Genomic DNA, 72089 nt, shown 5'->3' with positions numbered 1-72089 from the left:
TATCATGTTTTACATTTATGTTAAATTTAAATTGTGTTATATTTCAAATAGGAACCATACACCAGCTTTTCTAATATAACACTTTTGCTAATTCAGTGGTGACACAGTAGACAATTTTCAGCATTCATAATCACATCTTTGAATATAATTAGTTAATAAACTTTATATGTTTTATTCTGCAAACAGACATTGAACCTCAGAGAACCATTAGGATGCAAAATGGAGTACTAAGAAGACTCTAAATTGATGCACCCAGATCTTGTGTATGGCTCTTGGAGTCATGACCACTTATTTGTAGCCAACCAAGTGCCAAGTGCTCAACATGATCCACTGACACTGGGAGTTTTGATGGATGGATGTGTACCATAGGACAGCAGTGTGGCACTCACTGCACCAAGCTGTACCTGGAAGGAAGCACAAATATATTGGAATGAACAAAGTATAAAAAAGAAATCCTAAGGTTGAAGTAGGCTACATTTATTGCATTCTGTTGACTGTATGATGAAAAGTTTGTTGTTTTTTTCATTTTAAAAACAAAAACATGAAACTTCCCATATCTACTTCTGCATTTACTGATGTTGCGTTTCAGGTTAAGGTACATAAGAGATCAACAGCTTCTCTCAAAGCCACATGTACCAACATAATATTAACTTGTTCTACATGATACCTAAGAGCACATGTACCTGACAGGGAGCATGAAGCACTGAGCCACTGTTGCACTTGACTACTCTGCTGGTGAAATTGTCTAAATGACAAAACTTTGCCTCAGCAAGTTTCATTGGCAAACTTCAAGGTAGAACATCAGAGAATGAGCTGTTATGGTGGGACTTACTGTTACAGTCTACACAGAATTGCTTGACTTTCTTGTGTACATTACTTTTATGTGTATTTATGTTTTTTAATAACATATTTTATTAGATGTTTTCTTTACTTACATTTCAAATATTAGCCCCTTTCCTGGTTTTCCCTCTGAAAACTCCCATCCTCTCCCCTTCCCCATGCTCATTAACCCACCCACTCCCACTTCCTGGTCCTGCCATTCCCCTACACTATAGCATCAAGCCTTCACAGGACCAAGGACCTCTCCTCCTACTGATGACCAACAAGGCCATCCTCTGCTACATATGCAGCTGGAGCCATGGGATCCAAAGAGCAAAACCGAACACCAACCTGAGCCACCTGTAGTTCTCAGCTGAGGTTTTCTAACAAGGTTCTTTGTTACTCAAGGGCTACTTCCAGTTTTTTCCCCATCTGATCAAATAAATAACAGATCAAAGGAAGCATTTGGGAAGATGGAAGGAGATGATCCTATTTCACCCACGAAAAGCAGACTAGCATTGCAAAGATTGTCATACCTAAAGCAGAAAACAGGCAAAACCAGAAAATGCAGAAATCGCACTTGAAGGTACTTTCCCATACCTTCGCTCCCCACGGTACTTGGCAGTCTGCCCACAACCAAAATACTACAATTCTCATAAATACATAGAAATAAAAGCAAAGTTTTACTTGCCCCTGAAGAAATTATTAGTATTAACACTTTAGGTAGTATAATTGGGACTTATTTAATGAAAACCAAAAAATTTTCCATCTTACATTAGACTCTACTACAAAAGAGAGAGAGAGGGGGGGGGGAAGGGAGAGAGAGAGAGAGAGAGAGAGAGAGAGAGAGAGAGAGAGAGAGAGAGAGAGAGAGAGAGAAAGAAAGAGAGAGAAAGAGAGGGAGAGAGAGAACTTCAGAAGTGACTCCAGTCATTCCAGACAATTTTCACTGATAAATATCAAAAAGTACAACCTCCAAGTTTGTAAAAATTGGCTGCAATGCTGCAACTGGCAATTGCTGGCAGATTTTCATTCTTTCCTCTGTATCTCAGGTCTGGGTTTTGTGTAGTAAAGCCTTTGAAGTCCATGGGAGTTCTCCTGCAGGGAAGGGCTGTCTGGGAACTCAGATCTTTGCTTTCTGCTTTGCCCCCACATTTCATAAGTGGAGGAGTGTTGAACTGATACATACTTGCGCTTTAGATTCTGCTTTTCCTCACTTTATCGCAGAAAGATTGGTTTAATAGAGCTACTCAGACAAAATAATAACCTGTATGCTTTTCCAGATACAACAACTCAATTAAAATTAAAACGTGAAATTTTGCACATTGACTTCAAGTATGCAAGCTAGAAAGTAAAATGTGTGTGTCTGTGTGTGTGTCTCTGTGTGTGGGAGATGATTCCGAAAAATAATTACAAATAGTTTTATCTTTCTGTCCTCTTTTTACCTCTGCTTGCTTCTCTCCCTCTCCTTGCCTTTTCTCCTCTCTCTTTTTCTCCTCCATCTCTCCTTCTCTCCTTCTCTTTCCTCTCTCCTAGATATAAGACTTGAAAAAGTTAAGTCATTTGGCCTCAAGTTTTCCACATTAGTGTCTAGTCTAAAATGGAATTTCTTCTGAAGGCTTAAGCAAAATCTGTCTAGCTATTTGTGAGTTATGTGAAAATGGAATAAATATGTTTCTCCAGTTATAAAAAAATTCTGTTAAGATTTTTCTTTTTGCTCTTATAAATCAAATGGGGCTGAAGCAATAAACTTCAGACCTGGAAAGATTAGAATCCCACTGGGGAAAGAAAATGTAGCCAAACTCAATGAAATTCTCCTAAGTAATTCTTTATTTATTGATCTATAGAATTTTGAAGAAAAGTGGGTTATGAATATCTAGTGATCCATGCTTGTCTACCTTTCCTGAGTTCATTTACCTTTTCTCTCTTCCCCCATATCACTGAAATGTAGAGTTCTTATGAATTTTACACTCAACAATAACTAAATGATTAATAGTAAATAACTAAATAAAATATTTTTATAACCCAAATTTAAATGTTTTAATATTAAATGCAAATCATATTTTACTAGTGTTGTGGGCATTTCATGAAAGGTCATATTTGTCGTCTCCCTGAACTCTTTTCATGTCCACCCTTCCTTACATACCCAGTCAACTTTACGGTTTGTTTGTACGTTTATTGTTTTATCACTTCATGTCTGTTTGCTTCCCAAATATTCTTGTGTTTGAGATTTTCCTCTCATGAACATCACCTTACCACAGTTATGCTCCTCAAGAAAACTCTCTGCTTCTTTCTCAGCAGCTAACAATTGCCAATACCTTACCTGTTACAGGTTGGATTGTATGGCCAAGTCCCTGGGATTTAACTTGAGTTTGCATAGATTTTGGGTATGCTGTTCCAAGTGTTGTAAATTCATATGTGAAGGTGTCCTGCAATGTCCCAGAAGACAATGTAGCTATCCACTTCCTCTCGCTCTACTCCTTCCACTTCATCTTCCCCAATGATCCCTGTATTTTGAGAAGAGGAAGCATAGTGTTTTCATTTAGGGCTGAGCATCCTGCAGACTCTTATTCTCTACACTTTGTCCAGTTATGGGTCTCAGTGTTAATCTAGATGTACTGCAAATAGAACCATCTCTAATGAAGGTTGGGAGATGTATTGATATATAAGTATAAAAAATAAGTCATTTAGAGTCAATGTAATACTATGATCATTTAACAAAATAGTAGAAGGATTCCCCTAGAGCCTAAGACATATAGTTTTTGTTATGAATCTAGTCTTCAATGGCTGAACACTCTCTCCAACCCAGGCTTCTTACCTGTATAGTCATAGGTTCTTGGCCTAATAATGATGCTAGAGTTGGTTTTATTTCATGGACTAGGACTTTAATTCAGTTATAGAATGCCTGGTTATCCACATAATACTAGTGCCAGCATTGCATCAGTTGGCCAACATAGCCAGGTCATCCATTGTTGTATCTCAAGGGTTCATAGCTGCCTATTATTTATCATTTTTTTTGTCACGAGAGCTTACATAGCATGGCAATATCTGGTGCTGTTTAGGAATCCATGGGACTTCCAACATCCAAAAGAAGTGATCTATTTCTAGCATTGGGCTTTTTATTAGTTAGTTTCTAGTGTCGTTTTAAAATGTGATCTACACCAGGAAAAATTTTCAAAGTACTCCATATTCTGTTCTCAGAATACCTGCTCATCTATGCTCACTGCTACACTACTCACACTATATAGAAAGATAAAACAACCTAGATGTCTATCAGCTTATGAATAGGTATTGGAAATGTGTTATGTTTACAAAGTAAAATATTACATAGTTACTAAGAAAACTAAAATTCAAAGATAAATGGATAGAGCTGGGATAATCATTCTGAGTAAAATAATCTGGACTCAGAAGGACAAACATCACATTTTATGTCATCTATAGATATTAGATATGAATCCTGGAGTAGAGATCAGGAAATTGCTAAGAAATCATGGGAATGGGAGTTTAATGAAGAAAATATTGAACATTCTAGGTTATCAATAACATTAATATAACAGCTGGGGACATGGTTCAGCACTTTAGAGTGCTTGATGCTCTTGAGGATGACCTGAGTTTAGTACCAAGTAAGAGCTAATACCATCCTGTAAGTCCATCTCCAGGTTATCCAATGTTCTCTTCTGGTCACCAGGAGAACCTACATGTGTGAGTCTTAGATCACACATAAACATACACACACATACATACATGCATACATAGATATATTCATATATATATAGAGAGAGATAAGTAGCTATTTATATAATAATAACTATGTAATCAGCCTTTTTTATTAAAATATGCTTAAGTAATAATAACTGTGTAATCAGCCTTTTTTATTAAAATATGCTTTCTCTGCAGATAAATTGTATTTTTCCTTAATTTACTGTAGACTCTGCTGCTCCCACTTTCCCCCACCTGCAGTTTGTTCTATAGGCTTTCAGTTAACCACAGTCAACCAGTAATATTGTGTTACCACTAGGATGAATACAACATAATAATGTATTTTGAGATAAAACTCAGAGACAGAATATAAGAGAGAGAGAGAGAGAGAGAGAGAGAGAGAGAGAGAGAAACACAGAAAAAGAGACAAAGAGACATGAAGACAGAGAAAGAGACACAGAAAGGAACCCTAACCTTTCATCACAGCATATAGCTATTGCTTCATTTTTTCCAGACACTTGCCAAATCTCTCACTGAATCTAATGTACAAATTTAACTTTAGTGCAGATGTATGTGGCATAGATGCTACATTCAGAGCCCCAGACTAGGCATAGTTCCAAGACTCCACAGGGAATCTTGAAGTTCAATTTCCTCTCATTGGAGGCCCATTGTTCAGGCTGCTTTTGTCTTGTGTTCCTTTTATAAAGAGTCTGATTTAGCTTTACACCACCATGATGTCTCTAAACACATTTCTAAGCTTTGTCCTAATTACTACTTCTAAACTTGTGTTTGAAGAAACCCAGTTGGCCATAAACATCAACTGTATAACTCTATGTGACCCATGGGAAGTCACTTTGCCATAGCTTTCTAGTGGAAGCTTCATCACCCATGACTGTCTTCCATCAGATTCATGAGAGGACAATCTCTACACTTTCTTTAATACCCAGCTATGACTTAGCGTTATGAAAGCAGCATTGAATTCTCCATCACTCTCCTTCATTACTGTGGAATTCATTGACTATTGATCAACACACACACACACACACACACAAACACACACACCATTCTTTAATGTATTTGGAATGAGTTCAAAGTTTGATTATTTTCTACTCCATATTTTTTGTCTTGGGCTCTATGATCATTTATATTGAGACCCATTACAATCCATTTTAGCTAGTCTTCCAGTTAAAATATCTCAGTAAAATTATATTATCAGGATTTATTCACTAAGTTGTCCACTCTTGAATCAACTCTCCTGTCTAAGGAGACCTTGAAATCTTTGGTCTTATTGGAATTGGACTGAAACTACCTTCCTGTTGCAGGCCTTGTCTCCCTTGTCCCCATGCCTTCTGCATGCTAAACTTCCTTTCAACTATCTGCAAGTACTTTGATTTAGCAGTTTTCAATGTTGACAACCATGTAGGCATGTCAGTAGGTTTCACCTCTATGTCTTAGCCTGGACTTTTGTTTTTATCTTCTAACCTATTGCTATGAGCAGCCATAATCAAGACTGTCCTCCCTACAGCCTGCTCCTATTTGCCATATCAGCATGGGTTTCTGACTTTTCTCCTTGCTACTTTTTTTTTTAACCTTTATGCACAAAGCTTCAGTGTCTCTACATAAGCACTTTTAGAGACTATTTTTATAATTTGTTAGATAAAAAGAATATAAAAACCTTACTCCTACAGACTGGAACAGTTTGTGAGGCATTCCCATGCTGGTTTATACCACTTTGTACTGTCTGAGTTCCTTCAACTTAAGAGCATATAAAATAAGCATAATTTAACACAACATTCAAACTTAGTGACTAACTTCCCTTAATTTCTTTAATGTTTAGTTTTAATGCTTCTTGAACAAGCCCTGTTCCTTACACCTACTTTTTACTTCCCAGTATGAAAGCTCACCCCAAGCAAACCTATTAAGAACTGTGCCTTAAAATATATGTGCTGTGTCTTAGTCAGTATTTTATTGCTGTAAAGAGACACCATGACCATGGCAACTGTTATAAAGGAAACTGTAATTGTAACTGGCTTACAGGTTCAGAGGTTTATTTAGTCATTTTTCTTCAATGAGAGAAGAATGGTAGGTCAGGCAGACATAGTCCTGTAGAGGTAGTTTGAACATTCCCAGTGATGTACTTCCTCCAACGAGGCCATACCTACTCCAAAACGATCACCCTTCCTAAGCCTTATCTAGTAGTGCCACGGCCTAATGACTGTGCATCCAAGTATGTGAGCCTATGAGGTATTCCTAGGAGGGATTCCCTATTGAATAGGGGTATTCCTGTTCAAACCACAACAGACAGGCTTTATTTACAAGATTACAAATTTCACAGCTGAAAGCCCTACCTCATGGTGTGCAGATTTCTTACCCAATATGTTCTAAGACTATGTTTGTGTCCAGTCCTTACTCCTTTATCATACTGATCTGTCAGAAAGAAAATAGGGTGCTCCACAGACCAAAGATTAGGCACATGGAACATAAGTTCATTTTCCCCCTCCAGTACCAGATCATGGTTCCCATACCCCAATCTAACCCTCCTGATCTAGTCTTCTCCTAGAACAGCTTCCTTTTGCTAGCAGCAGTTGTACTGAAAAAGTTCCCAGAGAGTGAAGACAAATACACACACACACACACACACACACACACACCACTCTTAACACCAATCTCAGATAGGCTGCAAAATATTCAAGTCAGAGAGAATTTGTAATTTCATGCAGAAATTACTGAAGTGGCAATGATAGAGTCAAGATAGCCATTGCCAACAAGGCTATAAACTTGGCTTCTCTCTGTGCACAGTCTCTTCTAGCAACATATACTGGCTTTATGAGCAAATTTATATATTTATTTTTCTCCTTACTCACCCATTTCAGTTGACTCCTCACTTGTAGGAATATATTCGTGTTATGACTCATTCCCAAAATTATATAAAAGAATGTTTTCTTTCACCATGTGTACTTTTTGAGAGTAAACTTTCCATTTCATATTGAGGTTGACAGTGGATAGCCCATGATTTCCAGGCAGACTTGACATTCTGGTCCCCAAACAGAGGAGATGCTGTCATCACTCACGTGAGAAGCCATTAGCAAAATTGAAATTGCTTGGATTGCTTAATAGAGACAGCCAGGAAAAGAAACTCGCAGCCAGGGACAGAGAATACAATTTTTTAAAGCATCAAAAAAGGGCTTTGCTTACACATTTAATAGAAAATGCAAAGGAAGATCAATTTCTAAAATCGTGTAGAAGGAAAAGAACAGGTACAGTGAGTAAACCTTCTAACATATAGCCATATCCTAGTCATCATGTAACCCTTCCATTTTCCATCACAAGTCTAAAGTATGGTGGGTGAAAATTCTTTTTAATTATCCTGGTAAAACTATATAAAGAAGTTAAAATTATCATTGGCCCCCAGTATTTTCTGCACCCACATAGTCCATCTACCTGCATGCCTTTACGTCTTTCAAATCATGATGTCTCTGCCCACTCAGAATATAGAGGTTGCTGCTTCCATTACCTGAGTACTTCCATCAGCTAGCCTTCCCTTTCACTTGACTAAAGCTTCTCAGATAAAAGTCTATTCCTTAGAAACCACTTAGGAGAAACCTACTAGGTACTCATTCCTACTCAATCCTTCATAGCTGAGGGATTCACATTTCCCAAAGGGTGATTTGCAATAATTAAATATATCAGTTGTGACAGCTATTATGGGCAGCAGTAGTTGAGGGTAAGAAGAAAGCCAGTATTGAAGTAGCTCAGCTGGCTCATTGATAGCGTGATTAAAGTATAAATCTTAAACTTGGCATTTGAGAAACCATCCAAAGTGCATGAGCTGGTGAATCACATTTATCTGAAGGAATCCTACCCAAGTACAGAAAGAGTAACAACCATGAAAAACCCTAGGAAAGGCCATGCCTCCCATGTCTGCATTAGCCAGATATCAGGGAAGCCAGAGCAAAGGAAAAGGAAGAGAGAACCACAGAGATCCTCAGAGAGCAGCTGCTACCCACTGACAACCTTGAAGGACATTGTAGAATATGACTACCTTCTGAGTGAAATGAAGGTAGCAGAGGATGCGAAGCAATTGTCATAAACAGACTCTGGATTTTGCAGGTATGTTAAAGCTGTTACACAATGACTAGATTGTAAGAGTGATCTTAGCATAGGGATACTAGGCAGGATACACCATCGTCAACCCTGTGAAATGAGACAGCTCCTTGAAGCAATGTGGTGGCAGCAGAAGTGATGCATCTGCAGTATTATGGGTACTTTAATGGGACTTAGAGAGTAAGGGCATTGTTGCTGGGCCTGAAGACCTGAGTGCCACCTCCAGAACACACCTAGTCAAAGGGGAGAACTAACTCTACCAGGTTGTCTCCCAGTCTTTGAACATGTGCTATGTCAGGCACACACACACACACACACACACACACACACACACACACACAACACACACACTATAGTACAAGATAAATTAAGATAATATATGTAGCATTGACTGAAGGAATAGATGTGTTAGCTTAAATGTGACACTCTCACACTAGGTTAAAATCTCTTGTAATTTTTACCAAAGAACCTAATACCTGTTTTTGTTTCAGTGTTAATCTTTATGCATTTTATCTTCCCTTATAACCTCAGCTCTCAACACTGTGTTATTCATCTACCAGACTTCTAGTAACTACCCTGTGACATGACTGGGTGAATGAAACTGAAGAACTCATAATGTCCTGTGAAACTTCTAAAGGTCAATAAACCCTATTCATCTAACAAATATCATACAATGGTCCCCTTTCCAAGACTGAATGAATCACCAAAACTCAGAATGTTTGCCTTGTGATATTGCATTCATTAGCATACATAGTTTTCTTCTTCATTCTAATAAAATGATGTTGGTTATCATTGACATGTGAGTGACATGTGAATGACTCTTATTTCACCTTGGCAGATCTCTTGCCCTGTGGGTCATTGTCCTAGTTCATAGGTGATACAGCTGGACTGTGTAGGCTTCTCATGCCTGGTGCTGGTTGTTTTGTTAGTCTGTGGTTGTAGTGGGAAGCATTATCAGCCCAAGTGCCTTACTCAAATTATTATGTATAATTTTCACTTAATATAAAATAATGTAATTCCTTGGGGTTTGATCAAATAACTGTGCTGTTATTTGTCCCTCATCTCCTACAGTCTTACAACTCTTTCCTCCTTTTCATGTTTGCCACTTTATATTATGTTGATCCTGATGTTCCCTTCTCAAAAATTCCTTTGTTCTTTCCTATTTTCTGGCATTATTCCCTCTTAAATACTCATATCTGAGAATCTAGAACTACAAACCACAGATGAAAGAGGACTTGCAATGTTTGCCTTTCTGTGTCTGTGTTTTCTCACTCAAAATTAATGTTTCTGAGAGAATCCATTTACCTGTAAATTTCATGATTCCATTTTTTTTGGTGAGACTGTTTTATTTTTGGAACTGAATAAAATAAAATTTCATGTAATTACCACATTTTCAGTCCATGCATCTATGTGAAATGAGGTTGTTAGCATTTCCCGGATATTGTGGGAAAGGCAGAAATGAACTCAACAGGAGGGACCTCATCCCTGATACTGAAACCTTTCCAACTTACCCAGGCTTGGGAGGTCATGGGCATTAGAATATGTATTCTTATCAATATATTATCTATATGATCTTATCTATATTCTAATATATATAATAATATATTCTAATATGTTAATATATATCAAGTCAGCCCAACTGAGATACTGGTGCTGGAACAAACTTTGAGTGTTAAACATCAGCCCATTATTTTAGTCAATTTCAGAATTTTTTTCTGATAATTAACTCAGTCCCATGAGTACAGAAAATCCTTAGGAAATCTTTAGGAATCCTTAGGAAAGTTTACATTGAAGGTCATTAGGAAGTACACATCACTTTGTCCATAAGATGGGTTCTACTGACTTGTAAACAATCCTCAAGATAAGGAGTGAATCTAGGGAAAATGACTGAGGTAAAGACCATGCCTCTGGGAATCAGAATTTGGCCCAATCATGGGATAACACAGAAGTCACTTAGGCTGTTGTAAAGTACAACTGACATGATATAATGATTAGTTTTATGGCCTAGAAGTAATACTTAAGGTTTTAGGGGGAAAGCATGTGATAAACAAACATAATATTCTGAGCATTATGGTAAAACATTGGTCATATAGAGAAAAGAACCATCAAGGTACAAAGTACATCTATGTCAGAGTTCCAGGAGGAGGACAAATCAAACATCTCTTTCCTTTGAAAGATGCCCTCATGTTTAAGTTTTCTGACTTCTTCAGAGCTTATCTATATGCAAAAGGGTTTTTTGCCCTCTACACTTTTTATTGGTTCTCTAGAGAAGAATGGTCAGCCTTAAAACCATATACACTCAAACAACAGAAATGAACTCAGAATATTGAGCTCATATATCTACACACACACATACACACACACACACATATACACACACACATGCATGCACACACACACATACACACACCCACATACACACACACACACACACACATGCACACACACACACACACATACACACACACACACACACACACACACACACACAAAGCAAGCAAAATAATATCAGAAAAAGCCTAGCCACTTAAGTGGCAGGGCACAGAATGGACTTGAGGAGTGACCCTGGGAATGGCTGGAGGGAGGAAATGGGGAAGGGAAAACTGTTGTAATTCTATTTCAATTTAAAACTTTATAATAAATAAGATAATGACAACAGATATGCTCTTCTCCACCAATGATGATTAATAGGCATTATTTACATTGTGGTATAATAAATCCTAACCAAACACCCTGGCCTCAGGGCACACCATTCCAATACAAATGACTTTTAATAACTACATCAAGTAATATGTTACATACCGATTTGACAATAGTGTGCTTCACATCAAGTGTATCTGTCTATATGGTTACACCTATGCATAATAGAACACTATATGTCAGAACAATTTTCCTTTCATTTTTGAGACACAATTCTGAATTCAAGATACCTGTCCATTTGATGCACAAAGGGCATGTCAGGACTCATAATCTAGCCTTGACTAGCCAGATGATCCCTGGTCCCTCTATTCTGCAAAAGAGACTGAGTTCTATATCTTTCCAAGAATAAATGAAGGTGATAGACAGACATAATTTTACTTAAAGCAAATGTTCAGCAAGGATACTAATTTAGATCCCCCAAACCTAAGGATGAAATGCCATACTAACATTTCTCAATGACAATGTGTTAAAGTGGAAGCTTCTGATTTCTTTAACAACTATTTGTATCACATGGTGTTTTTCTAGAAGGTAACTTATGAGAAAACATGTGATGCTTTGCTGAAAACAGACACTTGAGAGGACACATGATGTTTTAAAAGAATACAAATGAAACTCCACAAATAATGAGAGGATGCTCTTGAATTTTTACACTGTATAAGGCTTCACTGGTCTTCTCTGGTCTTCCCTGGTCTTCACTTCCTAGAGAGAAACACTCAAAAGAAATTCTTTTAGTATTCCAGCTGCTTTCACTGACTCCAGCCGATCAGGGCAAGACTTGTTGTTTCTCCTAGATTGTGCGATTGCTAATGATTTATGTTTGTGTTTGCTATTGAAGTGGACTGCTGGTATCCTGACAATGAAGGGGAATTACCCCCAAGGAACTACTTCTAAACAGATCTATGACACACTTTCCTATTAACCTTCTTTTTCCTGTACCAGTGGTCCATGATTTAGAAGGGCAGTTGAAGCACATAAGGCTTTGAAAAACGTAAACCTACAATGTGTTTTCTATGGATATGAAATAAAAATGACTTTGTCCAATGAATCATTCTCCAAAAGATCCATCTCCAAAAACCACATTTATTGTGACATTTATTGGCAGGTTTACAGCTTCCCAGGTACCCTTCTGTGTCTTCAGATTTGCAAAATACAAGTGCTTGTTTACTTTCATGAAATGGAATCATTTAAATCCTCCCCCAGTAAAGAATTTATCAACCTGGAACTGAAGGGATTGACTTATGAGACTACAGTTATGGGAATATACTTTTCCAGGTAATATTTAGGCCCCACCAACTCCTGGTCATCTATGGTAATACAAACTATATAGCAGAGTCTTATACAGGAGATCCTGGACACAGAGGAAGGACAAAAGAAAGCTGACTTCCTAAATACAATGAACTTCAGAGGTTGATTCAATATACGTACAACTTAGGGAAGACAGTTCATACTGATACTACAATTTCTGTTAAGCACCATATAGACATTATGTCCATCTAATAATATTTTTAATATATTACTTGCTTTGTCTGTAAATCCTCTCATTTAAGTCTGGTACTCCATTGAGACAATTTTATTCTATTGACTTTCCATTTCCCAGGTTTCAATAATAGTCTTCAATGTAAATGACTTTGCTCACCATTATTAAATATCTGGCAAACACCATTCCTCAGATTGACATACTTAAAAGCATACCCAAACATACTTTTAGCCAAGAATGGAATCAACAACTAGTAGAGTAGATACAGGCCATAAAATATAATAATAACCAAGTCAGGCAATAGCCAGATTAATTGCAATGGATTCTCAAGTATGAATGTTTTTCCAAAACAGAGTTTCAAGTTCTGGAAAGCATTTGGAAGGAATATACCTCATAAATTAAGATAGTTTTCCTCCAATATTCATTCTCTCCACAAGCACAGATTGCCCAGAAAGTTCTGTCCCTTCTTTTTATACTCTTCCCCAGCCCATAACACACAAAGTCCCACAATGGTGGGATTTCTCATAGCATTTCTCTGCTCATGATCTTTTATTCGTTAGCTGGCAATTGCAATGGTATTACCACCAACCCTTTACCAAGAGAAAACTATGTATTTTCTACAGACAATTTGAGTCTGAATTACAGGCATGGTGGTTTGAATATGCTTAACTCATGGGAAGGGGCACTATTAAAAAGTATGGACTTGTTGGAATAAGTATGGCAATGGTAGACAAAGTGTGTCACTGTGTGGGTGGGCTTTGAGATCTCCTAGTGCTCAAGCTCTGCCAGTTAGGGAAAAGAGACTCCTCCTGACTTCCTGCAAAAGCCAGTCTCCTCAATGCTGCCTTTGGATCAAGATGTAGAACTCTTGGTTCCTCTAGCACTGTCAGACTGCATGATTCCATGAATTCCACTATGATAATAAGGGACTGAACCTTTAAAATTGTAAATCAGCCCCAATTAAATGTTGTTCTTTGTAAGAATTGCCCTGGTCATGGTGTCTGTTCATAGAAATGAAACCCTAACTAAGACAGTAGGTATGCATTAATCCAATGTGCCATCACTTTGATTAATATGTCCTATTATCAATGTCTGACCTACTGATACAGAATCAAATGCTGAATAGATATTAGATGCATAAACCATTAATCTCAGTAAAATAGCCTTTACTTAGGTATATTGTATTTGTTTTCTGGAAGGACTACTTGATAATAAGTCATGAAATTTATTTTCTCAGATTCTTTGTCTCTGTATAGCCTTGGCTTTTTACTGGATGGAGCAGGCTAAACTATATTGATAGCAGCATTCTCCATTGGAAAAAAAAAAAACATGGCTCATGTGTTTTCTGGGAAGTAAAATGCATACTATTACTAGAGTCCTCTTTTGGGCTGGGACCACAGGAGTTTTTTCCTGAGACAGGAAATATAGGGTCATTATTCCAGGACATTGTGAAGAAAGAGCTGGATCATGATTCTAGGGACCAGCTACACACTGATATAAGACACTGATAGTTTCTATCATATTTCAAGTTTATCTCAACATAGAGCAGTGTCTTTTAAATACTACTGAAACTCAGTAAGGGAAGTCTGAGAAAAGCAGATTCCCAGAATCAACTTCCAGATGTGACAAGAGCCCTGTTTTAATATGGACCTAGTATTTTTTGAGACAGGTGTCTTTGGGTAATGGCAGTATAGAAACTGCATTACAGACTGTATTACAGAATAATATTGGACAGCTCACCTGTGTTGAATGCCCATATGTTGTTATTAGTTTCTCAACATTCCTCTGAAGCAATGGTGATAATCATCAAACTCCACAGCACTTCATTTCTTACTTATTATTTTAAGTATTTTAATCAATTTTTAATTTGAATTTATTTTGAGATATTCTTTCTCTCTCTAAAATACTTCTGAATACTTACCTTCTCCCAATCAATACAACTGTAATTTCTTTTTCAAAAGGCAAGCAAATAGCCCAATACAACACAATTACCCCAAAACAACAAAAGTAAAACTGTATCCCCAAATAAAATCCACAAAAATTATAACCCAATAAAAGTGCACATCAGAACATTGAGATCCAATTAAATATTGATCAGTTACTCCTGAATGTGAGGCCTGTCCCAGACCAGTTGATATATCCAATATCACTACTGAAGAAAACAGATTTGACCTCTCCCAGCAGGTATAAGTGACAGTTCAATTGTTAATCTTTATCCTAGTAGCTAGATTTTCATTCTTTGATTTTTTAAAAATACAACAAAATAAAACAGAGTAAAATAAAACAAAAATGATCACATTAAAGTTGGAAAGACAAACCAACAGAAGGAAGTGAGCCCAAGAGAAAGTATAAGAATCGGAGACCAACTCACTCACAATCTCAGGATTCCCATAAAACACTAAACTGGAAATCATAATATATACACAGAGAACCTGATGTAGATCCATGCGGGGCCTATGCATGCTGCTTCAATCTCCATGAATTAATAAGATCATTGCTCATGTTGATTTGGAGGTCTTCGTTTTCTGGGTGTCCTCCATTCTCTCCATTTCTTAGACTCTTTCCACCTCCTCTAAACTGGTATTTTCCTAGTGTTTAATGTGTGTGTGTGTGTGTGTGTGTGTGTGTGCGCGTGCGCACATGTGCGTGTGCGTGTGTGTGTGTGTGAAAAAGTGAGAGAGAAAGAGAGAGAGAGAATGAGGGCAGAGGTAGAGGGGGAGGGAGAAGAAGAGGAAGAGAGAGAGAAAAGACACATAAGAATTCTCCAGAACTCTTCTTGGAACTAGTCTGATTGGTATATACCTCATCCTCTTCTGCTCTCTTGTCTTTCTTGGGATTCTGTTCAGTGGGAGCCTCTGGATTTAACCTTAGTTTTTTCAGTGTCCCCAGTTTGGTGACGTCCAGCAATACACTCTCTAACAAGAATGTGTGTTCCAAAATATCCTCCCCCTTTGACCCTTCCCAGCTTTCTTATAATACCATTTGCAACTGAGCCAGCGTCTTTCTAACTATTTGGGGTAAAAATATCTTTATCATAAGCATTAGGAAATAAAGCAGCAAATAATTAAACATAGAGCTCTGATCCACTAGCAGTAGCCTAAAAACTAGGTTACTCCTAGAAGTGACCTGATAAAACCTTATACGTGAAGTCACTATCAATAAATGTAGGCCTTCGTCACTATTCCAATAAGTCAATAAACAACAAGATGTGGGTGTACATTTTTCCTCACAACTCCTCAGCCTTTACTCTTAAAACCCTGCTAAAAGTTTTTCATTCATTACTACAATATTTAGAAAAAAGTTAGAGTTAACTTAAATATCCTCAAAGCCTGTTTGGGTTTGTAAAGGTAGTGAATTCCTATCAAGGATTCATAGTATAACCTGAGATTAAATAGCCCAGGGACCTAGGATAAAACCAAATACTACTTACTCTTCTATTCTATGAGACTTACTCCTAATGACATTCCACTACACTCATAAATGATGCCTTGCTCAAGCATCTTAGAGAAGCTGCCTTCTGCAGCATGTGGAGCAAACACAAAGACCCTAAGGCCAGGGACTATGTGGAGAGTGACAGACTTTGGAACATTCAGACATAAATGTGATGCCTCCCTCAAATTCCCCATGGTCCAAAAAACCTTGTGGAGATGAGGTAGAAAGCCTGTGGAGGATAATAAGAAAACAGAGCATTCTACACAGAATAGGACCTACACACATACAAACTCAAAATATAAACAAACAAACAAAGAAAACCCAAAAAACCAGAGGAAGCATCCATAGGGCCTGCATAGGTCTATACAGATAGGGTCCTGCAGCTGAAAAGGCAAGGAAGCACATGCCCCCATCCTGATCCCAGAAGCTATCTCCCACTGATAACCACTTTCAAAGGAAATGTTAATTCCTCCCAAGCAGCCTCACTGGGGAATCAAACTACTCCTAAGAATAGGCCATAGCCCAGTTGTAGGTGGCCCACAGAAAACGCTTTACCCCACAGGTCTTTTGTGCATATAGTATAGATTCCTGTCTACGTCTTTGTCTTTTGTACTTTTCCTTGGGTTCTTTTCCTTGTATTTGTTTATTTTGTCATATTCTGATGAGTTTGATTTACATTATTATATTGTATTTTATTAAAATTCCTAAGAATTCTGCTTGTTTTCTAATGAGAGACAGAAAGGTCTATGGGTGGGAGAGGAGGGGAGGAGGAATTAGGAGAAGAAGATGGAAGCGAAATCATAATCAGGATACACACACACACACACACACACACACACACACACACACACAGAGTGGGGAGTTTGCAGGAACAAAAATCAGATTTTTCACATATTGGTTTTCTGTTGAATCTGTTGGAAAAATCACTTCAAATCACACAAAACGTCACAGATCTATTTTCAATGAAAGAAAGAAATAAAAAAGTAAAAATATTGATATCAAGTAAACATATCCTGTTTATATTTCCCTACATGCTCATAAATCTGTTATGGAATTTATTAGAATCTCAGATTTTGTTACTGTTGTTGTTGCTGCTGTTATTTGTTTTGTGGTTGTAATTTAATTATAACATTTCTCACTACTTTCTTTCCTAGAAAACTCTTCCTACATTCCTCTCTTCTCTCTTCAAATTCATAGACTCTTTTCATAGCACAATACATCAATACATTTATATACTGAGCATGTGGGTTGGGACCTGTGAGTAAATAGGACAGTTTGAGAAACATTAAAAAAGGATCTGCTACCATTGCTCAGGATTGGAATGTCGAATTTGCTACTTTGCGTAAGATTGCAGAGCTAGAATAGCTGAAACATTCCAGAGGGTTGTAGGCATACATTTCTTAAGGGAATGAATGGATTACTAAGGTTGCTAATAATCTACAAATTTTACATTATGGTAATTTTTTCTTTCATTTTGTTTATTTAGAAAATATGGATATAGTGCCTATAGTATAGATTTTTTAATAGTTATTTTCTTTATTCACATTTCAAGTGTTATCCCCTTTCCTGGTTTCCCCTCCTAGAAAAAAATCCCTTTTCCCTACCCCTTCCTCCTGCTCACCAACCCACCCTCTCCAGCCTCCTGACCCTGACATTCCTCTACACTGGGGCATAGAGCCTTGGCAGGACCAAGGACCTCTCAAATGCAAATCAAAACAACCCTGAGATTCTACTTCATACCAGTACACCAGTCAAAATGGCTAAGATAAAAAACTCATGTGATAGCAGATGCTGGCAGGGTTGTGGAGAAAGAGGAGCACACTCTTTCATTGCTGGTGAGATTGCAAGCTGGTCCATCCACTCTGGAAATCAGTTTGGTGGTTCCTCAGAAAATTGAACATAATATTAACTGAGGACCTAGCTATACCACTCCTGGTCATATACTCAGAAGATGCTCCGACATGTAATAAGGACACATGCTCCACTATATTCATAGCAGCCTTTATTTATAATAGCCAGAAGCTGGAAAGAACCCAGATGTTCCTCAACAGAGGAATGGATACAGAAAATGTGGTACATCTACACAATGGAGTACTACTCAGCTATTAAAAACAATGAATTTATGAAATTCTTAGAGAAATGGATGGATCTGGAGAATATCATCCTGAGTGTGGTAACCCAATCACAAAAGAACACACATGGTGGTAATTTTTAAAGTTTGTTTTGAAAGCCTGCCTTCTATCTTTCCGATGTGTCACAGGTTGCATTGTAACACACAAACATACATTTTTCTCTCTCTATCTCCCTCCCTATACACACACAGGCACATACTGACAGACAGACAAACACACAGAGAAAGAGCCAGACAGACACACATGCATGCGTGCACGCGCGCACACACACACACACACACACACACACAGAGAGAGAGAGAGAGAGAGAGAGAGAGAGAGAGAGAGAGAGAGAGAGAGAGAGAGAGTAATTCTTTACTTGCAGAAAACAAAGTCAGATTTTCTCTTACTGGTTCTCCTCTGAATCTGAAGGAAAAATCACTTCAAAGCACCAAAACTTCAGAAGCTGCTGCTCCCTAAGTGCTTTGGAATTAAAACTGGATCTTGATGTCACATGGCTTCAAAGCTTTGGGTGCAACTTTGAATTTTTTTTATTTTAATTCCATTCCCTACATAGTTGTCAATGTGCCTAGAAGAATGCTGTGGTTTTGTTGATCTCAGACTATCCATAAAAATATGTGACCACGTGTAGACTATAGGAAAAGGCAGAATGCCCTTTACCGGAATGAGATAGATTATAACCTTTTAAGTCACTAGGCCATAACCTCAAATGATGAAGGATAAAATTGGGTAGTGGGAAACCACAACCATTGCCAGGACATCTTCACATAGCATTAAAGAAATATTGGCACCTTTCTAAGCAAAGATATCAAGCTGTCTGGAAATCCTTAAGCAACAGTTTAAGAATACTTTTCAGATGGTAGGGAAAATGTTAAATAGAGAGCAGATTACATGTTCTCTTATTTTATTATGAGGACTGATGTTATGTTTTAACTATATTTATGCACTTAACTCACAGTGACAATTTCTTGTATAGTATAACACAATAGCAGTCATAAGGCAAATATATACACATGTGTGTCTGAGGATGGATAGTGGCTAATGCATCATGCATACATGTACATAGGCTCACATTTCATATAGTGGTCGATAGTAAGCAACTGAATGCTTTACTTTTGTGAATACTCAGGCAACAAATCTTTGGTTTAGAAAATCTCAGCTTAAACAAACTTAGTGTTTCCTAACTTCACAATATTCTTTATTACACTTGAAAGAACTTTTAGTATAATTAAAAGCATGGATGATTAGTAGAATTGCTACTCAAGATGAATATTCTTCTGCAATTTACATTTAGTTCTCTACATATAGTGTCAAATTCTACACTGTTATCATTGTGGTCACTTCTAGACATTCTTCTGAGAAGCCTAAATTTAGCCGGCGTAAATTGTAATATGATTTTAAAATTTTCCAGTTAACTCACAGCATAATTTAAGATTTCTAAATTAAGTATGCAACACACACACACACACACACACACACACACACACGCACTCACACACTCACACATTATCCACTAAGTTGGAATATAAACTAAAAACCATAGCAGATATCAGAAATAAAAAAGTCTCTAAGTTATTTAAGCTAATCAAGATATAGTATCTAAATCCTAAATCCTGATGATGCTAAAGATGACTCAGAATCTTCCTTAAATCTTTTGAATGACATCGTGAGCTCTTAACTCCTAGATTAATGATCTTTATGTCGAATAAACTAGTAATTAATTAGTTAATCTCTCCCTTAATGTTCAATGTGAAGACTCATAGGATTTAGCACTGATTATATTTGTTAGGTAAATACTGAAACTAAGAATTATTTCCTCCAAATTATTGCCTTAAGGGCTAACCCTTCCCATAACGGAGCAGAGATGGTTATAAGATGCTTTCTTCAGATCCCAACATTGACTGTTTAATCCTGTATACGTTGTTAGTATTAATATGACATTACAAAAGGAATTCTATTCTGAGCCTCACAGTGGCTAACAGAGAAAGGAAAAGGTCATCCATACAGAGAGACTCAACTGAAGACCATGGTACAAAGTGGCTATAGTACCAACTCTAGGCTTGCACCTATTGCAACACTGTGTTTAGAGGTGTTGATACTAGCCACGGCTAAATCATTGGTGACATTTAATCTGTGTGCTCACTTATCAGAATTCTCAATATTGTATGCTCTGAAAGCTAGCCAACAAAAGCCAATGGAATAGTTCAATTGCCACAGAATGCCAATAATCCCCAGGGGGAAAAAAGTGTCAGTCTCTGGAAAAAATTGTTCTTTATGGTTTTTAAGTTCTTGAAACCCAATTATAATAATCTTTAAAAGGCCGTGTGTTTGAAAAAGAGGGAGAAGGAGTATGTGGACAGGCGTAGAAGGACGAATGGGAAGGTTGAAATGATGTAATTATATTATTACCTCAAAACCAATAAACACACATTAAAAATCAAGTTGGGTATAGTTGAATTCAATTCTTAATTCTGCCTCCCCATGGTCATTTTATATTTATCTAACCTCCCCATAAGGCTATCTATTGGAAAACTAAACAAAGTCATTGATACATTCTTAGTTCTTGTGCTTTAAATCATGCTGCTCTCAAAGTGTAAATGTCATTTTTATTTCCTCAGATGGAATAATAAGATGAGACCATATCCAAGCTATTCAAATACATTGCTTAGGCTGAGCCCAGAGAGTTTCCTTCTGTGCTCTAAGTGTATCTAGTCCCAATCTGGAAGCTTTGGGCCTCCTTACAATCTAGTCTCCCAAACGGATCAATTGAGTCTGGCTTTTCTCAGCTTCTGGCTGAATTGTTCTGCTTGGCCTCATACTAACTTTGGCTATATGTTCTAATCTTTTAGCTCCTTCTCATTCTCTGACTCATTCTGTTTTCACCTATATCTAGTTTGATCTCTCTGTAATCTGTCTCTGTAAAACTGCCCTGGTAAAACTGTCATACACACACATTATCCACCACCCACCACACCACGTAGGTTTTTCTCTCTCACAGATCTTAAATAGCCTCTCTTCCTCTACTGTTCTCATATGAGTTGGGCATATCCTATCTCTGACTCATTCTGTGAAATTTTTCTCTGATTAGTCATTTCATCTGCTCCTCTATTAGGCATCACTTTCAAACATGGCTGCTTCCTTCTACAAACTAACCATACTTTCTTTGTTAGGGATTGAATGTGTGGACTAAGGGCATGTCTATATTTCACCCAGATCACACTGTAATCCAAGGCATGTCTGTATTCTGGTTGTCTCATATCTTTGGATGTGATTCATTGTCAGAACAGCTAAACTATGTTGCTGGATTAAAATTCCTCCACATATAAGTCCATGTGTTGAAGGCTTGGTCACCAGTTTATGGCTCCACAGAGAGGTGGTAGAACCTTCAGGAGATGGGACTTAGGATGGCATTTTAGTGTGAGGATAAGGTAGGCTGACCTGAGATGAACAGTTTGTTTTGCCTCATGCTTCTCCCATTGATATGCTGTCTCATTGTCTTTCAGAAGGTGTAGTTCATGAACTAAAGCCTCTGAAACATGGAGCCAAAACAAATGTTCCCCCTTTTCATCTTTATTATCTCAGGCTTTTCTTTACAGCTGAGGAGAGAGGCTGGGGTGGTAAAGACTAACACACCTGAAAGAATGCCCTATACCTGGGACATAGGAATGGCTTAGTGAGTGTTAACGAAGTGTTTTGATTTCAACAATACTCCCTGAGCCTCTACTGTGAGCTGGAAACCCTCCTGCATATGATACACATTAGTGAACGAAAAGTACAATAAGCCCAGGCCTTTCCAGAGACTGAAGATTGCAAACTGAGTATAACAGATGAATTCTATATCATTGGGGATTTTTAGAAGGTGGTAGGCACAAAGAAAAGCACACCCCAGAGGAGGCGGTGAGTCAGGTCGCGCTTGGAGGCAGTGCTTCAGGTCGCGCTTGGAGGTAGAGTTGTCAGATAAAGCAGATCTGTTGAAATTCTGAGAGCAAATGTGTTATTAAAATTCTGGTTTCCTCTCGTAAACAGCACTCAGTAAGGTACACAATTCTTTTGCCGGTGTTAGTCAGTCAGATTTATTTTTCAAAATCAGGAAACTCATCATCTGTCACCCTCCCTCCTCAAAATCTGCTGACTTCACAGCTGAAAAACCAATTGTTTGCAAAGGATTATATCACCACGTCAGGCATAATATATAAATCACTGGTGTCTCAAAGAGCCCCCTCGCTGACTTCCTAATAACTTCTCACATATAAATACTGTGCAGCAGCCACTCCTTGCCAGCAAGGCTGTGGAAGTTCTGAAATACTCACCTGGCAAACAAAGCCACTGGCTTCCTAGAACAAAAGCCCTTCTGAGATCCAAGGAAAAGCACTCAGCTGCATATGGGAGGTTTTTCCAAGTACTTCCCTGCAAGAAAATTACTTTCTAAAGGTTCCATCTGTCTGAGATGTTTGAGCTATCCTCAGCACTTCAAGCTTTTTGATTGACTCAACAAACAAACAAATAAACAAAACCCACTATTTTGAATCAATCAACTAACCTGAGAAGGATCTAACTAAAATCCTTTTGTTTTTTATTCGGGGGGGGGGGTGGCTGGGATCCCTAAGATAATAGGACTTGACTTAGCAGGTTGGATTCTGAAATCAAGTAAGTGAAAAGAGTCTAATGGGAAATTATTTTGAGGGTGGATATCAGTTTCAATTGAACACAGAGAAACTCTGAGAGCTACAGAATTACCTTTTTAGAATCAAAGAAAAACTGCATCCATCCAAGGTATTTTTTTCCTTTTGTTTAATCACTCACCCCTATTATGCCTGCAACAGAAAGCACTTTTGATCCTGAGCAGTAAAATATAAACGTCTTTCCACTAGAAACATTAACATCGCTCATCAAAGCAAAGGTTTCAGAAAACCGATCCTTCTACTTTACTTCAAAAACAGCCCCATAGTAATCACTTCACTTTTCAGTTGTTTGTATTTTAATGCCTATTTATAGATTTTGCCTTGTTTTTATGTGCAATGTAAATATATGTTATCTATGCAAAATTATATGAGGGAAAAACACGTGACCATCCCAACACATTCTGGATTTCCATTAGTGATACTTTCTCAAAACACAACGTTTTTATCCAGCAAAGCTAATTGAAGGTTGTTTTCACTTGCAAAAGTTGTAGACGACTGTATCTTGACAAGGTATCTTTACTGAGGATGCCTGCTCTGCAGACGTGTTACTTTCTGTGTACCTGATACCACAGCATCTTTGATTGTTCCCTGTTCTTTGTTCTGCTTTTATCCTCAATTTATCCTTAACTTAGATGAAAGTTCCACATTTGCATGTTTATACACACAGACACATATGCATATACACATGTATATACACATGCACATACACACAAGTATACACACACTTACCACAAGTATGAACACATTCGAACACACACATGTGTAAGTGTACATGCATACATATTCATATACACTTACATAAATAAGTAGAAACACATATATACACAGGCACACAACACACCTGCCTATTCACACTCATTAACATACTCACAACCATGCTTCCACACTGCATATGTATGCTTGCGTGCACACACATGCACACATCTGTACATACACATGTATGCACACGTACACCTCCATGCATACACATACACTTTGATATCATGATTGATAACATTGGAGAAGGCAGTGATATATAAAATAAAACTTAACATATTGCCATGTTTTAATTCCCAATATATGTACTAGCAAAACTTCTTTGAATAAGCCATAGCAGAAGGGAAAATAACAATTACAGTGGGGGAAGTTTGGACAATGGAGTTTGGTGCCCCACACAGTTCCAGACCTTTTGATAGCTGTGCCTATGGAATATTTTAGAACCTTTTCATTTCTTTTGAGGTCTACAAACACCAACGTAAGAATCACTATTTCTAAACTTTCCATGGAGAGAATAAAGTCATTGGTAACACAGTAAATAAGTAGAAAGAAGCCTTCCAATCTAAATTCCAAAAGCTCTTCACTAGTTAGAACCAAATTCTGGGGTTTATGTGCAGATTCAATTTCCTTTTTGAATTGCACAATTCTGAGGTATTCTCTGGTCCCTCATTATGAGTAGATCTTTTGATGCACAATGGATCATGTAGAAAAGTATAATAAATGGCTGGAGGACTCAGTGCAGAACAGCAGTTCACATGCCTCTCAGTCTCTTCATTTGGCATACATGTAAATTCCACACTCTTAAGTACATACAGTCACCAAACCACTAGGATAAAGACCACAGTACTGAAAGCACATACTGGCTTGCCCCATATAGCCAGATATGTTGGAGGCTGGGGCAGGAGGATTAATTACCATGAATTAGAAGGCTGTTTGAGCTTTAGAGTGAGATCATGCCTGAAAAATAAATAAGGTTTAAAGAAAAGTATAAATTATTTTCCCTAAAATAGTGATCTTTATGTAATTTTATTATAAACCTCACAGATTAGAAGCCAACATATCTCTATATTTAATCACAGATACCTAGATTATAGATAAAATTTCCTGAAGTTATACAGGATAAAACTGTAATTTTTCTTACATGTATATTCTCACATTAGGCTGTGCAAAACCTAATGAGGCTCACTTTCCACAGTGATGAGTCTATTAATTAGATCTGCCTCTCTCCCAGCCCTCAAGACCCTACTCCATGTGTTGATAAACTCTCATTTTTGCTTCCTTTAAGTCAGCTAGTGAACTTAGATGTCCAAATACTAAACTCTGCTTGCACTTTTAATTCTTTGCTGACATAGTCCAATCTAATGCGTGAATTTTACAATGATTATGTATTTTATGGTCTCCTCCCCAAGATAATGAGGTACTGATGTGAACGAACAAAGGTGATGGCACAACATGGCTCGCGCCTTCTCAGACCCGGCTCTAAGAGGGCGGTGGCAACTCTGACTTCAGAAGCTTTTGCCTTGTTACTTGATTTCACTGATTCTTGGAAGGTAGCTTACAGACAGGAACAGTGCATATTATAAAAAGTATAATATGAGTAAACTTTCCAAGATTATCCATCTCCCCCTGAGATAGAGACCATGACAGAGAATAGGGCTGGTTTCCCTTCAGCCTTCACAATCTCCATCTGACAATATGGCATTCACAGAAATAACCACACATTTGTTCCATTGGCATGGGCTAGAAGGTCTTAAGTTTGAATTTTGCACTAATAGTATTTTAAAAGAGAAGGTCGAGACAAATTAAAGTTAACCTTTGGAAAATTTTACTCATAAATTGGACAGTACCCTAAACAAATAACTCTTCCCAGTCCCACAGTGAGCAAAGAGTACTTACAGGTGGAGAGAGACTGTAGCACCTGTAGAAGACATCTCCATTGGTTGCAGCTTGACATTTATCTTACCTAGGCTTGCTCTGAGCACTTAGTACCCTGTGAGTGGATGAAGCTTGATAAGTTGTCTATGACAAAACCATAACATAGTCTGAGGTTAAGTTGCAGTTAGCTGCATCCATTGGCTAGATTTAGTACAGTTTATCAAGTCTTCTGTGTGTTGTAGTGATGTGCATTTTGCTTCTCTGTGTCTGTAAGAGCTATACGCATTACTTTATGAAGGAATACTCTCCATCAAGTGGCATTATATGAACAGTCTTAATCATGCAATCGATATATTTAGTGCGCGTGGTAGATTGGTATGTTTTGTTTTGTGTTGTCTGTTTCTGAAGCTACAGTTCACAAGGTGAGCTCATGAGAAATTCATGGCATTTTCTTCTCCTCTTTCAGCCAATGGTCTACAGAGATGCCACACTCAACTGCTTATGTTTGTAACTCATTTGCTCTCTGAATATTTTTAATCTCTAGAGTGTTCTTCAATGTTATTTAACTCTTCAACTGTGTTTGGTTTGCTGGGTTTGGTAGCTTGCTTTTATTAGCAGTATGATTATTTTTAATTGGTTTAGTTCCTATGATCTTGTTCTTCATAGGATTTTTGTTTTATTTTGCCATGGTTTTGTTGGACCTGAAGAATGAAGTTTATGTGACTGTTTTTAGCATTTATGTATTAACAAGTTCCTTAGATGCTGTCATATCCGCTAAGTACTTCTGCAGTTGTATCTACAAAGTCTAATATTATAACTTCTTTTTTGACTTCTATTTAATTTGGAAGATTATGGTTTGATTCATGGGAAACTCAAGGAATATCTCTCTACATTTTTATCCAGACTTCTGAATTCCTTTTGTGTCTGGAGAATCTTCTCTGACTCTTTTCACACAGGTGAGTTATTTTTTGATTTGTTTTACAAAACAGTATGCAGTCCCCTTTGCCTAAAACCCATGTGAAGTAGAATTTCTAACTCCTTAAGTCACTTATATTTCTTCCCCTTTTGAGGGTAGATTCACTGAGCACATCTATAATTCACTGTATTATTGAAGATGTTTGTGCAACAGAGTTTTAGAAGACAGAGACAATGTCCTTTCCTTTCCCTTCCATTCCCTTCCATTCCCTCTCCTTTCCCATCTCCTCCCTCACACTTCTTCTCCTCTCCTGACCTTCTGCTTCTCATTCTCTGTCTCTCTTGTGTTCTATAATCTGTGTTTCCCATTGAATTCCTTAAATACAGTCACTTTTAGTATTTTTCTCTATTCTAAGTTTTCTTACCATATTCTTTTCTTTGATGTGTATAAATTTAAGTTATCATTCTTATTATGGTGTGTGGACTAAAATGCAATGGTACCAGTGAGCAGTAATCACAATCATGTTTGTTTCAGCAAATAATATTGATGTGTGCTGAAATCAGTGAAGAAAAATTGATTAAGGGCTTTAAGCCTTCTACTCTTCCTGCAGTTCTCTGTTTCTGTCTCTCTGTGTCTCTATCTTTGTCTCTCTGTGTGTGTATGTGTATGTGTGTGTATGTACTAACTATGATTGAAAGTTACCAAATTTTCTGAGGAGCAACAAGTTTAATCAAATTGGAAAAAATGCTAGAATGCTAAATAATAGTTGAGTTAAGAAAAGCAAATTTCCTCCTATCTGATGCTTATTTAGAAGAAAATATAGTTACTTCTCTGATGTTCCTATCCAAATGTTCAACCTGAACCCCCAAGGGGAAAAGAACATATCAAACAAAACTGAGGTTGGAAAAATTGAAACATCATTCCTTACAATGACCCTAAGATTGATGAGAAATAAATACATAGTGATCTGTGGAGTTGTTAACTGCAGAAGAATCCGAGAGCTATCAATTTTCTGAGAAAAAAAAAAGAAACTTACCAATAGTATTTTATTTATTTACCTTTAAAGAAACCTTTGCATTTGCTGAATGCAAGTGTATCAGTGACATCATCATTTCATCTCCTAAAGTCAAGAAACTTTAACTGTAGGAGTAATAATTGTTAATATTTGTTTCTATACTTGGGACGCTGTAAATAAATTTCACAGGGCTCACTATGCAAGCCATAGAAAATTCTAGAATCATAATTTTAACTTTTACTACATTAACTGCATTCCTTCAAAAGTGATACTCATGAACCACAAAGAAAAGAGGAAAAAGAAAACCAAAAGCAAACAACTTTTTCTAATCTTAAGCATGCTACATGATGATACCTTGTTTTTTTGGATTTTTCAGTATTTCCAAACAAACGTGGAAAGCTTTTCTTGGCTTTTAATGAAACTTCTATGGCAATTCTCTAATGAAAACAGAGCAGAGAGGCTGAGATTCACAGCAGCATTGCCATGAGAAGCATGCTATTTTCCTTCTGAGAATGTGTCTGCTATTAAAGTCTCCACACACAGACAGCACAGAAGGATTCCTAAGTCAGGAAAGTCAAAGCCACATTCCTTTCACTCCACAGCCCATGCCACTGCAGAAAGGCCAGGAAGCAAATGTGCATTTTTCTTATCCCACTTCCATAAGCTCTTTTGTTTGCCAGAAATTTATGTTAATTGCTGGGGAAAGGGACTACCAATGAACACAAGGGAGACAATTCACGGTTTAATTTAAATATCAAATTCAGCCACTTTCCTAGGGATCATATACCACCAAGATACATTACTGTAAATACTAGCAATCATAAGTAAAGGTTTTCTCAGAGGGGTTATACAGAAGGAAAACGATCAATAAAAAGCGGTTTACAGTTAACTAGGGAAATTCAACTCTAAAAAAAGTTCCAGCTTTAAAAATGGAACTATTGGAAGCTTCCTGAGGCAGAACCAAAAAGGGTTCATTCGCCATTTTAAGGAATGATTTCTGTGTTCATCAAAATTTGTTTTCTCTTACAACTAATCCCTTTGGTTCCCCAGCATACTGGTACCAGCAATCTCTCTCCCCACAGACAGATAAGATACTCTTTGTTTCCCATTCCTCTAGTCATCACACTTTTATATCTAACTTCTAACAAAGAAGTCTTAGCATTAGTAATCTGTAGTGATTGTAAGAAGCCTATTCAATCAGTTGTATGGAGGAAGATCATACACAAGTAAATGACCATAAAATCAAAAACTTCAAATTATTTGATGTTTCAGCAAGCTGTATGCATGGAGGTAGGTGCCATGCCTAGAAAAAGTTAGTGACATAATACTAACTAGAAGTGAAACCATCTTTGACTTTCTGTACCCAATAACCCTAGAGATAAAGTACAATGCTTTATATGCTGTGTTAGGCAAGACTCAAATCAAGGCTATTGATGTGTATAGTGGCTCAAAATCTCAAAGGAGCAAGGACTCACAGAGCTGATACTGGTGTGGAGACACTCTCCACCAGTTCTTGTTCATATATTTACATCGCATGGTAAATCTCATCCTTGGGTAGATCAGAAAAATCAAGTTCTTTCTTCCTACTGAAGACTCTGTGTATACCTTCTGTTCTTAGGAACTGTTGGAGTCACCTGGTGGGAAAACCAGATTGCAGAGTGGCATCTCGCCATCACCATGCTAAATATATACTCTATATTATAGAGCAACAGGTTTGGAGCTTCAGGGCATTCTTAGTAACTGTTACTGAGAGGTAACAGACTCTCAGCTTTGTAAATGACCTGGCAATAAAACCCTAAATAATATCTCTGTTTTAAAAATGCCAGATGGGTATGGCTATGGGCATACAAGCTAGTGTGTGGAGGAAACTCTATGAATCTAGAGATCAAGTCAGTTCAGTCATGGAACTGTGACCCACACAAATCACAGCTCCCGAGCCAAAAGTGATTAAAGAGGAATTTCATCCTATGACCCCTTGGATGACATTAAAGTCCCTGCAAATAAAAATGTCTTTAGAAACACCCATTAAAGTGGCCTTTGTTTCCATCTCATTTTCCTTACAGGTTTCTTTCTCATCTACACTCCTTCCCAACTGCAAAGGGGAAAAAAATCTGTATAAGGCTTTACTTCTCTCCAACTTTTATTGGATTTTTTTCCTTTAGTAATTTGAATTACTAGTGAGCACCTTATAATTGTCATTCTTCATGAACAATTAATTAGTTCTTAATTTATTTTTCTAAATTTTCATTAAAATTATTTATTTAATGTGTGTGTGTGTGTGTGTGTGTGTGTGTGTGTTGTTCTTATTGTTGTTATATAGGTGGAAGCCAGAGGATAATTTGCAGGAGTCTGTTCTCTTCTCTGTATAGGTTGTGTTGATGAAACAGAAGTCATCCAGTTAAGAAGAAAGTAATTTTAGAGCCGGGCTGTGGTGGCGCACGCCTTTAATCCCAGCACTTGGGAGGCAGAGGCAGGTGGATTTCTGAGTTCGAGGCCAGCCTGGGCTACAGAGTTGAGTTCCAGGATAGCCAGAGCTATACAGAGAAACCCTGTCTTGAAAATACCAAAAAAAATAAAATAAAATAAAATAAAAAAAAAGTAATTTTACACACCAAGCCATCTTGCTGGTCCATAGTCCTTTGTTTCTGTCTTTAATTTTGATCTTTGTTATACAACTTTCTATATCACACCAACTCTAACATGAGGCTTATCCATGTATTTAATGTGAAAAATAGATATTTTACACAGAGAGACACAAGCAGAGACTTGTCCAACTGCCTTTCTTTCATTCTTTCTTTTTGATAGTGTATAAGACAATGTCAGTTAGATGATGGGAACACTTGATCTCAGTATCTGTATTGTTCTGGCTGGTAGCTCGTCTACATCATAGACCACTAAGAACTTCAGGCACTAGTCCAAATCTCTGACTTCATAGTGGAAGGGTAAATAAATTCTTATATTAAGTACCTCATATTGGAGCTGACATTTTGTGAGCCATTTTCATGGGAGAAGACATGGAATCCACTGTTTACTTGGAGCAACACGGGGTGATGGATGAATACTCTCTTTTATAACTTTAGCAAAGAAGAATCACTGTGAAGAGTTATCCACTAGAAAACTTTTCCTCTGTATTTCAGTTATCTTAAAGCAAACAGATAAAGCCTAAGCATGAATTCTAGCATAAGAGATGGATGATTGCAATAGTATCTGTCCTGATAGCCAATTCAAAGTAATTACATGGTGTAAGTATGAGTGTCCTGTATGTGGACATACATGTGGGAATACAGAGATCAGTATTGGGTGTCTTCTTCAGTATTTCTCAGCCTTTCTTGAGACAAGGTGTCTTATTGAAGCTGTAGCTAACCAATTTGCAGTGAGGTCAAAAACCTGCCTGTCTGAGTCCCGAGCATTGAGTTCTCAGACATGCTTTCTAATGTAATAGTCAACATGGGTGCTGAGGATATGAACAAACACTTGACTGACTGAGCCATCATCATCTCAGCTGTAAAAATAATCAAACTTTTAATACACTAGTCAAGCAATGCAATTTCTTAAAACAGTCCTTAAAATCTTATGGGAAACTATGGAGAAACAATAGTGTTTATAGAGCTTACTTTTCAGAATTTAGATTTTACTCTGAAAACATTGTCTTATTTGGCTTATGATCTCATCCAGATTTATCTAGTCCTTTCAAAGACCCTTACAATTTACTTATCAAAACCAATGAAGAGTAGTTATGAAACATGAAATTTATGGTGATATATCACTATGTTCTTACTATGTCTCTTTTGGTTCCAAAAAGTCCTTTGGAAGAATAAAATATGTACATTTGTATATCAGTCTAAAATATTGCTAAGGTTTCAGTAATTTTTTTATAATAAAAATTAGTCATTCTGAGAAAAAAATCATTGAATATCTGATTCCAGACTTAAGAAAGTTAAGAGGTATCAGCAGGTAACTGTCAGATTAACTACTAGAGTTTTTTAAATAAATACAAGGAAAGGGGAGTTGTGCTCATTGCTCTAGAGAGTTTAGCTTCCAAGCTGAAGGTACAAATGAAGACATTACTAACTCACATACAATGTAATAAGCAGATAAGAGAAAGGTCCTCAAAAGGACTAATGTCTTGAACTGAAGGTGAGAATTCTGGCTAAATAACCAGTAGGCAAGTCAGTGGAAAAGGATAATAAGTCTAGAAATAAATCCAAGAACATATAAAAACATAATCAGGGTAACAGTTGCATTTTAAATCGGGGATAAAATATTTAATAGAATTGAAATAACTAAATCATTGCCTTGAACTGACTACAGTTAACCTGTACTTCAAAACTTTCTTCAATCATACCAATATTTTTAATTAAAGAACATGAAATAGTTAAGGTAGAAAACAGGGAAGAATTACCAGATAGCAACGTGGAGAGTTCCTCTGATGGTGATGGATGAATTGAAGTTAACCAAACAACCTCAATTAGAAAAATACATGACAGAAAGAGGCAGGAGGGCATAGAAAGTAGTTTGGGAATCTGGGACTCTAAATACCTGGCTCCTTTACTTGCAGACATTATCAAATACTCCTTTCTCTGAGCAATGCATCCGTCAATCCTGGATACCTACCTAAATTGGCCTACATATAAACTGAGAAGTTAAGGCTTTTCCTATTAAAGATTATCAGACTTGAGAGATTTGTATTGCTACACATTCCCAAAACATCCAGGAACAATGCAGCCTAAACTAGCTTGACCTTTTTTTTTTTCCTCAAGAGAACTTTTAAGGGCCCGAATGTTCATTTGGCACTTCCTCATTTTAAAGAAAAAAAATAAAGGTAAGTTTGATCACCTTTTTGTGAGGGTGCTTTATGACAAATTAGTTCATATAATTACTTTCCTAATGCATATGTCTTTTCTTAAAGTTCATCTGATTTTAATCATACACACATCCAAATATATGTAGGCCTAAGATGATGACTCCAAAGGCTCTAGTGACCAAACTTATCACTAAAATGAAATGTAAGACTCTGGCGACCCTTAGATTACAATGGGCCCCCTGACTGAACCAAGCAGAGCCAGGTATGCATGCACAAAGCAAGAAGAATTTATTGTTCCAATATGTTGGGGTCATACTACACCCGAAAAAAGATGGCTACCTCCCCAGCAGCCTGTTTGGTCAGTCTTTACACAGTTTTCAGAGCAGCAGTCGTTAGACACAATATGATTGGCAGAGCAATGTGACTTTGAAACTGATCAGTCTTTAGGGAATGAGGTGGCAAGGACTTCCCTTGTCTGTAGTCTGTCCTGTGGAATGTTAATTAGCATTCCAGTTCGGGAGGGGAGGGGTCTGGTAAAATTTTCCAAAAGGTCCTGAACTGACCTCTTCAAAGGAAGCACCAAATGATCATTTAGGCCCTTGAATTTTTTAATCTTTTCTACTGCTTTTCTTTATTTAAATAAAGTTTCATTACTACATTTGCAAACTGGTGTGGGATTTTATTTCAGTTCTTTGAGTAAGAAGCTACAAACCTGGAAACCATATGCCTATGCTCTAATGACCAGGAGCAAAAAGATAAATAACAGTATGAAAAAAAAGATTAGTGATATCCATTGCTAACAAAAATAAATCCCCCCCCCAAAATAAATCATTCTAATATAAAATTAGCTATCCCAAATCAAAAGACAGAATGTAACAGCCCTGCTCCTGTATGATGAGAGGCAAACCCAAGGAAGAGGAAGCAAACCATTAGGGTCCATTCATGCAAGAACTTCAGGAATATATTATCTATTCCAAAGTAAATAAGGGTAAGATTAACGTTTTAACTAATGGTTCCTGGTAACTTCATATTTTACTTGAAATTTCTGATGCTTGCTCTACAGGAACAAATGCTAAAATCCTTACCATAAGGCTGATGATGAAGTATGGTATGTGTTGGGTAGCTGGCTACATCAAGCATCAACCTCAATATACTGCCTTTCAGAGTAGTCACAGTGGTGGTAGCCAATAGCCCATTGGCCAAAACTAATTAAGTGGTTGCCATTTGCCTTTACGTAAGGTGCTGAAATAAACACACTGACACACTCTATATTGTCAAAATTTGTTTCACATTATTGAAAAACTGATATCACTGTTTTAAAACTTCAGATGGAGACTCGTGGATGAAATCCTAGGATACATATATTCTATGTGTAGAAAAAGCTGCTAAGATCTTGCACAGCAATATGGGTCAATATGCAATTGGTCCATTTAATTTTGGATGTGCTTTGAGATTTTGGTGTTGTTCTTTTCAGCTATACCAACCACAATTAATCAATCACAGTCTTTAGAAGGTGTAAGAACTCAAAGTATTCATTTGTCAGCCTCCTTCAGCCAAGTAATTTGCATATACAGCCTGCAAGGCCACAGAGTGTGCTGCACCTCCGCATGTTGCAGAGTCAGAAGAGAAAGCCAGTTTGCATTTGTACTGTTTTGTCTTTTAGTTCCACTCAAATCCCTTTTGCCAAACTGTTCTTTCCCACTTTCCAGTAAATGGTTCCTTAACATTGATTCTTAAAAGGTTGAAAGAAAGGGTTTCATGGTGGTTTTTTTTTCTGATATTTTAGATAGTTTGGATGAAATTATAGACATGATTTAACAGCATGACTCCTGTCTTCTTTTTTTCTAAGTAGGTATTCATTTCCCAAATGACTCTTACATCCAGGCTTAAGGAATGCCAGCTGTCCAGAAAAGACACAGCACACAAGATGGAAAGGTTGGGTAATTGGAAGCTGGGTAGAAGGATTACACAGCAGAGGAGATGAAGAAAAGAATTACAGAAGAAATTGCCCTACAATTAATTAGTCTGCAGAGTCACAGCCAAAAAAGCCTAACCCACCATGCCATCCTGGTGAGCTGTGAAAGCAGCTGCAGATCAACCATTCCATCTCTTCAATTTCATTCTATTTGTTGAACTTTAAGGGAAAATATGCCACAAGAGCTGAGAAAAATGAGAATTTATGAGCGTACACCATTGGTTTGGTGTAAGACAATATTAAAAGGCAATAGATGGTCTCAAGCCCATTTGGCAACTTTGATAGTATTATTTATTTATTATTATTATTATATTATTGTTATTTATTACAATGCAATATGTAATATCATATAATTTAACACTATGCTCTAAAGCAAATATTCATATGTTCATCGTGAGAATTACTGAAAATAAATATATTAGAGGGGGTTGAGGCCTTTCTTAAGTCTTGGATGTCCTGGTACACCTTCCATTCAGCTTCCTACGTTTAAGCTATTTGGAACTTTTCAAGTGAGCATATGGGTTTACCCAACTTTGCAATCCCATGAGGTTTCTACACCAGTCCATCAATCTGATTCTGGACTTACAGAGCCACCTGTAGATGTCACACACAACTTTGCAGTTAACAGCCCACCTGTTTCTCCTGTTAATCCTCATTTTTTGATGTCATCAAACACATTCTTCAAAAAGCTTGGTTCTGACAAAATAGAAAGCCCTCTGGGAAGCATTCTTATTGCAAACTAGAAAACTAAACCTGGCCCTGCAATCACATGGAAGGGATTTTTCCCACTACATAGGTGGAAAACGATGGCGTTTTCTATCATGTAAACTTATTGTCTTAGTTACTATTCTATTGTTGTGATAAAACACTATGATTAAGGCAACTTACAGAAATGAGGGATTATTGTTTCAGAGGGTTACATTCTATGTTAATGGAGTGGAGTAACAGTTGGAAGGCAACTGGGCAGCAGCTGAGCGCTCACATTTTGAGCTGCAAGCAGGAAGAGAGAACAAGGGGAGTGGCAGGAGTCTATGGAAACCTCAAAGCCTGTCCCCAGTAACACACAACAAAGACATACCTCCTAATCCTTCCTAAACAGCTCCACTACCTGGACATTAAGTCTTCAAACATCTGAGCCTATGGGAGGGCATTCTCATTCAAATTATCCCACTTATAAGTGCATATACTCTTTTTCCCCACTTCTCGGGATTGACAGCAAGGTTTTCTACATGCTGAGAAAACATTCCAATATTAAGTTATATCAATAGCCTATGATTGGTTTGAAAGAAAAAAAAATAAGCAAACAGAACTGTTTAGTGGGATACATTCTGAATAGAAAATAAAAATGTTCCAGATTCTTTCTATTTATTCTAAATGAAGGACATAGTTTAGGAACTGAGGGTTATGAGATTATCATTGTGAACAGATTGAATATGGACATTATTTTTTGTTTTGCTTGCTTTTTTATACTCAGTAAAAGTGACTACATGCAAGTAAACAACTACTTTTTCTTATAATTTTATAGTGTTTTCCTAGCAATGCATTTGCAATTTGATACTTTGCATACTTGATTTTTAGGGTTCAAATAATAAGAGAATAGGAGCTAGTACCTTCAGTTTTATGAGTAGGTAGAGGAACAGAAAACAAGAATTATGATTCTATTTTTTTCTGAGCAAGGTTTTTTGATAGGTAACCCAAGGTGACCTCAAAAACAATACCTTCTCGCCTCTGTATACTAAGGACAGTGATTATCATCATATGCCATTGTGACTACAAACCTATTCCACTTACACAACCCAACACATTGTCTAAGCACTTAGAAAGCAACCTTGGTGTTGTACCCTAAAAGGATCTTCTATCAAACTATTGCATTCAATCAAGTATAAACAATAATTTTCCACCAAATACCATAGCTTCTCCAATAAAACAAACTTAAGTAGGTGCCAGTGACTATAAAAATAAATTGTCAGTGTGGATTCTCCAGTCCTTTAGACTCAAAACTGAATCATAGAAAGTATGAATTCATCACTCATTGCAATGATGATATCTCTCAAAGTTGGTTAAAGTCTTCTTTCACCAATTCTTATGTCTTTACTTCTTATAATCCTCTTCTAAACATGCCTTTCCAACTGGACTAGATGATATATTAGCCTTTGCGTGGAATTCTTTAACTTTTCTTAATGTGGCTACCATGCCAGCTAAAATGATGCCATTGAACGAGCAAATTACAAGCAAACTAAATCATCATCACGGTGATGATGAGGCCAGTAGCCAGCATTAGTGAGAGCTTAAGATGCTATCCTTCCTGTGTGTGATATCTCTTCGTCCTCCTGACGACCACAGAAGCATGTCCTATGATTAATGAGAAACTGAACTCTAGTGTGAATAAACCTGTCCAAGTTCACATTCTTTGTACATGGAAGAACCTAGTTGACCAATATACTTTCAGAGATATTTTCTTCTACATTTTTCATGTTATAAACTGCACTTATCCAAATATCATTGTCATTCTTAACCTTTATTTTGATAGGAACCATACTTAGCAAGTGCAGAATGATTTATATTTACATTCAGTAAACTCATTGCAATCCATTTTTCTCTTCTTACAAATCCTAGCTAACCAAGGGGAAAGTGCTAACTTCTTGGAGAAGGGCTGTTAAGACATTTTTTTCATCAAGCAGCATCACTAGCTAAAAGTGAACTAAATTTTCTGTTGCTATACACAATATGTAGAATGATTATAGTGTGGTCCCAAAGGCTTTTGGATCTAATCTAGAATATTTTTTGCTTTTTATCATAGTCTATAGTTTGTACTAATGGTGTGGAAGTGTTGAGTTGTCAAGTTGAGTTGACTGAGCTGAATCAAAATGGTGTCTTTTCTGCTAGAATCTTATGGTTTTCACTGTTACTGTACTCACAAGGGGAAATTTCTATGTCAAAATATTCTCATAGAGTATATGACTAACCTGTAAGAGTCCTGCATCCAGTGTTCAGCACCAAAGGAGAGGAGAAAAGAATTCCCTTAAGACATTCTAAATTACCAATATTCTATTGAAATCTATGCCCTTGAGGATGAGTCTTTTAATATTCGGAGGACAGAATTGAACATTTATCTGAAGGGTATATGCTGTGCAGTATGAGACAAGGGTTTATGCTTTAGAGAAAAGCCTGTGTGTTTGACAAGATTATTCTTCCAGTGAAAGATGAACCTATTACATGAAAATAGCAATCAGCAATGCTTTTCCATGGTGATGAAATCTCTGCTCACAAGTAAAATGAAGAATTTTGAAAACCTTGCCTTCTTCACTGCTCTGGTTGTATCTCAATATTACATTAAAAAACTGAAATTGGTAATCACTTATGATGTTTAATATATTGTGAACTCCAACTTGGGTGTAACATATACAGATGGAATTCAGCTTATGTTTCCTAATGACCAGCATTAGATAGTGCAAATCATTTTGAATACAAGATTTGCCCATGGATTTCAATGGACCAGAATACAGAATATTCAAGGATTTTTTTTTAAATTATTGACTGCAACTCTTCTTTGAGAAAAAGCAACGTATACTATGAGGGAATCATAAAGAAAATATATCTTAATTTGTTTGAAAAGTATATTAAACTATCCTTTCTGGTAAATAAGTCAACTGAGGAATAAGATTTAATGTTCTTCCTGATCTTTGACCAAAACAGTTTAATTGACTAGACGGAAAACAGAAATATGTGAAAATTTAGTTGCATTCTATTAATTTGGGCAGTAAAGTTTTAATGTGAGATGAAAATTGTTTTTTATAAATACTTGTGTTTATCACAGTTTTTTCACTGCTTTTTAAAATAGCTAATAATATTTCATCAATTACTCATTTTAATTATTACACTGTGTTATTTTCAACTTTTTGTTTAGTTTTGAGACTGTGATTTAATTATATTTCTCCCTTTCTTTTCTTCCTGCCAATCCTCCCTAAACCCTACCCACTCTACTTCAAATTCATAGCCTCTTTGCATTAATTGTTATTGCATGAATTTATGCATTTGTTTATACATATAGATTTATACATATAGATTCCTCAACATAACCTGTTGAATCAATATAATGTATACATGTATGTTTTCAGGGTTGATCATTTGGCACTGGACAAACAATTGTTGTGTGTGTGTGTGTGTGTGTGTGTGTGTGTGTGTGTGTATGTGTGTGTGTGTGTGTGTATTTTTTTCCTACAATATTCCCCAAACCTAAGGTGCAGGAGTGTTTTTCAGATGTATCCATTGAAACTGGGATCCACAACACTGCAGTTTGATTGGGTGTATACTCTTTCAACTTTTTAATGAATTTTCCAATTACTATGCTCAATAATCTTTCTAAAGAGAAAATAGAAAGCTAGGTATAACAATAAAAACCTGGCCTCAGGAAGAGAAAAGTGACCCCAAAACTTTCCTGCTAAATCAAGACTTTCAATATCTTTAATCTAATCATTCAGAATTGAATTGAATACTTATTCTGTTAATTAAAAAGTATCTAATCTGCCACTATAATTGAAAAGCTTGCTGTAATGATCATGTAGAAAATAGAGAATGCACAGTAACTGAGGTTCCTATTAAAGTGCACAAAGAGAACGCACAGTTAAAATTGCAAATCAGAATCTAGAACTGACCTGCTAGATTCTAATTTAACCTATTGTAGGGGCATGGGGTGGGCTCTGCATTTTCTATGCTAGAAAATGTAAACTAAAAATGAACTCATTGTAGAATGTATCCGGATGTCATAGAGTTTGGATCATTACTCTGTCATGTACTTTTTTCATGATAGCTAGTTATGTGTGACTTCACTCTTCTCATGAAAGGGTTTGCTCATATAAATACTGTTTCTTTCACAAATGCTGGCATATGGACTCTGACTACTAAAACAAAATAGTATCAAATAACTATGTTCAACTGTTACTTTCCTGTTGCCATGCTAAAAGGACATGAGTAAAAGGACTCAGTGAATATTTCCTTCAACAAGGCAATACCTCTTATAGGTTCCGTGACCTCACTGAACAATGCTATCCCCAGAGGATCAAGGGTTTAAATACATGAGCCTTTTGGAGACATTTCCCATTTACATCACCACACTATGCAACACATATACATAAAAGCAAGAGAAATGCATGAGTGCTGATGGCAAGCTGAGGACTTAGAGCATGTAATCCCAACAGTGGTGAGCATGGAGGATGCAACGGGAACTTCAGCAGTGAGTACCTAAAAACGAGACATATAAAAAGTGCTAAAGACTTCCTTAACTCTGTAGAAAGTTTGCTGTGGGAGCTGAGTTACAACAGTCAACTACAGAAAGTGAAGATTATAATATTAAGGAAATTTAGTCATGCATTATAAAGTCTATAATTTAAGAAGAAGAGAAAACAAAACACCAATTATCAGTCTACCAATAAGATCTAATGTGTGCTTGTGTGTGCGTGTGTGCACACACACACACACATATCACTGATAAACACATAAACACTCACAGACACACATAATCCCACCAATACACACATAAACATGCATGCACATCCCACTGATACAGACACACACACACACATACACACATATACACACACACACACATCCCATTAGTATAGGAAAGATACAGTTTTAGATGAACAGGAATTTCATTGTTATTAAGAACTGGGAAAGGAGAAATTCGCATGTAAATAAAGAAAATATCTAAAATAAAAAAAAAAAAAAAAAAAAAAAAAAAAAAAAAAAAAAAAAAAAGAAAGGGTATTTATATGTGTGGACTCGCAATGTGTTTGGTGTAACATAGATAAGACAAAGAGTGACTTTAAAATTTAAAAATTCCAATTCTGCTTTCTAAAAAGGAGCTAAACTAAGAGTTAAAGTTTGACATAGCTACATTCGAATTCTAGGTCCACCATCCTTTGACAATGTCATTGTGAGCAAAATGAACAACTCTGCATCATCTGCCTATGCGTTCTTAACACGGAGAATAATATCCCCCTGATTGTGTTTCAAGAGGTTTTGGTGTGATGTTATATGAGAAAATACTGCAATGCACATGAGTATATTAGTTACTTTTAGTAATTAAAGATTATTTATTACACTGTAAAAAAAACCAAACAAACCTTGTTTTCTCTCAATTTCCAACAAGGGATCTTATTTGTTTGCCTTTAGGGTAAAGCAAAAGCAAAAGGGCAAAAGCAGCATCCATAGAAAACGTTTACATTTGGAAGGAAGGATGCAAAGGTCCTACAGAAATACCTCATCACAGCTATACTTCAGGGCTTTATGAGCAGGTAGTTCTTCAAAGAGAAGAACATTGTCAGTAAGCTAGAGTCAGGTCACATTTTACTAAAGCTAGAGTCAGATCACTTTATTAATATTTGAAAATAAGATTTCAAAATCTTATTTTGTAATAAAATATGTGTTCTGGTAAATGATGTGCTCACAGTAAGGACTATGATTCAGGCAAATGTACTCCATTGCTTTGGAATTTTCAGATAAAAACTTCACACTAATCTGTTAATATAAATTTAAATCTTTTAAAACACCACACAGATGCTGCTGGAAGTCCACGGACAGGGTTGTATCCCTTAAGACTCTGCTTTCTGAACAACATCCAAAAACAAAGTTAAAGTTTGAAACAGATACATTTGAATCCTAGCTCTTCCATGCACTAAAAGTGTCATATGAGCAGAGTGTACAGCTTTACTACATTAGCTTACTTCATTTCCAATAAGGAGAATAGTATTTCTCTGATAGTGCATTAAGAGGATTTGGTGTGATGCTATCTGAGTAAACATCATGTCCATCATGTCCTTTTATTGACTTTGATTAAAAAAAAAGTTGATGCTTTTGATGCTGCCCTTTCCTTCTTACAGTATATACATATACATACATATACATATATAGGACATATATGTATATGTATGTATATATATATGTGTGTGTATATATATGTATATATATATATATATACATATATATATATGTGTGTGTATGTATGTATATATATATATAATTAAAGAAGATATGTCCTTTCCAGGGAGTTGGAAGTGCTCTCCGTCAGTTAGATTTGGATTTTAGAAAGCATACTCCAGCATGTGTAAAGACTAACTCACATGTTCCCTCTCCCATGTTCTCAAAGTCTTTTTTTATGCGTCTATTTTTAAGTGAAGCTTCTGACAATATATTTTGGAATCAACACAATAGTTTTTTTCTCTCCCATTTTATTTTCTCTAATTTCAATTAATTAATTTTTAGATATGATATTTCTAAAAATCAACTTATTTTGGGATTCAGTGTATGGCCCAGGATAGCTTGAAACCCTTGGTCCTCCTGCCTCAGCCTTCCAATGTCTACAAGTACAGATACCACGTTATTAGCATATTTGTCTAAGGAAGAAAAAGAATGAAATTATAAGTATATTTGAACACTGTGTAAATTTAGAGACAAGAAATATTTATATGTATAAAATATATTTTAATAAATTCTCAACTATTTTATTAAAAGATATACACTTAAATTTTTCATATTATATGTATTAGAAATATAACATTTCAATATATGACTCCTACTTAAGCAGTGTATGTATTTGATAATAACTATAAAGTTTTACCTTTAAAATTCAATGCATTAAAGGTCTTTTGTCGAGGTATACGATCACAGGAAATTTAAAAAATGTATTACATTTAAGCTGCATAGTTTCTCATTGCATAGGAGCATATTAGGATGATCAGGAGACAATATTCCAACATAAGTATATATCATGCTTTTAATTAAATTCATTTTGTTTAATACAGAAAACATAAAAATCATATACATATAATGGGGTGCCATATGATAGTTCCACACATGCACGTGTTAAATAGGTGGTAGTGCATACCAAAGTGCTGCACAATGCGTTTTAAATGACAATCTAAGAATTTTAACTACAATGACATCTGAACAATTTTAAAATGTCTGGACTTTTCAAGCTTGCAATATTAGCATTTTATGATGAGCCTTTAAAAGAGTCAAGTGCATGAAGCAATGCATAGTTTTATGAGATTCTTTCAGGGGCGAGGGAATCACATTTGCCGCCCAGTCTTCCAGTCTAAAGCATGGACCCAGAAGATACTCCACTGAGGAGGGGCTGATGGTAAAACCTCTCATGGATCACTGCACACCAGGAGGGAGTGCAAACTCTCCTGTTCAGGGAGGATGTCTGGTGGTTCACACACAAGATTTATGATTTGAAATGATTAATCAGCAGTGACCATGATTTGTTTTCAAAGAATTTCTCTTTGAAATGTACCTTGATCTTGATATATTGCTTTGGGTTGATCTACACAGGAAAAAAAAAAAGTGGCACAAAATACTGCCATGGCTTTGAGGGGAGTTTTATGTGATCATTAGATTTCAAAGCCATACTCTTGGGGGTAATCTTCCACCTGGAGATCTGAGCATGATTGTTCAGGGAAACTCCTTCTTCCTCCCAGGAACCGTCCTACTTGCCTCCCATTCTCTTTAGAACCATTTGTAAACACACAGTGGCAGTGATTTTTCTTTGCCTTAGGAGGGTTTTGCAACAGGACATTCATTCACTTAAAGTAATTCACACAGTGACAAAAGGAACCTTGTGGGGTGAGGGTGTAACTGCTAGGTGTAGCAAGGCACCTCTCTTCTATTTATTTTGAACTCGGACTTTCTGTAGATGTCACATCAAATACTCAATATGTTTTCCATTGCATCCACTTCTAGAGCACAGTAAGAAGCATAATGTTTTTCTCTGAAAAGCCTCGACATTTATTGCTTTTCACGAATTGTGAGTTTCAGGTACCTATGACTACTGTAGTTATGGTAAGGAGAAAAAGCTATTGCTTTTCCTATTGCTTTAATAAAGGCTGGAGAAATTCTTTACAGTTAACATTTGTACAGACGTGTGTGTGTGTGTGTGTGTGTGTGTGTGCTAGCACCAGCTGCTCATAGATTGAAGGAATCTCTATGGCATCAGCAGACAGGAATTATATTTCATTCAGCCCTTTGCCATGGTAAAGGAGTCAACAAGATCCAGATGTTTGTTCTGGGTGTTAAAGTGTGTCTGCTTTGTAATCGTTGTCTGAGACCCAAGCCCTTGCTTTATAGTGCTTGAAAAATTGATTTTACCCAGCCTTCAGTCAGAGCTACAGAACTCCAAATATTTTCCTATTAATCCTTAGAGTAAGAAACTCCTGATGTGCTTAGGAGAATCCGAATTCCTGAATTCATGGGAAATTGTAGAGTTTACGAGGAAATCCATTTTTGAAATGAAAAATGAAGCTGTATGCTGACATTTTATAAGGTGTCAGACCAGTGTTCGAGAATATCATTAAAGCTTGAAAATATCATCATAATTTGAGGATATAATTATCTACTGAAAACATCATTAAACTCATAAAAGATGCAAGGTTTCTACTGTTACACACACACACACACACACACACACACACAGGTGCAATTTTTTCAAAAAAGTAGTAAGTTTGTGGTTGAGTGTGTGTGTGTTTGTGTTTGTGTGTGTGTGTATGTTTGAATGAAAACACAACTATGAAATATTAAGACAGTTGCTCCAAAGATTATAATTCTCTAATGAAAATCTACAAGGAAAAGACAGTCTAAGTATTTGCCATTGAAAGAAAGAAGTGAGAGAACTCATACTACTATAAAAAAATGCAGATTCCTCTCTTCACTGTTTCTACCCCAAATTCCAAATTTATTCCTTGTTGAAATTAAAGATATGTGCCTATTTGTTCTTGATAGTATATGAACTTGCTTCTAATGCTTTGATGTTTGGAAAAAAATTGAAGCTTATTAAGACTGATGTATGGTATTTAAAGCAAAATATGACAAAATTTCCTGAAGGGAACTGACATGCGTCATAACAGCCATGAGACTACTGAACTGAGTAAATTGCTATCCTCAGGCAATCAACTTCCCTCTAAGGCTTTGAGAGGGTGAAAGATGGCAAACATACTTAGTGGCTTTTGTTGTTGTTGCTTGTTTTGTATCTCAGCATTAGAAACTATTACAATCCATCTAATTTCACCTATTTCCTTTAGAAAGTAAATTGAGGGTATCCATGTGTGCATGTGAATGTGATGTGTGCGTGGTATGTATGCACATTCAAGTACACACTTATGGGTCCTGGAAAAACCCACATGTGTGCTTACAGTAGTGCATGTGTAGAAACATGCAGGGAGCATATTCCTGGTGGTGTGAGACAAGTTTGGGGCATTAATTCAACTCTCATTACTGGTAAATTGCATTTTAATAATTACAAACACAATTAGTAGGTAAGTGTGACATGGTATTGAACAAGGAATATGATGGATATTTAAAAAAAATAGAAAACTTATTGTTTGCATGGTTTCACTATGCAACCCAGGCAAGCCTAGTGCTTACTATCTCAGCCAGGCTACCTTGAACTCTGAGATCGATTCCATCTATCACCAGATTACTTGGACCACGGGCATGAGCCACTATACTTGGATATGTCTAATTTTAATGAGAAATAAGCAAAAGAATCTTTTGAGCTTTCAAAATTCACTTTATTCTCATAATTTTTCACAAATAGTTTTAATTTAATTTTTATTGTTTTTCTTAGTACTCTTCCATACATTATGGCAAATTTGGGGGGAAAAGTCTGCTTAGCTCTATTGTTCTTAGTCATGGTCCCAACTTTTACAGATTCAAGAGTGGTGTTCTTTAGTGGATATGGTGTCTGCTATAAATACTGTAAAGAAATAATCACAAAAACTTTCACACACCTTAGTGAACCTCATCATCACCCTCTGCTGATCTCTATGGATTTGTTGCTGTGGCTTAAACTCCTGCTGCAAAACATGATAGAGGAAGAGTTTATTTTAGTTCAAAATCTCAGAGTTCAGTGTGTCTGTCATTGCTTAGATCCAGGCCCTTGGGCAGATCATCATGTCAATGGAAGCATGTTATTTCAGAGGCACGTATTCTTTTACACCACTGGATAAATGTGTATGACATATCTGGAAGCACTGGGCCACTCCTCTTGTTGAGAAGGTGCATGGCAAAGAAATATAAAGGAGATCCCTTAGAGAGGTTGTTCTTCAATTCTTTAGAAAGAAGATATAGGAATGCTGGAAATGATGCAACTAAAAAAGCATCTCCGGTGACCTACGACATCCAGCTGGGTCCCACCTTAGACAGTTCACAGAACTTCCTCAAACAGCTTCACAACCTGAGGACCCTGCACTGAAAACACGAGCTTGCATGGAACTGTTTAGACTGAAACCATGATGAGATAGATTTCTCTAGAATGGATGGAGAAGATGTGGTTCTCTTTGCAGATAAGGATGAGCAGGACCTGGCAGAAGAATTATCCTCATTTGAATTCTAAATGATAAACTTTTGTACTGCCTTAGATTGGGACAACTGGTATAAGTTGCCCAACTGGTTCATTATCTTGTTTAAAAATATCTCTTGAACGTAGCAACAGAATATTGTCATATGCATTCAAATTCAAATTTTGCATGGTATTATTTATAAAACAAGAGAGCAGAATCAATATGTATTTATTTTTCATACAATATAAGTGATCAGAGGCAGAAACTAATTATCCCATTTTTTAAAAATAAATTAATCCGGCTGTATTTAAAGAACCATCCTTTGTCTCCATCAGATGTAGTGGCAATGCCATCGACTGTCCCAACACAATGATGACTGATATCCTGGAGGGGAGCTGTGCAAAGCTCAGCCTGGTCAGCAGGAATGACATCCCAGGTAGGACCATAATGACCTTCACTTTCGTAGCTTGCTGTCATCTGGCAGCCACCACAGCTGTGCAGGAATGGCCTTGTCTACATAATCCTTCAAAGGAAATGAGGCCTGTCAGGTTTTAAGGTAGAAAGACTAAAAGAAGCAAAAGGCCCAGCACCTCAGTCCTGCACCTTCCCACTTTAGAAGAGAAGACAGTCTTCAGTTGTAGTCCATGAAATCTGAATCTTTATCCTTTAAGGAGCAATAGAAGCCATCACTCCTGTGCACACAAGCAACACACACACACATATACACACAGCACAGCACAGCACATATGCAGAGTAATGTGGAGTCGCTGTAGGGGATACCCACTCATCTGTGTGAGACATATCTGGAAGCACTGGGCCTCTCTTACCATTGAGAAGGCAGCAAACAGGGTGTGCATGGAGAGGACAACTCAAGCAGATCCCTTCCAGGAAGGTAGTCTAGAAGGAGAGTGCTGGACCAGGGAGCTCCCCCCAACCCAGTAGCTTGGCATGTCTTGACTACTCAATGGGATAATGTGGCAAATATGATTGAAACACTCAGATTCTTGTTGGCTTTTTGAAATCTCTAGATATTTATTTGAAGACTAGAAAAGAACCAGTGTTATTCTTTAGATATTTGATGTGGGCAACACTGCGTGCTGGCAGGAGATGGCCTGGAGCTGAAAGAAGCCTTTCCTCTTAAAAAAAAAAAAGAAAATGGAGAGAGGGCTAGTTTGCTCTACTCTCTCAAAAGCTCTCTTAGGAGAACAGGAGGCTAACATAGCTCTGACATTCTAATATTTGAGATAATTTGACTCGCACACTGTGGTGTGGTTTTGTTTTACTCTTTAGTGCTGAAGATTATCCAAGAGCCTACAATATGCTAGTGGAGATCAACACCAGACCATAGTGACTTTTTTTTCCAATGAAAAGAACAATTTCTACAGACAGAAACAAAGCAAACAAAAAAAGCTAAGAGAAAAGAATGCTAAATTGTTCAGTTGACTAACATTACAAACAGTAGACAAGCTTTCCCTAACACCGAAAGTGTGACTATGCCTGAGTTCAGTGTAACTGAGAAGATGCACCTGCAAAATAAAGACTATAGTTTGTGGTAGGTAATCTTCATTGCTGATTTGCTGAGATTTACAATCACCATGGCAACTCGCCTCTTTGTGTGCTAATGAGCTTCCAGGAAAGTTTAACTAAGGAGGGAAAACCTACTCTGTCTCTAAGCAACACTCTCCCATGAGTCTGGATCCCAGACTGAATACAAAGAAGAAAGTTAGCTGAGCACTGGCTCTTTCCTTCCTGAATGCAGATGGGATGTGAACAGGTGCCTTGCACTCCTGTGCTGGTGATTTGCCTGCCATGATGGACTCTTTCTTCAAGCTGTGAGTGAAAGCAAACCTTCATTGCTTTCGTGAGGTGTTTGGTCATGGCAAATAATGCTTTCCTTATGGGCAGACCAGTTGCCACAGCACAGTGACCCTGGTCCAGATGTCAGTCTATCTTATCAAAGAAGCAATGTTCTTATCCCTCCTACATCCATCCAAACCAAAACAAAAGCCAAACCCTGCAACTCATCCCCTACAAACACAGAGAACACATAAAATAATACCCAGAGACTGACCATGGATAATAGGAAATATGTGAATAGGGTAGGCATGTGAGTCTATGAATATGTGAATATGTGAATATGTGAATAGCAACATGCATTTTTGATCCACAAAATACTACTTGCTACAGAAGAACAGTGTGAGCAGAGTATTGAAAGGGACCAAAAGCCTCTAGATCATAAGTATTATCACCGCTGTATATAAGATTCCCACTAGGTATCAGGATCATGTAAACTAGAAATAGTGAAAGAAGCCAAATCAGAACTCTGAAGTTGAAATGGTTCCCTGACTTTTGTCAATTAGCAATCATTGGCATACATAGGGTCCCAATTTGTGTATCTCAGAGCCCCGAGGCCACATGCACCAAAGGGCAGCATTGAAATGTGGCCTGTCACAAAACTATAAATAAATTTAAAACACGAGGGACTCTGTGAATTGTTTAAAAAGTTAGTCAATGGAGTCATGGATATTCTTGGTCCTTTATTTTATATAGCCTTTCTTTATTCATGCATTAGCATATGAATTTGTAAGATCATAATCAATCTCTGGGATTCTATACCCAGTGTTCTCTGTTCTAAGCTGAAGCTTGTGTGAATGATAACAACGCTGACAGCTTTTTCCATCCCATTCAGACATGGATATAGCAAAATAATCAGAAGCTCCAGTATAATTTTTTAAATGATTTGTCTTTATTCAATTTACATCTTGTTTACTGCCCTGATCCAGGTTACCCTCTCCCACAACCCTTCCCCCTAACCTTTCTCCTCTGAGCAGGAGGGGGCCCCTCTAAATATCCCACCATCTATAGGGTTAGATGCATCCTTTCCCACTGAGACCAGAAAAGGGAGCCCAGCTTAAAAAAACATATCCCACATGCAGGCAACAGCTTTTGTAATAGCCCCCACTCCAGTTGCTTGGGACCCACTTGAAGACCAAGCTGCACATCTGTCGCATATGAATAGGAAGTTCTAAGATGAGCCATTGTATTTTCTTTGGTTGGTGGTTCAGTCTCTGAAAGCCCAAAGGGGACTAGGTTAGTTGATTCTGTTGGTCTTCCTGTGGAGTTCCTATCCTCTTCAGGACCACAATTCTTTCCCCTAGTCTTCCAAAAGAGTGCCTAAGCTCCATCCACTATTTGCCTGTGGGTGTCTGCATTTCTCTGAGCCAGCTGTTGGATGGAGCTTCTCATAAGACAGCCATGCTATCTATACTCCTGTTTGCAAGCTTAACAGAGTATCATTCATAGTGTTAGGGATTGGTACTTGCCCATGAGATAGGTCTCAACTTGGATTGGTTATTGATTGGCCACTGCTCCATCCCCCCATCCCTAAATTTCTCATAGAGAGGAAAAAATTGAGTTTGAAAGGTTTTGTGTGTGTGGATTGATGTCTCTATTACTCTACTGGGGTTCCTGTCTGGCTACAAGAGGTGGCCACTTTAAGTTCCGTATCTCCAGTGTTGTGAGTCACAATTAAGACCCCATTGATTCATGGGTGCCCTGCCTTATCCAAGGTTTCTGTCTCATCCTGGAGATGCGCTTTTCTTCCCCATCTGAATCGGTTGCATATTTCCATTCATTTTCATGGCCATTTAGCCATCTCTCCTGTCCTTCCCCACACCTGAGTCCTAACAATCCCCCCTCATTCTCCTCCACATCATCCCACCCAGCTCTTCCCCTCTATCTGCCTCTTATGACTATGTTATTTCCCCATCTATGTGAGATCCAAGCGTCCTTGTGACTTCCTTTTTCTTTAACTTCTTTGGGCCTGACTAATATCCACTTATAAGTGAGTACATGCCTTGAATGTTCTTTTAGGTCTGGGTTACTTTACTTAAGATGATATTCTCAAGATTCATCCATTTGCCTGCAAAATTCACATGTCTTTGTCTTTAGTAGATGAATAGTATTCCATTGTATATATGTACTGTATTTTCTTTATCCATTCTTCCATTGAGGGATATCTAATGGAATCTAGCTAATCTGAATAAAGTTGCTATGAACATAGTTGAGCAAGTGTCTTTGTGGGAAGGTAGAGCATCTTATGGGTATGTGTCCTGGAGTAGACTAGATGGTTCTTGAAATAGAACTATTCCAAGTTTTTTGAGAAACCACCAAATGGATTTCAAAGTCGTTGTACAAGTTTGTGTTCCCAGCAGCAATGGAAGAGGGTTCCCTTTGCTCCACATCTTTGCCAGCATGTGTTGTCCCTCAGGTTTTTCATCTTTGCCATTCTGACGTTTGCAAGATGGAGTCTCAGAGTCCCTTTAAAGCACATTTTTTTCCAGATTCTTCTGGCTCCATCCTGCCTGCCCACAACCTAATGCTATCTACATGATCTTACTGCCTCCTGAATAGTTTATAAAATAAAAAATTTGATTTTTAAAGTTGTGTCACTGCTATTTCATTGTTGGGCTACGCCGAGCACCCGCGTCAGGTCGAGAACCAGGCTGTGTGCTCTGCTGCAGCCACCGCTGGGGCAGTGTTGGGCACAGCTTCTGCGGGGCAATCAAAAACTGGGAAACAAAGGGGGAGAGAAGAATGACCCGTGTCCTGCCAGAGGTCCTGTACACTGGGCTATGGACACGGATGTGTGTCTGCATGCCCCGCTCCCATGGGTGGGCATCTGGATCCCAGTCTTCAAGTAGCGAAGGGAGACAGCTGAGGGGCGTGTGAGGGTCCCTGGGCCTCACTGAGGCCAAGGACACAAGTTGGAGCCCCCATGCATCGCAGGCAATGCTGGGTGCTGCAGAAGGGTTGAGAACAAAGGGAGGAAAGGGGGCTGGGAAGAAAAGTTCCCATTGTTCCTGGTCTAGCAGGCAACAAGAGAGTTGCTGGTGCTGGGTCTTGCTGCAAAAGCTGGGCCAACACAGTTAGAAGGAGGCTGTGCATGGTCGTAGGATGTTTTATTATAGAAAGGAGAGAGAGAAGATAGGAAAGTAGAGGCAGGCCATGGCCACGTGAAAAGAGGAGGGTTAGGGAAGAAGAGAAAGTAAAGGTAAGATAGTAAGAGGCTAAGAGGGAAAAGAGAGAAGGGAGGGGGCAAATTGCCCTTTATATGGTGGGCTGGGCTATCTGTCTGTGGGGCGGGGCATGTGGTCAGATGACTGGGGGTGGAACCCAGTCAGAATGCTGGTAGCTGCTGCATTGTCTAGCCACAGAATAATGGAGTGAGGGCTCTTCTGGTGCCAGGCATTTATGTCTGGGAACATGTCTCCACTCTTCTGTCTCTTGTGGAATCTTACACTGGGTTTCTGAAAGTCAAGACTCCCTCACCAAAACACAGACTGCTTTTCGTGTCCCAACATTTCATCATTCCAAACCATATTCAAAAAAGGAGGTGACTCAAACATCAAATCAATACTGCCGGGTATATCAAAATTATAAAAAGTATCTCCACTATTTTCCTGCTAAGCAACTCAAACTACGCTGTTATGTAATTCGTTTCAAAGCCTTGCGGAGTGTGTTTTGTCCTCCTCACAGTTAAGTAATTCCAAAATGTTTTTCTCTAAATTGTGATTACTTTGTATCAAATTTCTTCCTACAAAATTATTTTTTTCTGCTGCATTTAATTATTATGATTGTGGTCTTTGCTTAATGTTGGTTCCTCTATAGGTTTTCAAACCAAAGAAAAAAGTGAATTTAAAGAACTGTAATCTTAATTTCAGTTGCATTTTAAGTGATAACCTAGGCAGAAGTCATCTTCCACACATCTGTCTTGTCCTGTTTATTATAAAGCATTTATACTTTGAGTAGAGATACTTACTGGTAGGGCCTGAAATTTGCCAGAATGAGTTACTTTTTACATAGTAAGCCTGAAATTTGCCAGAATGAGTTACTTTTTACATAGTAAGACTGGAGAGCTCAGAAAGCAGACTCCTTGGTCAGCAAGCTGCATGAGAGCCAGCTTTTTACAAACTGCTCATATACACCTGGTCTTTCAGGTCACAGAAGGGACCAGAGTAGGCCAGGCATGAGAGCTGGCAGACAACCACTGATCTCAAGAAGTCTCTTGCTTTTAGGAAGACTTTGTAAACTAGAGTGACAAGTAACAATATGGATAAATCATGTCTGTTGCACACATCCAGGACTTAACATTCTTGTCATACTCTACAAGTCTGCACAAGGATGTGCAAGGCCCTATGAAAGATCACTTTGCCCCCTTCATGTACTGGTACATTATGAGTCAAAATAAAATTTCATTAAAATTTATTTTAATTCATTTTTGTCTGATCTATTCATGATTCCTATAACCCACAAAAATTTGTGTGTATGCCCAACACCCCTTCTTTCTAGAATGCCTTAAACTAAACTGAATGAGAACTGAAAACTTAAATTAAAATCCCCACACCACACGCCCCAGTCAATTGTTAATAGCTTTGTATTCTCTTCACAAGTAAATTTATTTTGCAAATATTTGATTTCCCACAAAGGTTGATGCAAGAATGGGTAAGTAGATTTCTATCACTAGGAAAAAAAAATCATATTTAAAATAATAAAAGTCACTGTACATATGACACTGGGTATATTGTATTGCTTTCTGGAAATAACTTAAAGTACTTAACAGTGGGCCAGAGAGATGTCTCAGGGGTTAAGAGCACTGACAATTCTTCCAGAGGAACTGAGTTCAATTCTCAGCATCTACATGGCAGCTTGTAGCTGTCTGTAACCCCAGTTCCAAGGAATCTGACACTCTCACACAGACATACATGCAGGCAAAACACTAATTGCTCATTAATAAATATTTAAAAGTAAAATACCATTTTAAATTATTTTTCTATAGTAAACATATATAGGTATGCATTTTCATAGTTATTTATATTTTCTCTGAAATTTGAGCAAGATGTGATTTTTGGCTTTTATGTTAAACCTGAGTCAAGCTTTACAATTCTTCATTCATTTGTAAAACAGTAATGTACTGAAAAAAGAAAGTAATAAACTTAGTGCAACCTAAGCAAGAAGCAAAGTTGTTTTAATGTGGGTCACTTCACTCTATGCATTCATTTTTTTAAATCTCTTTTTCAAGCCAGATTGCCTTTAAAAATATATTAGAAAATGACATTTCTAAGGTGAGTCAGAAAGAAAATATTATACACTAAACATCACTTTTTAACTTTACTACTTATGAGTTGTCTCTTGCAAGTCTTTGAAATATACAACTGTAGCCAAGCATTTCAAAAATTTATAACTAAAGCAATTGTACATGAAATTTGAATAACACTACAGAAAATCAAACCCATTATTATGTATATACATCATGAATGTTTCTTTCTTTTTAAAGAAAGTATTGAATTGCCCATATAGAAAAGACTTGGTCTCTAGCCCAATGTATTGTAGGGTGGTGTCTTTAACTTCGGGAGGTGTAGCCTAGAGGGCAGAAGCAAGGTCATCCAGGAATGTGCTATGGAAGGAGAATTTAGGGCTCTGACACCATCCTTTCTCCCACTTCCTTCCAGCTGCTTGCCATTAGGTGAGAAATCTTCTCCTGTGTATTATTCTACCATGTTACATTGCCTCACATAGGTCCAGAGGCTTTGAGGCCGACCAGCTTTGAAAGCCCTGAAATCATCAGTAAACACACACACACACGCACACACACGCACACACACACACACACACACACACACACACACCCCAAAATGTTGTGGTAATGAAATCTGAAGTATATACTTCATTTACATGAGAAGAATCAAAGAAATCAAAGAAAATATTTTGTATAATTTTCAACCATGCTTTGTGCATCATAATTTACTTTTCCCTAGGTAAGAGAACTGTATTGTAATCCTGTCTCTTTGTTTCTGGAGACTTGCTCTCTACTTATTCAGCAGGCATTTGTTATGATGCCAGGTGTTATAGCTAATGAAAACAAACTATGAATAAATAAAATCTACCCAGAACAACTTTGAACAATTCAACCAGAAGCCATGGTGCTGAGTATAATCACACACCTACACAAAGTTACTGGCTGCTACTTTGTACAATAGAATCTCTGAACTTGACCTGTTGATACCAGTTAAAAAGTAAGAACCTTAAGCAATAAACAGATATGCCAAGTTCTGTGAGGTTGGATTCATCTATACTTCCTCTTATAGAGATGTGTATACTAGTCAAGCTACAACATGTAAAATGTGTCTGAAGAAATCCACAGTGAACCCCTAAAAACAAATCCCATGTTTCTGTAGTCAGTCTTCAAAGTTTAGATGCCACTTCACTGTTCAATCTTAAGATGAAACAGGAAGTAACTGATAATAGTTGATAATAATATCAGCAGCAGTTCGTTCCATGCTAGCCTGGTGTTAGAACTATACAAATACTTCCATATATCCTTTACCATCTTAATCCTGTGCTGTGTGATGGATATAGTTGCACCTCAGATTTAAAAGTAATATCTACACTGAAAGAAACTAGATAGTATATATCATCCACTAAACCTACTTCAGATGTTTTTCACTTTTAATAATTTATTTTTCTTTTATATACATTAGTGCTTTGACTCCATGAATCTCAGTATGATGATGTCGGATCTCCTGGAATAGGAATTATGAGCTGCCATATAGGTGCTGGCAATTAAACCTGGGTCCTCTAGAAAAGTAGCCAGTACTCTTAACTGCTGAGCTATTTCTCCAGCCCTCTGATATTTTTTTCTTGATATCTAGGGCTTCATAGCAGACTTCAGTGTTCTCCAGTCTGAGGATCTTGGCAAATCCCATGTTTCTGTAGTCAGTTTTCAAAGTTTAGATGCCACTTCCCTCTTCAATCTTAAGATGGAACAGGACATTCGTCCCTATGTACATTTGTAGTCTGATTTTCCTGTGGATGAAGAAGCAGTCATAGTATAATAGGGGCCTTTTCTACTCTACTGTGTCAACATCCTCACTATGTCTGCAATAACCATGCCTGAGGCACAGTAGATTGCAATTCCATGCATGGATTTGGAGGATGCATTCAACATGTAGCATGTTCAAGATATAAAAAGGGGGGTTAAGCAATAATTTGTCTCATGGACTAAGGTGCAAAATTTAGCCACTGTTATTTATGGCAAAGTCAGTTTAGTCTCATGGGTTATAGTTTACACACTCAAAAACCTAAAGGTGACATTCAATGAGACACATATGTGGGGTTCAAGAATAGAAATGTAGACTAGGTGAGTGGTGTGGTCTACATCTAAAGTATAAAATCATTCTAGCCTCAGAAGGACCTGTACTCTGACCTAGCAAACTGACATCATAAAGACATAGAAATCAGTCTTTTACCCATCTCTCTGTCTCTGTCTCTGTCTCTGTCTCTGTCTCTGTCTCTGTCTCTCTCTCTCTCTCACACACACACACACACTTCTACTCACTCTTTATATTTGCATATATATATACATATATATGTATATGTATACACACACACACACACACACACACACACACACACTATCTGCTTCTCTAGAGTTTGTCCTGTGGCTCTGCATTGGTACAACCCCTGATGACATTTATTCATATGAACAAACTGAGCTGCACTTGGGCTGTGGTCCACGATTACCAATATTAATACAGATTTATTTCTCTGAACATCCTGGCTAGTCAATCTCAGAGATTTAATGTCATCTCTCAAATATTCATATTTTAAATCATTCTTTTCATCCTACTTTTATCCTATGCCTCAGTCTTGCCCTTCCAACCTTTAGCAAGTTACTGTTTCACACAATATAGTTGGAAAGGATTCCTCCTGATTTTTATACTGTTCAACATTTCCTGTTTCCATGACAAACACCCTCCACCCATATCACCCAGACTGAAAAGTTATGGGAGTTCTTTCACTCCTTTTTGTAGCTTCTATGTCAAACAACTTGATAAATTTTCACCAGGGTCACTTTAATGGGTCAGAAAGTTAAATAATGCTCCCACAGGTAACCTTTGATGTGACTGATTGTCACATAAATATACCCTACTCCTGTAGAGCAGCTAGCAGTCCAGAAAGGAAATTAGTGTGCCAACTAATATCCACAGGATGCTTTTGCTCCAACTGCTTTGTGACAGCAGTTGGCAGTAAGGTGGAGCACAGAAGCCAATGACATATTCTATAGTGTGCAAGAAATTATGATTTAATGGCTTCAAGGGCAGCTAGAAGACAAACTGGCTCTTATGGCTACTATCCGAAAAGTTCATATAAACAAGCTAGATGTAGCTTTGAAATAGAAAGTTTTTTTTCTTCAAAGTCTTGAAGATCCCATTGGAAAACTAATTGCTGAGAGGTAGGTTCATAAGAGCATGTATTCAAAGTTCAGCACAGAATAGAAGAATAAGAAAAAATAGAATGTACATCTAGACATAAGAAGGAAAGATACTGATGGTAAAATATTCCTAGAAGAGATTGCAATCTTAACAGATGTATAATTGCTGAAATCCTTTCCCAGTCTGTGGGCCTAAGCTTCACTAAATTAATGCACACTGAAACTACTTTGAATTTCTATTCCACCCCAGTCAGTGTGGCTAAGAAAACAAATGACAGCAAATACTGTAAGAATATAGGGAAAGGAGAGTAATAATTCCCAGTTGATGGGGCTGTAAACTGGTGTAAGCACTTTGTCACTTAGTGTAGATGTTAAAAATAGAAACACCATGTCGCTTAGCTATATAACTACTGGGGATATAACCAGAAGTCTCTATATCCTTCTGCAGAGATCATTGAACATCTAAATGCATTACTCTTCTATTCACAACAACTAGGAAATGGAATCTGTGTTGTTGTCTATGAATAAATGACTGGACAATAAAAGTGTGCTATATATACACAATGGAAAGAAAAATTAAACTTACAGGAAATTAATTAGAATTAGAAGATAGTAGACTCACCGAGTAGCCCAAAAGGACAAAAGCTCTATGTATGCTTTCTTTCATATGCAAATTCTAACACTGAAATTAGATTTATGTGTTAAAAGTAAAAGAAGTAGCTATAGAGTCAAAAATAAAAGGAAAAGAAAAGAACTACAAAGAACAAAGGAACGGTTAGGAGTGTGGAGAGTGAAGCATATATGCAAATATTCTTATGCGGAATGGGGCAGAGGATTAGGGGAAAGAGGAAGTTAAAGGAAGAGCCAAACAACCTAATTTGATGGAAAAATCAAATGGAAAAGTAATACTATATAAAGGAAAGTTATAACTCAAAATAGAAGAGTTTGAACAGAGGTATTTTATGTCTGTTAAAACTACTCCCAGAACTCATAGGGTTTTTTTACCTTGAACTTTTTGATATTATATTTTGATCATGACATTTTGTCTCTCTTCTTCCTGACAAAATTTATAGGACCAATTCTGTGTTCACTCTCATGGAACATGCCTCAAATATTGTCAAGAACAACAGGTTCTGCAGATCTAAAGCTACAGAATTTCCATGACATATGACAATATCTGAGAGGAGATTCAATATTGATGGTGTCACAGAAGCCAGAGATTTTGAACCAGACATTGCCACTCATTGAAATCAACATTTACAAGTAAAGATATATGGACAGGGGTATATACTATTACAGATTGCATGATGAGATGTTTTCTATTCTTTGTCCTCTCTCTCTCTCTCTCTCTCTCTCTCTCTCTCTTTTTCTCTCTCTCTCCCTCTGTGTGTGTGTGTGTGTGTGTGTGTGTGTGTGTGTATGTGTGTTTTATTTTGGAAGGGAGGTTACAAGAGCGAAGGGCAGATATGAGGTAAAAGAGATGAGTGGAAATGGGACACATGATATGAAACAAAGAACCAATAAAAAGTTTAAAAAGAAAAGGCATTTATATGCTATTTTAAACTTATCACAAATTATTTATATATGTTTATAAAAGGTAAAGTATGCAATAAACATACATTGTTAAATTTAAATCTATGATGGTCAAATTTGCTTATTCTTTATAGAAAACTCTATAAATACAGTGGCTTCATCAGTGCTGAATGACTGCCATCTGTAATGTGCTTTATGACCTAATGGGTTACATCTTTTCGATATAGAAAATAATAGGAATGTGACAAAGAGAAACACAATGTTTTGTAGGCTACTAGTCATTTTTTTCTAAGATGGAGGCAGATGTTGGTCAGTAGTTATTGTGAAGGCCTAATTATTATTTATCTAAAAATAATACAGTCACCTAATTCTTAAGAAGACTAAAAACTTATTGTTCCAGCTAACACTTCGAGTACTAAATTGAATAAATATGGGGAGAGTAGTCATCCTTGTCTTGTCCCTGATTTCAGTGAGATTGCTTCAAGTATGTCTCCATTTAATTTGATATTGGCTATTGGTTTGCAGTAACTACAACAAAAACAAAGTCAAAGGGATACAAATTGGTAAAGAAGAAATAACAGTATCACTATTTGTAGATGATATGATAGTATACATAAGTGACCCCAAAAATTCTACTAGAGATCTTCTCCAGCTAATAAATAACTTTACCAAAGTGGCCAGAAATAAAATTAACCCAAATAAATTAGTAGCCATCTTTATACATAGCATAAACAGGCTTGGAAAGAAATTAGGGAAATAACTTCCTTTACAATAGCTACAAATAATATGAAATACCTTGAGGTAACTCTAACCAAACAAATGAAAGACCAGTATGACAATAACTTCAAGTCTCACAAGAAAGAAATTGAAGAATATCTCAGAAAATGAGAGTTCTCCCATGCTCTTGGACTGGTAGAATTAACATAGTAAAAATGGCCATCCTACCAAAGGTAATCTATAGATTCAAAGCAATCCCTATCCAAATCCCAACACAATTCTTCAAAGACACGGAAAGAGCAAGTTTCAAATTCATCTAGAAAGGCAAAAATCCCAGAATAGCAAAATCAATTCTTAACAATAAAAGAACAGCTGGGGGAATCATCATCCCTGACCCCAAGCTTTACTACAGAGCAAAACTGATAAAAACTGCATGGTATTGGTACAGAGATAGCCATGTTGATCAATGGAATAGAATTGAAGACCAGAAATAAAACCATATACTTATGGACACTTGATCTTTGACAAAGATGCCAAAAATATACAATGGAAAATAGAAAGTTTCTTCAATAAATGGTGCTGGACTAATTGGATGTCTGTATATAGAAGAATGAAAATAGACCCATATACGTTACCTTGTACAAAGCTCAAGTCCAAGCAGATCAAGGACCTCAACATAAAAACAGATACACTGAATCTAATAGAAGAGAAAGTGGGAAAGAGCCTTGAATTCATTGGCACAGGGGAAAATTTCCTAAACAAGACTCCAATGGCTCATGCTCTAAGACCAAGATTTGATAAATGGGACCTCATGAAATTGGAATGTTTCTGTAAGGCAAAGGACAGTCAATAAGACAAATCAGCAACCTACAGATTGGGAAAAATCTTCACTAACTCCACATCTAATAGATGGTAATAACTAAAATATAAAAAGAACTCAAGAAGTTAATCACCAAAAAACCAAGCAACCCAATGAAAAAATGGGGTATAGAACTAAACTGAGATTTCACAAATAAGGAATCTCAAATGGCTGAGAAGAACCTAAAGAAATGTTCAAAGTCCTTAGTGATCAGAGAAATGCAAATCAAAACAACTCTGAGATTTCACTTTACACCAATCAGAATGGCTAAGATCAAAACTTCAGGTGACAACACGTGTTGGAGAGAATGTGGAGAAAAACGAACACTCCTCCATTGCTGGTGGGATTGCAAACTGGTACGACCACTCCGGAAATTAATCTGGAGGTTCCTTAGAAAATTGGAAATTGATCTACATGAAGAACCAGCCATATCACTCTTGGGAATATATCCAAAATATTCTCTACCATGTCACAGGGGGTACATCTTCCACAATGTTCATAGCAGCCTTATTTGTGATGGCCAGAAGTTGGAAATAACTAAAATGTCCCACAAGAGATAAATGGATACAGAAAATGTGGTTCATTTACACAATGGAATACCACTCAGCTATTATGAATAAGGACATCCTGAGTTTTGCAGGCAAAAGCATGGAAGTAGAAAATATCATCCTGAGTGAGGTAACTCAGATCCAAAAGGACATACATGGTATGCACTCACTAAAAAGTGGATATTAGCAAAATAAAAATAAAAAAATAAGAACAGAATACCCAAGATACAGTCCACAGAACTCAAAAAGTTCAACAAGCTGAAGTGCCCAAGTGAGGACCCCTCAGTCCCACTTGGGAGGGAGAATAAAGCAATCACAAGTAGGGAGGAAGGAGGAACATGGAAGGGCAAGTGGAAGGGAGGAGGGAACCTGACCTGGGATTGGGGGAAGGAAAAGGACTGAAGCCCTGAGATCTAGCAGAAAGATAGGAAACAGACAACCTACAGAGTTAGTAGGTTGAGGGGACCCTCCAGAATGCACCAGAGACCTGGGAGGTCAGAGACTCTCAGAATTCAAAGGGAGGGACCTTAAATGAAATGCCTGACAGTAGGGAGAGGGAAGATATAGAGCCTACCTCCAGCAGGAAGAGAACCTACCTCCAGCAGGAAGACGGGGCATCAAATGAGGGAGGGTCACCAACTCTGACACATAATTGTTCCTGTTTGAAAGTATTACAGGGATGGAAATGGAGAAAAGCCTGATGAAAAGAAGGTCTAGAGACAGGTCCAAAGAGGGATCTAGCTCAAGGGGTGGTCCCAAGGCTTGACACTATTACTGAGGCTATGGAGTGCTCACAAAAATGGATCTAGTATGAGATGTAGAGCAGACAGAGGGTGGACGGGCGGGGGGTTGGTGGTGGAATAAAACATGGAGTGTAAAAAAATAAACAAATTTTTAAAAATACTGAAAACTAACAGTAAGAAGCACAACAAGAGTAAGCTCTGCTCTGCTACCTGACACATGGACAGTGTGACTGGAGAAGGGCTGGAAAGCTGCAAGAGTTCAAAGTTAGGGAGGTTCCCTCTGGATTTGCCAAAACAATGTGTATACATAAATATCTCTCACATTTTTGTTACTCAATATCTAAAACATAACATAGAAGAAAGGTACACCTTGATGGCTTAAAACCCTTTAGAGGTATAACTTGCACTAAATGTACCACATTAATACCAAAATGTAGTAGGTTACCTAAGACATATACATCTTTCCACATATGCACTTGCATTAGCCTCAATCTGCCAGAAATTTTTATGGTTATCATGACCCAAAAAATTCACCAAGTGGAACATCTTAGCTTCAAGGCACAGCAGCTTGAACCCGTGTTGTCTTTATGAACACCTGCCATGCATATGACATCACATCCATTTGAACCATTTTGATCCATCTATAAATTATTACAGTGTGGTCTCAGGCTGTTGCCCCATGATTACACATTTGATCTAGGTCTATAGGGATCATTAATCCATGTGGGCAGCAGCAACAGCTGTAAACACAATGCTGGTAGTATAAGAGTGTTGAGTTTCCCTTTATGTTAAAACAGAATTAAGATGGTTTATCTGCCCTATACTCTATAGTTGTGAAGTTTCAAAGTTTCTAAGGGTAACTGCTTCAAAGATATGTCCATTGGGTTCTATTAAAATAAGAAAAACAAATGCCTTGTTTCCAACTTTCAAAAGGAATTAGATGTTGCTAGTAAACACATCCTTTATATTTTTGGTTTTCTGCCTTTGCATCAGTAGCTATAATTCATAGATATTTACTATTAAGTATTACTGAAGTATGTAAGAAAATATAAACCTGTTTGGGCCACATTGCTTAGAGATCACTACACCAGAAAATAAAGAAATGCAGAGAGGAGATACTATATGGAAAACTAGTGAATAGATCCAGGAGCTGATGTTAGTAGTTATACCTATAGGGGTAGCTTGGGGTCTGGAATGTAGCTGTAATGCTGCTTTTACATTCACCTTCCAGAGTCCTCTATTTGGAGAACCTAACATGATCAACATTATGACATATTCTTCAAGGCCACTCTTCTTGTGTCCCTAAGTCTGTCTAACCAGTATTTGTGCCTTAATGCTTTACATTCTTCAGTCCACACATGTTATTGTATTGTATGTATGGAATGTTCAAGTAGACTTCTTTTATTTGTTCATTTTAATTGGCTTCAGAGCTAACCCATGGGAATGCAAGAATTGATATCAATACCCTGACTTGTGTTCTACAACATAATGCTTTAGGGAGATGCTACTTCTCTCCCTCTTCCATATGATCGGATCCCTTAAGCCTCTCACTGGCTTTGTTGCTCAAAGTATGCACTGTCTGACATAGCAACAGCACCATTATCTGCTAGCTTCTAAGGTTGGGTCTCTGCCCCAATTGCTACCTGCTTTATCTAGCAGCAGCTCTTTCTTTTGCTCATCTGTGATGCTCATTAAAGCTCCAGGAGCATTAACTCAGAAGAAAGGTGCCCGGTCTTCTTCCTCTATCTTGGTCCACTGTTTCTTTCTGGCTTACCTGTGGCTCCTACTCATCCACTAGGTTATTCTTCCCAATTTCACTGTCACCCATAACTCTAATAAGCAAGGATCAATTACTCATCAGATATATAAAGTGTTTTCCTAGAGAACCTGGCTCCTGTGGAAGCTAAATACACTTACCTGCTCAGTGTTTAAGACAAGCATGGTCTCTAGAAAAGAAAGAGACAGGTAAGGAAATAACTTGAACAGGAGATATAAACGTAGGAGACAGGGAGTTCATGTTTCCTCTAAATGTGTGCTCCTTAGTAGGTGTGCTCTTGCTTTTATACTTTTCTTCTAGTTGCTAATAGGGAAAGGCATCCAGATTTTCTACACTAGCAAGATAATTTGGGTGTATGCTGTAGTAATGGAACCACAGGGTCAGTCCCTATTTTTCCAGTGGGGAAATGACATGATTGCCAGGTAAGTAGCAGAGATGGCAACTGAACTCTTAAGTTTGTCTTTGAATTTTCCAGATGGAAAAACTTTTGGAGCTGGAAACTAGTAAGAATGCCAGGATGTACTCCTTTAGTGACTATTTAAAGTTGATCCTCATTGTAAAACTTGGATTCAGAATGCACAGCACTACAAACTAAATGTTAATATTTTTGTTATCGTAAAACTCATACATGGGTTTATACAGACTGGTCAATCTGAACATTATACCAGTGTACTAATAGTGACATCTTATACAGCCCAACAGAACAATATTTTAATATGAGTGACTGGAGTCTTGCTAAATTATCACCAAAGGAAAAAATTTAAATGTAAAAAGTTATAAACATATTTACTTAGCAGAGTTGACATTTGACTACTTAAATATAATTTGTGTGTAAAATATTGATGGCCAATTCATGCCATTTAATTATTTTGTATGATCTGAATTCATTTTTATGGAAACTCAAAGTTATTCAGTTCAGAAAAACCCCAATACTTAACCATTACACCATAATGTTTGAATCAGAATCTCTAAAGTATAAGGAATTGTTTTACCAAGTTCCCCATGCGATTCTGAAGATATTAAACATGGAAATCACAGCAACCATACAAATGATTGACTAAAATAATGTAATGGGAGAGGATGATGATGGGTGGAAGAGAAGGAAGGAGTTAATATTGGATTAAATTAATATTGTATTAAGCAAAACTTTCTATTTTTTCAGTACCATTCTGATTTGAAGGGTCTTAAGAATAGGCTGTCTACCATCTCTGTGTTTTATGGCATAGAAGATTCTGTTAAATGCAGAAGAATGCCTTTTATTTCTATTTGAGTAAGGTATATTCAGAACTTAAAACTGAGATTTTCCTTTCACCATAAATTTTTTAAGAAGAGCAGTGAAACTTTAACTCAATTGAGTCAGACAAAACAGGAACTGCAGATGTTATGTGAGCAGCAGGAAGGATATGGGCCTCACACAGCAGCTCCCAGTTCCCAGGCAAAGGCACGTTTGTGGCACATAATTATCATTACTATATTACTTTCTGACACATATGATATTACCAGAAAGAATTTAGTGCAATCATGAACTAGAAACTCTAGCCATAGATATGCATGATAATTATATTTTGGTTTTGTATGAATAGCTATTTAGAGGGGGCCATGGATTATGTATGCTATGCATTTTGGAGAAATTAAGTGATTTATGTCAAAAAATTTTTAGAGTTTTAGTTAAAAAGAAAATGTGTGTAAAAGAAGGGAGATTATATATTAATTAAGTTAATTACTCATCAATTAGTACATTCATTCTTGATATTATTCTGTAAGAGATACAGGTTCAAGGCAGAGTCTGCTTCCTCTGTTAGTGAGAATGCTGTTAGTACTAGAAATGACAGAAACAATGGCTTCATAAATGGAATGTGTCTGTATGGGCAGGAGGATAATAGGAAATGGTCTCTGAAATAACTATGAACAGTATACTTTTTATCACATTAGTCCACTCAGTTGCTATAAATGGATTATACCCTGTTCAAATTATGTATGTACTCATTTAATAATACAAGGACCAGAAGCTCGGCTGTAGTACATTTGTCAAGTATGTGTGATGCCAGAGATTCTACTCAGAACTGGGGGAAAGAGACACAGATACAGAGACAGAGACAAAGAGACAGACAGAGAGAGACAGAGAGAGGCAGGGACACAGAGACAGAAACAGACAAAGGCAGAGAGAAGAAGAGAGATGGGAGAACAAGGAGCAGGAGAGATAGGTGATGCATTAAAGAAAGTTTTCATTTCCCAGGATTCAAAATATGTGGTATATGGCTCTAAGTTTATTACTGAAAACTTTCTCCAAGTTATCCTACCTAACTTTTTATAAAAGAGCTGAAGGTTATCTCAGTCTGGCATGTTTCCATGGTAATATTCTCTGAGATGAAAGACGAACACTCTCAGAGAAAAATACTCATAAAACAGTGAAGAAGGCCAAAGCAGAGATTGGGGTGGGGTGGGGGACTAAATAACAAGCAGTGCTAAATGAGACTTCTGACAATAGCACCAGGAATTCTGGACCTTTTGACTTGGTCCAAAAAAAAAAAAAAAAAAAAAACCCAAAAAACAAAAACAAAACAAAACAAAACAAAAAAACAAACAAAATGAGAAGGCAATTCCTTGGATTTGTGGAGATTTTAGATGAAAGACTTAATTATAAGAACCCACCAATGCACTGTCATATGTCATATACATCAGCATGTTCACTAGTCATATTGAGAGTATCTTTACCACTGCATTACTGTTCATCCCAATTCTACTTACAGGCAGTTTGGCATATTGACAAAGCTGTCTAAGGACCATATATAGTATTGAAAGGGTCACTGAAGTAAGCCTATATTCAATGCCAGACATATAGAATATGCAAAAAATGTAATATATGATGTGTAATGTGTAATAAATATACAATATATTATTAATGTATTTAGATCACTCATTTTATCATGATAACTGCATTGGGTTAACATTATTAGACAGATTAATTCACTCTCTGCATGCTGATCTTTTGGCATATGGAATGAGGCAGCATATGGGACTCTTACAGTGTTCTCTCACAGAAATGTTCTTCTTTGGAGCAAGGTTCTCTTTATCATAAATCCCCAGGCTGCAACTTAAAAAGCACCAAACAACTCCATAGGAATCATACTAGTTGTGCATCCTAAATTCATGTAGCCACTGCTGTCATTTCTTCACTCGAGTACTTTCCTGTGTTACAGGCATGATCATGCCCCACATTGACTCATATAGTAAATACTGCACTACTTGTACCCAGACTAATGACAATGGAACTGGGTTGCAGACAGAAGCATCATGGCCATGTATAACCAAATGAAAGACTATGTGAGTACACCAGAGAAAGAAGCCTTCTATAAAGCAGAAAAGTCTCTGTGAAGCCATGACCTTACCATTTTGTTCATCTTGTGACTTTTTATGACTCTATCCCAAGATTTCGGAGAAAAAAAATTGCTTTTATTATAACTGCCTAGTATTTATCATAGCAATACACTTGCTATATTATATTTTTCCTTGATGTCAGTTATACATCTGTGTATTGTAGTATCTACAAGCCTCTAGTATGGGTCTTGGTAAATCTTTCAATACAAAAGGTGAACACGCACACATAGTAAGTGCCAATTCCATTCAAGGTGATTTGTACACAAAAGTCCAAAAATGCAGATGACATCATTTGGTATATGTTCAGGGGATTTTCTGTGTGGTTGTTCAGGGTTGATCTCTTGTGCTGGAAAGATGGATGTACATGCCCCAGGGCAACAGCCAGATCACATGTAATAAGTGGGAGTCCATATTATAAAGCCCATTACACACAAGGCCCACCTTCACTTCCGCATACCTCCCGTACATTCAGAATTCAGCACTGGGCAGCCAATGTAGAATCAAGCTGAGATATACTAGCCAGGCTGTTCCATAAATGTGGCATTGGTGACAGATATTTTCTAGTGGAAGTTTAGTTAATGACCATCATGTCAATGCCTCAGGACAAGACATCTCTGCTGTGTTCACACTCCTTTATATACATTTCCCTAATTCCCCCTAGAATTTCTCATCCTAGATCTTCCAAACTTTTGCCTTAAAGCCCTCTATACTACCCATGAGTACATGTATATTCTGATTCTGGCTAATTCTCATAAGGCTATGATGTTTCTCCTTTGCAAGGCAGTTACAGTGCTTGATTAACTGAAGCATTATAACTGAAAATACTAACTGGAGAGATCAAAATCTTTCCTCATAGCAATCTGGCTTCTCCTTCACTTCATAGATTCCAAATTTATATACTGACTGTTTACTCAAATATATAAATCTGGATAAGAAATTTTAATTTTTTATTAGGGCAGAAACTATCAGTCTTCTGATTATCTATCTCTGACTATTTTTGTTTAATAAATTAAGAAGGCCATTTGTTGAATTCCTTTTTCCGAGGTTGCTAGGAGTCCTCTCTGCTCACTCCTCTGTAAGATGAGATCCCTTAGTGGCCAATATAGTCTTGCCACTGGATGCTAGCCTTCATTGTCTTGGAAATGTTTGCTCAGCATTTATAAAAAGGAAGCCAGTTCTATCACATTCATCGTACTATCAGCACAGGCATAGATAAGGAAAAGATTGAGTAGCTACTTAATGGTGCTCATCTTGTATGGCATATGCTTTTGTTATGAAAAAGACAATGATATCTTATGTTATATGGAACAGGATTAGTTAGAAGATATTCTAAAATCTCCTCTCACATTTCTAGAGTAAGGCTATGAATCATACAAAAGCTTTTAAAATAACCATAACTTGTGTAAAATAGCCAACATTTCAAAAATATCCCAAATCTCTTTAAAATCATAAAGTCTCTTAACTATGTGCTCCTGTAAGACAAAAGTTAAGTTCTGTACTTTCTTGTTCCATGAGAGAAGAGTCGGAGTATGGTCACAAATTTAAGTAAAACAAGCATTCAGCTGTACAATAAGAGGAATGCTTACTATCTTGGAGTCAGTTCTGATGCGTCCAAGGGCTTTGCTTACTTCTCCAGCTCTGCCATCCACAGCACACATAGCTTGTTACTTAGACAAGCCAGTTATACTCCATATTGTCTTAGACTCAAGCTGGTTACACTCCACATTGTTGTTATTCTTGTGATTATCCCATGGTACTAACATCTCCAAATTGCTGGGCTGAAGTTCATACAGAGCAATTCCCTGAGCTCTAAGCACTCTGTAGTTTTTCTGGCTCAAAACTCAAAGGATACTACAGTTCTCCCTCCGCCCCCCCCCAAAAAAAAAACACTTGGTCAGGTCTGTCACAGTAATACCCCATGAAACTGGTACAAATTCCTATCTTAGTTAAGGTTCCTTTGCTGTGATAGGACACCTAGATCAAAAGCAACTTGAAGAGGAAAGATTTTACTTTATCTTACATCACCACATCATAAGTTTTCCTGTATTTCCAGTTAGCAGATAATGAAACTTTCAGTCTTTCCATCTGAGGTCCCAGAATATGTAGAGCAGATATAAGGGAACCTCTCTCCATAAGCAAATTTAAATAAATGTATTAAACCTTTGATAATACACAGATGAGCAATAGTAATAAAATACAGACCCATAAGTGAGAAGCTTGTACAGCAAGACCTAATATACATTTGAAAATTATACTGAATAGCCAAATCAATACTAAAGACAGAGAGTATTGCTGAATCATGATGTCTGACTGCAAATTTCACTGTAGAGTTAAAATAATTGAGATGGAACCATACTGGGCAAAAAAAGGTATGTGCACAAACTGAATATAATATAAAACCTACAAATAGGCCAGGCGGTGGTGGAGCACTTGGGAGGCAGAGGCAGGCAGATTTCTGAGTTTGAGGCTAGCCTGGTTACAGAGTGAGTTCCAGGACGCCAGTGCTACACAGAGAAACCCTGTCTTGAAAATACAAAAAAAAAACAAAAACAAAAACCAAAAACCTACAAATAACTCCACAAAGCTATAGTCACCTATATTTCTTTATAAAGCATCTAAAGTATACATTGGTAAAAAGACAATCTCTTCAACAAATGATACATGGAAACCTTATGCTCATATAAAAGAATAATTTTTGATCTGTATTTCCCATCTTATACAGAATACCTTCAAAGAAAAAAGAATTAATGTAAAACTTGAAACCAAAACTACTAGAGGAAAAAATAGGGAGAAAACCATCAGATATACAAGCAAGAATGTTCTTTTAAGGGGTTCATTAGCAGAACAAATTACTCAAGAATATACACATGGGTTGCATAAAAATACTTCCTCACAGCAAAAAAATCTCTCAGCCAGCTGAAATGATGGTTAAAAAACTGAATAGAAAATTTTGCTAGCTATATTTCAGAAAGCTTGCTAATATTTAAAATATATAAAAAAATTGACACTAGAGAAACAAAATCTGCAATCAACAAATAAGCTAATGACATGAAATGAACAGATGGTTCTCAAAAGAAGAAATACAAAGGGTGAATAATTACTATTTGAAAAATGTTCAATATCCTTGGCAATAGGGGAAAAACAAATTTAAAGCAAAATAAGATTGTATCCTCCCAGTATGAATGACTAACCCAAGAAAACTGAGGACCAAAGTAACTTAGTGAGTGGGAAAGAGGAATACATATTTTTTTCTGAAGGGAATAAGAACTGATGCAGCCTTTGTAGAAAAATCAGCATGGAGATTTTTTTCAAATGTCTAAATAAAACTAGGCTATAACTCAGTTGTACTAATCCTAACTATACCCCCAAAGGATTCTTAGGTCCTTCTTAGTAGTTTCTATCAAACTTGCATGCTTGGGCTCACTGATGTACAATTCATGATTTTCAGAAATGGAACTAGCCTCAATATCCATCAACAGATGCATGAAAGAGCAAAATATGATATGCATGCACAATTAAATTTTATTTTGGTTTAAAGGAGAATGAAATCTTGACTTTGCAGAAAATGGATTATAGCTAGGAATCATTCTGTTAAGTGGAATATCCAGAAAGACAAATATCCCTGCAATTGTCATATGTTGGTACTCTATTTTAGTATTTATATATGTACATAGGCATATACATGTAGAATAAACACAGGTCACAAAAAAAGGGGAGCATAAGAAGAAGGGGAAAGATCTTAAGAGAGGATTTGGGATAGAACAAACAAAGTAATAGGATCTGTTAGTTGGCTACAGAAAGGAGATCTTAGGGCAATAAACTGAGCAGGGAATGGGAAGGGTAGTAGATGAGAGGAATAGAATCACTGTGTGTATTAACATGCCATAATGAACTCATTATAGTCTATGCTAATTAAAGGACTAAAGGAAGAAACTTGTGTGCTTTTACAGTTTTATTTGTTTTTTTCTTTGAGAAACACTAAAGTAGAATATGTATACAAGATTAGTTTGCATCCCCATTGCTGTTTGAAAACACCTAAAAGAAGCAACTTGAGGGAGTAGAAATTTAGGGACTAGAAGAATGGGTCTCAACTTGTGGGTTGTAACCCTCAGGGGTTGAACAACCCTTATACAGGTGATGCCTAAAACCATTAGAAAACACAGATATTTATATTATAATTTATAGCAGTAGTAAAGTTAAAGTTATGAGGTAGGAATGAAGTACATTATTGATGGGGTCAACACAATATGACAAACTACGAATGTTGAGAAGCACTGGTTTAAAAGCAGCATCAAGGTATCACACGGGGAAGGTGGATAATAGATGTTCTGTTTATGGTGGGTCACATCTTTCACATCACCTCAGCTATAAGGAGGCAACAAGGACAGAAAATGGGGTATTGCTATAATCTGGAAAGCAACTCAACTAGGTCCTACTTTCTAAAGATTCTACTAGTACTTCCTAAATCAGCAGTCATTGTTGGGAACCAAGTGTTCAAGCACATGAAACTATGGAGGATGTACTTCAGGTTGTAAGGAGATCTAAGGAATTCAATTTTAAATATTGTGTAGTTTTCTCTAACTTTTATCCAAGAAAATGTCATTACATTAAAATTTCGTATTTAAAGCAGAGTAAATCCAGTTGGGGAAAAATATCATTCAGTAGCAGAGCATATAACCACATTGCCTCCCCATTTCCACTCTTTGAAAGGCATACATGTTTTCCATTGCTAAAGCTACTACAGAATTTTATAGAGAATCATTTCCTTCTAGCATGGCCCAAGTTCTCAGATGTGCTAGAGAGGCAGCAAAACCTGACAGAAGGAATCTGCATTAGGATAAGAATGGCAAGAGCTGAAATACTCCCAGGATGAATGTACATATAAAAAGAATGATGATATTTGCAAGTACCATAGGCTATGGATAGAGTAAACTTAACCCCCTTTTTCACATGAGCTATACTATTATGAAATTGTGGGAAATATAAACTTAAGAATTTTCCCAGGGCATCTTTTTTATGCTGGCAGCTTCTTTTAGTTTATTATGAATAGATTATAATACCCAATATTCCCCCAATTCCAAATGCAAGTTTCAGTCTCATAGCAGAATATATGTCAAAGTTCTGCAAAGTGTTAAGGTATCAGTGTAGAATGTAACTCTGAAATCAACCAGAAAGCAATTTGTTTATTTTTAGATTGAATTAATCTGAAAATAAAAATGCACTAACAGTAAAAAATAAATTAAATGAATTTCATAAGGAAATGTTTGTCCCTCTCCAGCCAGAGAAGCAAGTAGGCTAACTACAGAACTTCAATTGCTCTTCCATTCCCTGAAATCCAGTCCTCCTGTCTTAATTATCCCAGTTCAGTAGCAGACCATCTACGGCAGCCTTCCTACCTGAAACCCCATCTTCAGAGGACCACACAGAGCTTCTCCTTTAAACTGCCTTCTGCTCAACTTATTGATTTATCCACCCTCCAACTCCAATTAGTATTCCCTGAGAACTTGAAGACTGTTCCAACCAGTGAAGCAGATAGACTAACTGCAAATCTTCATTTCTCCTCTCATTCCTTCAAGTCATTACGCTATTCTCATGCCCAGCTCTCTACAGCAGACTTTTTTTTCTGTAGCTTCTTCTAACCCATTTACCCCATTTCTAAGTGGATAAGCAAATCCTTGTGGAACAACCTGCTTTCCTCTGCTCTCCGAACCTGCTCAGTTCCTACATCCTAGTACATTCTAATTCTTAAGTGTTAGTTCCCAATGCCTAGGAACTCATCTTAGCCAGAGCCCCCAGTAGCCCAGCTGGTACAACCACTCTGGAAATCAGTCTGGCAGTTCCTCAGAAAACTTGGTCATAATACTACCTGAGGACCCAGCTATACTGTTCCTGGGCATATACCCAGAAGATGCTCCAACATGTAATAGGACAAATGCTTCACTAGGTTCATAGCAGCCATATTTATAACAGCCAGAGCTAGAAACAACCCAGATGTCCCTCAACAGAGGGATGAATACAGAAAATATGGTACATTTACAAAATGGTATATTTACTCAGCTATTAAAAACAATGACTTCATAAAATTCACAGGTAAATGGATGGATCTAGAAAATATCATCCGGAGTGAGGTAACTCAGTCACAAAAGACAATGCATGGTATGTACACACTGATAACTGTACATTAGGAAAAAAGAAACTCGGAATACCTATGATACAACTAATGGACCAATGAAGCTCAAGAGCAAGGAAGGTTAAAGAGTGGATTCTTCAGTCCTACTTAGAAGGAGGAACAAAATAATCAAGGGAAGTAGAAGGTCAGAGGGACTTGGAAGGAATAGAAGAGGGGAAGAATCAGGTATTGGAAGAGATGGAGGAAATGTACAGAGGGTCAAGAAATTGAACACAGGTGTGTAGGAATGGGGGATAGGAAACTGGGGGTAGCAAGCAGAAAGTCCCAGATGCCAGGAAATCAAGACCCTTCCAGGACCCCACTGGGATTGGGAAAGAGGATAACATTTGAAATGTAAATAAATAAAATA

This window comes from Mastomys coucha, unplaced genomic scaffold (assembly GCF_008632895.1).
Source record: "Mastomys coucha isolate ucsf_1 unplaced genomic scaffold, UCSF_Mcou_1 pScaffold16, whole genome shotgun sequence".
NCBI lineage: Eukaryota > Metazoa > Chordata > Mammalia > Rodentia > Muridae > Mastomys > Mastomys coucha.
This window is presented reverse-complemented; position numbering follows the sequence as displayed.